Source organism: Cherax quadricarinatus, chromosome 56 (genome assembly GCF_038502225.1).
Source record: "Cherax quadricarinatus isolate ZL_2023a chromosome 56, ASM3850222v1, whole genome shotgun sequence".
NCBI lineage: Eukaryota > Metazoa > Arthropoda > Malacostraca > Decapoda > Parastacidae > Cherax > Cherax quadricarinatus.
Genome location: NC_091347.1, coordinates 11,538,391 through 11,610,479, shown reverse-complemented (window position 1 = coordinate 11,610,479; position 72,089 = coordinate 11,538,391). Strand labels below are relative to the sequence as shown.

Sequence of the window (72,089 nt, the reverse complement as noted above, 5' to 3'; positions counted from 1 at the left end):
ACACAGCAAGACGTCTTATCTCTCGCCTGGACCCATCCTAGATAGATCTGTCATTTCAGCAGAGTCTTCAACACAGGAGGGATGTGGGTGGCCTTACTGTTATGTACAAGGCCAATATTGTCAAAGTATCACACTTGGATCCACTTCGAGGACAGCGTGAAGCAAGCTTCTATACCACAAGACGGGCAGAAAGCAGCAACTTCATTCTGGCTGTACTCTTCTCCAGAACATCACTTCATCTGAGATCATATATACCCAGGATGACTCGAGTATGGAACACATTCGTACAGCATTATGGTGTCAGAGATAAAGTCAGTTGATCAAATGAAAATGCTGGCCCACAGATGGCTCCAACTTCATCCTGTTCCCTACTTGTATGCTTCATAACAATAAAATGATTTCAAATGAGACTAATAGGAAGAAGGGGGGAGGGGGGGTGGGAGGTGATGGTTTCATGGTCAGTATTCAAATGGTGTGAAATAGTCCCTGTGTGTACTCACCTAACTGTGGTTGAAGGGGTCGATCCATAGCTCCTGACCCCGCCTCTTCACTGATTGCTACTGGGTCATCTCTCTCCCCGCTCCAAGAGCTTTATCAAACCTCGTCTTAAAACTATGTATGGTTCCCGCCTCCACTACGTCACTTTCTAGGCTATTTCACTGCCTGACAACTCTATGACTGAAGAAATACTTCCTAACATCCCTTTGACTCATCTTAGTCTTCAGCTTCCAGTTGTGACCCCTTGTTTCTGTGTCCTACCTCTGGAACATCCTGTCTTTGTCCACCTTGTCTATTCTGCACAGTATTTTATATGTTGTTATCATGTCTCCCCGGTGTCATCAGGCCAATTTCCGTTAACGTTTCTTCGTAGGACAGTCCATTAGCTCTGGGACCAGTCTTGTTGCAAACCTATGCACTTTCTCTAATTTCTTGACGTGCTTGACCGGGTGTGGATTCCAAACTGGTGCTGCGTACTCCAGTATGGGCCTGACGTATATGGTGTACAGAGTCTTGAATGATTCCTAACTGAGGCATCGGAATGCTATCCTTAGGTTTCACAGACGCCTGTAGGCTGCAGCAGTTATCTGACTGATGTGCGCCTCAGTAGATGTACTCGGTATTATGCTCACCCCAAGACCTTTTTCCTTGAGTGAGGTTTGCAGTCTTTGGCCTCCTAGACTATACTCTGTCTGTGGTCTTCTTTGCCCTTCCCCGATCTTCATGACTTTGCATTTGGCGGGGTTAAATTCAAGGAGCCAGCTGCTGGTCCAGGTCTCTTTGTAGTTCTGCCTGATCCTCGACGATTTAATTCTCCTCATTAACTTCACATCATCTGCAAACAAGGACACTTCTGAGTCTATCCCTTCTGTTATGTCAATCACCTTTACCAAAAACAGCACAGGTCCTAGGATTGACCCCTGTGGAACCCTGCTTGTCACAGGCGCAAACTCTGACACCTCGTCACGCTCCATGACTCGTTGTTGCCTTCCTGTCAGATATTCTCTGATCCATTGCAGTGCCTTTCCTGTTATGTGTGCCTGATCCTCTAGCTTTTGCATTAACCTCTTGTGAGGAACTGTGTCAAGGGCGTTCTTGCAGTCCGAGAAAATGCAGTCTATCCACCCCCCCCTCTCTCTCTCTCTTGTCTTACTTCTGTCAACATGTCATAAAACTTCAGTAGGTCTGTTACACAGGATTTTCCTTCCCTGAAACCATGCTGGTTGTCCTTTATACGCTTGTTTCCCTCCAGGTGCTCCACAAGTCTCCTCCTGATGATCTTCTCTATGACTTTGCATACTATACACATTAATGACACAGGTCTGTAGTTTAATGCCTCATGTCTGTCTCCTTTTTTAAAAATTGGGACTACAGTTTCAATGGATGTGTTGAACATCTTTGTTAGTGGGACACAGCATTTCTGCTCCCTCTCTAAGTACCCACGGAGAGATGTCTGGTCCCACTGCCTTTGAGGTATCAAGTTCACATAGCAATTTCTTCACCTCCTCCTCGGTTACGTGTACCTCATTCAGCACTTGTTGGTGTACCTCCCTGTTTTGAATTCCTGGAGTCCTTCTTGTCTCCACTGTAAATACTTTTTTATGTCTCATGTTGAGCTCCTAACATGCCTCTTGGTCGTTTCTTGTTAACTCCCCACCATCCTTCCTCAGCCTGATTACCTGGTTCTTGACTGTTGTTTTCGTTCTGATGTGGCTGCACAACAGCTTCTGGTCAAACTTGACTTTCGATGTTATGCCATTTTCGTATAGTCCTTGAGCCTCCCTTCTTATCTGTGCATATTCATTTCTGGCTCTTCAGCTGATCTCTTTATTTTCCTTCTTCCTTTGTCTTCTGGACTTTTTCCATTCTCTAGTGCACCTAGGTTTTGCCTCCCTACACCTTTGGGCAAACCAAGGACTTATTCTGGTCCTCCCATTATTTTTGTTTCCCTTGGGAACAAATCTCTCCTCTGCCTCCTCGTATTTTGCCACATAGTCCATCATTTCTTTTACTGGTTTTCCTGCCAGTTCTCTGTCTTACTGAATGTCTTGCAGGAAGTTCCTCATGCCTCTGTAGTTCCCCTTTTGTAGTTTGTTTTTTCCCGTCCTATTCATGCTACTCTCTCCACTTGTAGCTCAACTATGTAATAAAAGCACAGAACCACATGATCATGTGCTCCAAGGGGCCTTTCATATGTGATATCTCGATGTCCGAACTACTCAATGTGAATACAAGGTCCAGTCTTGCTGGATCATCCTCACCTCTCTTTCTGATAGTGTTTCTAACATGTTGAAGCATGAGGTTTTCCAGTACCACTTCATGTTTCGGGACCCCCATGGGGCTCCAGGATTTCCCAGTCAATCTCCTTGATTGAAACTGCCCATAACTAGTAACCTTACTCCCCCCATGTGTGCTCTTCTGGCCACCTTGGCTAGTGTGTCAACCATTGCTCTGTTTCTCTGGTCATATTTCTCTCATGGCCTCCTTCAGTTCTGTGGCTTGTTGTACATTACTGCAATTACCACCTTATGGCCCTCAGACTGGATTGTTCCTACTAAGTAGTACCTTTTGCACATTCCACCCATTCCTTCCATTTCCTCAAATTCCCACCAGTTTTTAATGAGCAATGCAACTCCTCCTCCCCCTCTCCTCCCTCTATCTTTCCTGAGGATTTGATAACCGGGTGGAAAGATTGCATCTGTTATCATCCTGGTGAGTTTTGTTTCTGTGAGTACTATGACGTCTGGGGAACTCTCCTTGATTCTTTCATACCACTCCTCGCACTTATTTGTTATTCCATCTGCATTTGTATACCAAACCTTCAACTTTTTTTCTAAAACTGTGGTGGGGGGGGAGTACGTTGGGGTTGGTAAGTGGGAGACCTTATAAGGAACTATGTGTGGTTGCTGTGAGGGTGGAGTTTGTAATGAAGTGGGTGGGGGCATCTGATATTTCATGTGTGTTTTGGGTTAGAATGTTTGAATGCATTAGGGTTATCCTGGTTGGTGGGCTTCTGTAGGTGGTTGTGAGGGAGGTTGTATTTCATCGCCCTCCTGAGTCTAGGTTCTCCTGTCCATCTCCATCTTCACTTCTCTTTCCTCCTTTCGTCTTTGTACAATCGTTTTCAGTTTCTGCCTTCTCATGTTCTGTCATAGTCAAGATACACTTCTGGTAAGCTGGCAGGTCCCTTAGTCTTGCTTTCTCCTGCAGGATCCTGTTTTGAGTCGATTATACCTTGAAAGTCACTTTGTCTTGACGGGTTCTTCTTCTTGCAAACCCCTTTATTCTCCGAAAATTTGCCAGCTGGGTCATGTGTGTGTACTCACCTATTTGTGGTTGCAGGGGTCGAGTGTGTGTGTGTGTGTGTGTGTGTGTGTGTGTGTGTGTGTGTGTGACCTCGTATCTGCAGGATACATTGAACAGAATGGTAAACAAGGGGCAGTTCGATGCTCTACCGTTCTGGATACTCCGGCCCCTAACAGGAAGTAATCAAAAGCAGTATTCTGTCGCATTCTGACAGAGGGTTAGAGTTGGTGCATCTCACGGAAAGTAATACAGTAATTATTACTTCTTATTCCCTCCTATTAGTGCCCTGGGAAGCCAGAACAGTAGAACATCGGAACATTAAACAACTGTTCGAACCCTCTCATCCACCCTTCCATTCATTCACTCACAGATTTTTATTACAACTTAATTTAAATTCATAGATGAAGCGGCCTTGAGGGTGGTAAAAACAGATCCACTTGGAAAGGAAAGGAGCTGAGTTACAGTTGGTGCCTCTGACGAGCTATAATACATTGAGTATTAGCTCCAGCTCCTTCCTATTAGAAGCCTGGGATAGTCTAGATGGTAGAGCGTCAGACTTTCAATTTAAGCACAGTGGTTCGAGGCCCTTACCTGGAGTTTACCTGGAGAGAGTTTCGGGGGTCAACCCCCCCGTGATTCGGTCTGAGACCAGGCCTCGCTGTGGATCAAGGTCTGATCAACCAGGCTGTTACTACTAGCCGCACCTATATATATATATATGCCGTGCCGAATAGGCAGAACTTACGATCTTGGCTTAAATAGCAACGCTCATCTTGCCACATAGGACAAGCGAAAATTCGTGTATGCAATAATTTCGCAAAAATCATTCTGAAATTAACGAAAAAAATATCTTTTGCTGTGATTGTTTAGTATTAAATTATTGTAAACAAATCTATAATATATTTAGTTGGGTTAGGCTAAAATAAATTGTTCTTGTTATAATAAGGTTAGGTAAGTTTTCTAAGATTCTTTTGGAGCAAAATTAAAAATTTTTTACATTAACATTAAGGAAAAAAATACATCTTTAAACGTATAAGAGAAAATTTTAGAAAGGACTTAATTTTAAATGAGTTCTTGCTAATTGACCAGTTTTACATATTCGGCACGACATATGTACATATATATATATATATATATATATATATATATATATATATATATATATATATATATATATATATATATATATATACACATACATATATACATATATATATATATATATATATACATATACATATATATATATATATATATATATATATATATATATATATATATATATATATATATATATATATATATATATATATATATATATATATATATATATATATATTTTTGTATTATCACACTGGCCGATTCCCACCAAGGCAGGGTGGCCCGAAAAAGAAAAACTTTCACCATCATTCACTCCATCACTGTCTTGCCAGAAGGGTGCTTTACACTACAGTTTTTACACTGCAACATTAACACCCCTCCTTCAGAGTGCAGGCACTGTACTTCCCATCTCCAGGACTCAAGTCCGGCCAGCCGGTTTCCCTGAACCCCTTCATAAATGTTACTTTGCTCACACTCCAACAGCACGTCAAGTATTAAAAAACATTCACTCCTATCAAATACATTCACTCCTATCAAATACGCTCACGCATGCCTGCTGGAAGTCCAAGCCCCTCGCACACAAAACCTCCTTTACCCCCTCTCTCCAACCTTTCCTAGGCCGACCCCTACCCCGCCTTCCTTCCACTACAGACTGATACACTCTTGAAGTCATTCTGTTTCGCTCCATTCTCTCTACATGTCCGAACCACCTCAACAACCCTTCCTCAGCCCTCTGGATAACAGTTTTGGTAATCCCGCACCTCCTCCTAACTTCCAAACTACGAATTCTCTGCATTATATTCACACCACACATTGCCCTCAGACATGACATCTCCACTGCCTCCAGCCTTCTCCTCGCTGCAACATTCATCACCCATGCTTCACACCCATATAAGAGCGTTGGTAAAACTATACTCTCATACATTCCCCTCTTTGCCTCCAAGGACAAAGTTCTTTGTCTCCACAGACTCCTAAGTGCACCACTCACTCTTTTCCCCTCATCAATTCTATGATTCACCTCATCTTTCATAGACCCATCCGCTGACACGTCCACTCCCAAATATCTGAATACATTTACCTCCTCCATACTCTCTCCCTCCAATCTGATATTCAATCTTTCATCACCTAATCTTTTTGTTATCCTCATAACCTTACTCTTTCCTGTATTCACCTTTAATTTTCTTCTTTTGCACACCCTACCAAATTCATCCACCAATCTCTGCAACTTCTCTTCAGAATCTCCCAAGAGCACAGTGTCATCAGCAAAAGCAGCTGTGACAACTCCCACTTTGTGTGTGATTCTTTATCTTTTAACTCCACGCCTCTTGCCAAGACCCTCGCATTTACTTCTCTTACAACCCCATCTATAAATATATTAAACAACCACGGTGACATCACACATCCTTGCCTAACGCCTACTTTTACTGGGAAATAATTTCCCTCTTTCCTACATACTCTAACTTGAGCCTCACTATCCTCGTAAAAACTCTTCACTGCTTTCAGTAACCTACATCCTACACCATACACTTGCAACATCTGCCACATTGCCCCCCTATCCACCCTGTCATACGCCTTTTCCAAATCCATAAATGCCACAAAGACCTCTTTAGCCTTATCTAAATACTGTTCACTTATATGTTTCACTGTAAACACCTGGTCCACACACCCTCTACCTTTCATAAAGCCTCCTTGTTCATCTGTTATACTATTCTCCGTCTTACTCTTAATTCTTTCAATAATAACTCTACCATACACTTTACCAGGTATACTCAACAGACTTATCCCTCTATAATTTTTGCACTCTCTTTTATCCCTTTGCCTTTATACAAAGGAACTATGCATGCTCTCTGCCAATCCCTAGGTACCTTACCCTCTTCCATACATTTATTAAATAATTGCACCAACCACTCCAAAACTATATCCCCACCTGCTTACCTGTATATATATATATATATATATATAATATATATATATATATATATATATATATATATATATATATATATATATATATATATATGTCGTGCCGAATAGGCAGAACTTGCGATCTTGGCTTAAATAACAACGCTCATCTTGCCATATAGGACAAGCGAAAATTTGTGTATGCAATAATTTCGCCAAAATCATTTTGAACCTAACGAAAAAAACATATTTCACTGTGTTTGTTTAGTATTAAATTATTGTAAACAAATCTAAAATATATTTAGTTGGGTTAGGCTAAAATAAATTGTTCTTGTTATTATAAGGTTAGGTAAGTTTTCTAAGACTCTTTTGGTGCAAATTTAAAAAAATTATATATTAACATTTATTAAAAAATATATATCTTTAAACGTATAAGAGAAAATTTTAGAAATGACATAATTTTAAATGAGTTCTTGCTAATTGACCAGTTTTACATATTCGGCACGACATATATATATATATATAAATATATATATGTCGTGGCTCCCTCCTCTCAGTGGCTGCCTCCTCTCAGCGGTCTCCTCTGAGCAGACTCCTTCCGCGCCGCGCCCGCGCGCCCGCACGCCCCGCCGCGCCCTCGCCGACCCGCGCCCGCCCTCGCGCCCGCCCGCGCCTTCTGCAGCGTCGTCCGGATCGCCCCCCCCCCCCGAATTTTTTCCGATTTTTTTCGATTTTTTTTTTAACTTCTTGTGCTCTCCATCTCCTCGGATCAAGTTTTTTGGATTCCCCCTCCCACTTTCACCCCATCCCAAATTATTTTTTTCGATTTTTTTTTGAATTTCATTTTCTTATGATCTCCTCGGATCAACACCCTCCATTACACCACCCCCAGCCCAAATTTTTTTTTCGAATTTTTTTTTTATTTCTTGTGCTCTCCATCTCCTTGGATCAAGTTTTTCTCGATATCAATAATACAAAGACTCCAATTCCTCGGATCAACACCCTCCCACCATCCACTTCTACCGCAAGTATTTCTCCTCCATCTCCTTGGATCAAGTTTTTCTCGATATCAAATAATACAAAGACTCCATCTCCTTGGATCAAGTTTTTTGGATTGCCCCCTCTGGGGGAAAGCATTCAAAATGGACTCTCACTTGCATCCCAAATTCCCTGCTCCAATTCCTCGGATCAAGTTCTTCTCGATATCAATAATACAAAGATTTCCCCCACCATCCACTTTTACTCCAAGTATTCCTGCTCTATTTCCTTGGAACAAGTTTTTCTCGATATCAATAATACAAAGACTCCATCTCCTTGGATCAAGCTTTTTTGGATTCCCCCCTCTGGGGGTAAGCATTCAAATGAACTCCCCCTATTGGGCATGATACTTTCTCTTACTACAGGTCTAAACAAGTGTGACGTCACCCCACCTGTGTTTACTCGGCGGTCAGTGACGTCACGTGATGACCTCATACACACACAGGCTGAATCTTGTCGACTTCCCCTATGTTAGTGACGTCACGTGATGACCTCACACACACACATTCTGATTCTTGTCGACTTCCCCTATGTTAGTGACGTCACGTGATGACCTCACACACACAGGCTGAATCTTGTCGACTTCCCCCATGTCAGTGACGTCACGTGATGACCTCACACACACAGGCTGAATCTTGTCGACTTCCCCCATGTCAGTGACGTCACGTGATGACCTCACACACACAGGCTGAATCTTGTCGATCGAACATTAAAATGCAGGATAACACTAATACACAATATTTTCATTTATTTATTTATTATACAACCAATACATTTCATATACATTTCTGGTAATACAACAGCAAAAAAAAAAATACAAATTCATTGAAAAAAAAAGATACAAATCATTGACTAAAATCAACATAGAGTAATTCTTTTTCTCTTGAAGAAATTCTGTGCATTTTGTTCTGGATCATCTTCGTCGTCATCTGATATATAATAAACTTCTGGGGAGGATGATGATGGGGAAGTCGGTGGATAATTTATGGGGGAAGGCGGGGAATCCTCAACAACACATGAACTAGGTTGGGAATTTGTCATGAAATATTCCATCTCACTCCATACACATTTATCACAATAACAGCTACTGGCACATTCTCCTCTCAAATTAATCTCTTCATTCATATTATTATTACTGCTACACGTAGCGGTAGCGGCATCTACATGAGACTGGGGAGAAGGTGCGATCTCGACGTGGGTAGGAGTTACAATGTCCTGGATAAATGCGTTAACATCAACTCCATGAGTAGGAGGCACATTTTCAACATCCACATGAGGTCTGGGAGAAGGCGCAGTCTCAACGTTGGTAGGAGGGGCAGCAGCATCTCCATACGGGTGGTTAGGAGGCTGGGTGGGGGAGAGATGCACTACATCTGGTGGGGTGGATCTCGCTCCTAACAAACCCATCAACTCGCAAATCATTTGCTCCTGTCGGATTTGATTTGCGCAAATAAGTTCCAACATCCGCATTATATTCACATCTGGCAAAGAATTTTTTTTTTTTCCCGATTAGAAGTATAAGGTGCACCTTTAATTACATTAAAGTACAAAAGTTTTTTTTTTTTTTACTGGTTAATACATGCACTTCTAAAAATCATTCATGTGCAAAAGAAAAAGATTTTTCACTGTTACAACAAGATTCACTTGGTTAATGAACAAAATCACTTATCATTTACCACAGGAGGAGGATGTTGATTAATCCAACATACACAGGGATACTGTCTTCCCTCCTCCTCGTAGACACCTCCAACATACACAGGGATACTGTCTTCCCTCCTCCTCGTAGACACCTCCAACATACACAGGGATACTGTCTTCCCTCCTCCTCGTAGACACCTCCAACATACACAGGGATACTGTCTTCCCTACTCGTAGACACCTCCAACATACACAGGGATACTGTCTTCCCTCCTCGTAGACACCTCCAACATACACAGGGATACTGTCTTCCCTCCTCGTAGACACCTCCAACATACACAGGGATACTGTCTTCCCTCCTCGTAGACACCTCCAACATACACAGGGATACTGTCTTCCCTCCTCGTAGACACCTCCAACATACACAGGGATACTGTCTTCCCTCCTCGTAGACACCTCCAACATACACAGGGATACTGTCTTCCCTCCTCCTCGTAGACACCTCCAACATACACAGGGATACTGTCTTCCCTCCTCGTAGACACCTCCAACATACACAGGGATACTGTCTTCCCTCCTCGTAGACACCTCCAACATACACAGGGATACTGTCTTCCCTACTCGTAGACACCTCCAACATACACAGGGATACTGTCTTCCCTCCTCGTAGACACCTCCAACATACACAGGGATACTGTCTTCCCTCCTCGTAGACACCTCCAACGGGACACTGAATTGGATTCATCCTTGACCCGATTTGTTCTTGAATTACAGTAGATCCAAACAGTGGCCCAGCACGGTCATTTTATACCTGGGATGTGACCTTTGCTCCGCCTCTAAACGCCTCAGGCTCTACCCCCCGTACGATAATTCCAATATTTTACACAGATTTTCATAATTCCACGTTGAATTATTAGCAAATACACTTGAACATGAGAGTATATTGAAATGCCCATATGCTTATTTCAATATAAATTGATCATTCTTTAATTTATTTCTACTAAAATCTTTAAACAAATATGGTATAATTTTCTTTACGCTATAATTTGTTAACTTATACACAAAATATATAGCATATAAGCCGCACATCAATGATTTTTCATGTTGAATCCTCTGATTAATACCGTACATGAAATTTCTCTTGTATATAATTTTCTCATATATATTTGTATAATGTTTTAAATCTACCCCGAAACTATCTAAATATAATAATATGTGTTTGTTCACATATATAGTAATCCAATGACCCATATTTTCATCTTGATCGTTCAATATATTAATGATGAAAATTACCGGCTTATCTTTTATCCTCATAATAACTTCATTTATATTATTTGCGGCAAAACATCCCAAATACGAGGCGTATCTTCCCGTATGATGTTTCAAGGCAATATTTATTTCTTCACATTTCATGATCTATACTCGCGTATGCACTATCACTGTTTTATTTTCATTTATATTTAAAATAGCATTAGTTTCACCAAGCATTAGACAAATTCTATTCTCATCTTTCGGTTTACCAAATGTCATATCTATTCTCAAATTACCATTCTTCTCGACAGATATAGCATTCTTAACCTGTTCACTTCTCAGATCAACACCTAATATAGTTCTGCCTTGGAGATGATCAGATGATCAGATGATCAGTCTCCAAACCCAGAGATTTCAAGGTAATATAACCTACTCGCATGTGTAGGGAACTTACAGTCAATATTAAGAATAATTTCTGAATTAATTGTAACCCCGAAATGATTCAAATCTTCATGTTGAAAATATAATGGATTAAAATTATATCCTCCATCATATGTCTTCATATCAACTATTATAATAAATATCTTATCGGGTATGACTTGTCCCCAAGGATTATCTGCCATCAATTGTGTTTGATTAGAAGCCAGAATATATGATTTAAATAATGTCTTCTTGAACAGATATTCACACACCTGCGGGTTTACCCTCATGCTTGAATTCAATGCAATTAATGCATTGGTATACGGAATAACTTTATCGATCCATAATTTAATGGAATTAATATTATATTTATATGTTTTTTCCGCTTAATGGAGTCATAATTGCCCATGCGGGTGAATGCAATTCAAGTCTCAATCGACATTCGACACTATCCAGGATATATTCATGAAAACTACTCACATCCAGCATCAAAGGGAAACAAGTATTCACTTCATTCGATAATTTACCTTCGTCTTTCTTAATATCATCTAAATCAGCTGTTGTAATAGTACTACTTGTTGTCTCTTTATTACGAAAGAATGCTATTCTTCCCAATGTATCTAATTTTGATGGGGATAAATGCTTAAGCAGTTTAATATAACCCGCATATGAATAAAATGGATTCGATTCTGTAAGTTGTTCATTGAGATACAAACACACAGATTTGAATATTGTCTGACTTATACAATTCACAAATATCGCCTTATCTCCGTCTCCCAGTGCACTCCCATCCTCCTTTGTTATATTTATGTTCATTTCCAAGGCCAGACTCGTTAAATCTACAAAATGTCCTTCTGAACTTTGTATTCTAAATTCGAGAAATTTATCAGATCCCTGATTTACTGGTAATACTTCACAGGTGCGTCTAGCTGCTATTGAGGATTCAATAATGGAATGTCCTGGTAATTTTGGGAATCCATCAGTTATGGAATGAGAATAACTGGGAACGGGGCGTTGAGCCCCCCTGGTGTAACGTATAGAGCACCAGCCGACATACTAACAATATGAAAGTTAACAATAAACTAAAATTAATTAAATATTCCACTTTCTTTTATTATTAAATTTCAATCGTTTCAAACCAATCTTTCTACTTCCTCCGGATAATAACTTCTGTCCGACACCTTCAATGATTCTACACCTCTATTTCTCGCAGAATTTTTCAATGCAATACCATTATTAACATCGTTCAACACATTTTGCCCGTATTGTAATACTCCCGGAGCAAAGGTATTCAATAAGAATGGTATTGCTTTTCTGGCCATCCCACCGAGAAATGACAATAATCCTCCACCCCTCCCTCTAGCTTTATATAATATGATATCATCTAATCCTCCCCCTTTCACCCTCGAAGTATCAAAGAGTTTCAGGAATGATTCCACTGAAGGAAGGGAGAAACTCGTTCTCATCTTGACGGTTCGTTCAATATTAACTCAACTTGATCATTCACTCTGGTTTTATAGGTCTTAAATGTAGTACACATACAGTAGAACACTTGTCATTATATTGAATTAACCTTCCTTCCTGATCAGCGAGCTTAATACTCACTTGATCAATTATCTTTTTATTAAGTGGTTTGTACATTGTGGGATCATAATTAGATCTTAATGTATTAATATCAACTATTCCCAAAAGAGATACCAACTGATCTCCAAAATTAATGGGATCAATCAAATCACTATATATTAACATATAATTAATATCTGATTCAGGATCGGGCGGGTTTACCGCCTTCACACCAGACTCGTTAAAAATAATCTCTTTTTTATTGGTAAAGACATACAAAATTTCATTACCTGAGAACCCTAACATATCGCTTCCTTCTTTATCAAATTCCAACCCCACATAACCGCTAGTAATATCAGAAGGTAGTATATTTTTTTTTTCAAGTTAATAACCACTCTATTTATTCCTGGATGATATGTGAACACAATTGAGTTTTTGGGGATGATAATACCCGTTATCTTTTTAACTGATCTTATCAGATTTTCATTAATATCCTCATTTATTGCCTCTAAAATCCTTGTCATATCAACTCCAATAATTTTGCTCATATCAATTTTATGGATATATTTATTTAATGTAGATTTCTCATATTTAATACATATGTTCAAATTCTTTTGTGGTATATAATGCGTCTTGGGGTAAATTACATTTTTCAGAGCAACCTCATAATCAATTTTATTATCTAATATAATGGGATCATATAATTTATTAATGAAAGCCGAAGGTGTATTGGCGGGAAATAAATCAAGACTTGAATCACTACAGACGTACAGAGACGTTCAGCCATCTCCACACTCTTATAACATACACTGAGTAAAAACATATCATCACAGAGTTTATATACTCACCTAATATGTTATCCACGATGATTCCTTTCTCCATACACCGCCTCACTCTTATGTGCATGAATCTTGACTAATCTGGGGTTTTCTGAGGTTTCACCGAGGTGAGAGCAGGTGGGTTGACTTCCCTGACGGGACTGAGCTTAATCTTGCATTTAACACCACGCTTCAAGCATCCACCTCCTCCTTCTAAATTCTCATCACCTCCCAATTTTACTATCTCTAGAGGTTTGCGATTCATAACTGAAGTTGGTACAAGATAAAATTCTTTCATGATTTATTAAACAATCTTGAAATAATATCTACTGCTAGAGGTAATATAATACTAAGATTTCCACCTCTGATACTCAACAAATATTTCTTTTTACACTGAAAACCAATTTTCTTACAAGCTAATGATCTAATCTCGTTCTTGTACTTTTTAAATATTTTAGGGTCTCATGGTATTTTATTCTTGATCAAATTCTTGAAAATCTCACTGATACAACTTATGTGTGTTTTCTTAAACTGTTGTAATAAACTCTTCCGTTGATTGCCTGGGAGACTATTAAGTAATGTAATTAATTCTTTAAATTTTTCTAATAATGATTTTTCATTGTACCTTCAACAAATCTCCTTCTTTGACCCACGAATTAAAAGTGGAATCATAACCTTTATAAGATACCAAATAATGCGTAATTCCACTAATTTTTTTTCGTTTCAATACTCTGTGGATAATATATTCTGGAGGTGGTATGACTGGGGTCAATTCTTCGCGATAAAATGATCCTTTAATCTTTTCACCATTCAAATCTTCCAGATGATATGTTGTCATAGGTTGAGAATTATTAATTCTATATATTTTAATATGTCCTCTGTATTTTGTGTGTGAAACCCTCGGTTAAACGCGGATGATCTGCTCAGAGTCACTCTTGTTGTGTCTCCAACAGCCAATTTCTTACTGATTCGTTTCTTATTGGATATTCCATTTTTATAATTTATGCGAAACTGATTCCTTATATCATTCAATGTCGTAATACCATGGACTTGCAATGGGGTTTTACCGCCAATCCCCGAGTGTGGAGTTGAATTATACGCATCTACCAATCCATTTAACACTTTTGAATAATTAAATGTATTGGCACTTGTCATATACTTGTATAATTTACGTTTCAACGTTTGCAAGCCTCTCTCTGCAATGGAAGCTTTTGTTTCATTCGAAAATACATGATATAACTTTATATGCTTACTCTGGAGATAATTCTGTACCTGTTTATTTAGAAACTCCCTGCCTTTATCTGTAAATAATCTCGATATATTCTTCGCCTTTTCATTCTCCAATATGTTTTGTAATGCATGTAAAGTGCTCGGCCCGTCTTTCTTTTTCATGAGTACTGCTTGTAAATATCTTGAAAAAACATCGATACACACGAGAATGTATTTATAACCATCATTATATCTGGATAATTTAGACATATCACCCAAATCGCAGGTTAATATCACTTTGGGTTTGGGAGCAATTATTTTCCAACCAGGATACTTCTTAGGTTTAAGAACATGTAAAGCATATGATCTTTCTGAATTTAAGAAATTTCTGATCTCTTTCAAGGTTATGGACGGATCAATCTTTTTTACAGTTGTATATAAATTGTTTACACCAGAGAATGATCTCACAGAACCAGGATCTCTATAAACCTTTTCAATTAATTTTGTTCGCTCCATTGGTATACAATTTCGTAGGAATCCTGACGTAATACATTGGTTCGCAACTGTAATGCTTCTGGTGTATTTAATGCAAGGTCTATGAATAAATAACCAAAGGGTGATCGATTTATGGCAGATTTATATATATTTACAAATTCTTTATTTTTACCGAAAACTTGTCGCCCCAGAATCTCTACTTGTCCAAGATTTTAAATAAAGCAAAATGCGTCCTCCGTGAAATATATTTTGAGTAATCAGAATAATGCTTATATTATGATGTCTACCTTTAGTAAAACATTCGAGAATAATTTCACTGTTACCAACTTTTAAAAATAGATCATCAACAATAATTATTGTATTTTCATCGGATGATGCAATGACATTCTGTGGGTCGATAATATCTTTACTTAATGTTAATTTATGAGATATCTCTGAATCTTGTTCTAAGGGATGTGATGTCACCCCGCATATTATAATGTTATGAAATTTCTCATGGTATAACTTTAATAATTTTGATGTGAAATAAGATTTGCCACTGTTCGAATAACCGGCAATGATAATCCTTGATGGATAACAAAATATATCAACGTCAGCAGATGTGTATGTTGTCAAGTTCATTGTACTGTCGAGAGAGATTATGTTTACCATAGAGAGGTGACTTGTACACTGTAAGTGTTATTGGGTTTTCATGATATATAACAGCTAAGTTAATGAGGAGCAACCTCCTGTTGCGGAGCGGGACTGCCTCACCAAAATTAGTTACTTTATGGTACCGATTGACACGGATGTTCGGTAAGGAGATACGTAATGACCGTGTGATTTTCTACCTTGGATGTGAACAGCATGGCGTCCGTCTGTCTGACCTGTGTTGACGCGTAATGACTACGTGATATTCTACCTTGGATGTGAACAGCATTTCATGGCGTCTGACTGGCCTGTGTTGACGCAGGTGTTCAGTAAGGAGATTATCGTCGGAGGGAGGTGTACAAAAATCATGACGCAATACTTTGGGGTGACCCAAGGAGGCTCTCAGAGCGAGGATTGTGTTTCCATCCGTCAAGCCTGGCTGACCTCATCTTCCAACGGTAAATCCACACACATCATGGAGAAAGGTAAGTTGTACTTAGAAAATCTTGATATGTGAACAGATATTATTTAACAAGTTTGATGATATAACGGAAAAAATGTTTTGGGTTAATTTTGTTGTTGGAGCATACGAGTGAAATTTTTACTGGAAAAGTGCGTTAACAAGTGAAATTCTTAACAGAGGATAAGAAAAGAATATACGCAAATTACTTGGAAGCATTAGTGAAGAGGAGTGTGTCGATAAGAAGGCGACGATCGTTGGAAATCAAGAGAGGTGGTGTACATCGCGATGAGAGGTTGTTAGAATTACAGAATGAGTGGGATCGCATAAATGTATTATGGAAGAAGGCTGTAGAAACAGGTATGTATCCAAATTGTGATCACTGCCTTTTACTTTTGTTGTAAAATTGTTGTTGTGAAAAATATTTATCGTAAAATTGTGTTAGTCACTCGAGAAAGATTTTTTGTTCTATTCATTAAAATCTTAATACGTAATATGTAAAAATATTTGTTTGGTTTATGAATTGGATATACTTTTTCCTCTGCAGGAAATACACCTGGTACTGTTGTGAATGAAACTGAGAGTAATGACGCGCAGCTTGGAGGTGCGACGGGGAATGAAGATGAGAGCGCAGGTAGTTCTACTAGTGTTGTTACCTCCAGCGCGGAGGTGAGGCGGGAGGTGTGGATACTTCTGTCCCCATTAATGAAGATGATGAGAGAGCAACTACCTCACATGATGTGTCTGACAGTAATGTCGCACACAATAGTGGAGGTGAAGATGAGAGACCAGAAATTATCACATACATCCAGAATTTTAGAGGTAGGCACACAGTGAGGAAATATAGTGTTCCTTCAACTTATAACAGATTATTTTATTATTTTTTATTATTATTTTTTTTTTATTATCACACCGGCCGATTCCCACCAAGGCAGGGTGGCCCGAAAAAGAAAAACTTTCACCATCATTCACTCCATCACTGTCTTGCCAGAAGGGTGCTTTACACTACAGTTTTTAAACTGCAACATTAACACCCCTCCTTCAGAGTGCAGGCACTGTACTTCCCATCTCCAGGACTCAAGTCCGGCCTGCCGGTTTCCCTGAATCCCTTCATAAATGTTACTTTGCTCACACTCCAACAGCACGTCAAGTATTAAAAACCATTTGTCTCCATTCACTCCTATCAAACACGCTCACGCATGCCTGCTGGAAGTCCAAGCCCCTCGCACACAAAACCTCCTTTACCCCCTCCCTCCAACCCTTCCTAGGCCGACCCCTACCCCGCCTTCCTTCCACTACAGACTGATACACTCTTGAAGTCATTCTGTTTCGCTCCATTCTCTCTACATGTCCGAACCACCTCAACAACCCTTCCTCAGCCCTCTGGACAACAGTTTTGGTAATCCCGCACCTCCTCCTAACTTCCAAACTACGAATTCTCTGCATTATATTCACACCACACATTGCCCTCAGACATGACATCTCCACTGCCTCCAGCCTTCTCCTCGCTGCAACATTCATCACCCACGCTTCACACCCATATAAGAGCGTTGGTAAAACTATACTCTCATACATTCCCCTCTTTGCCTCCAAGGACAAAGTTCTTTGTCTCCACAGACTCCTAAGTGCACCACTCACTCTTTTTCCCTCATCAATTCTATGATTCACCTCATCTTTCATAGACCCATCCGCTGACACGTCCACTCCCAAATATCTGAATACGTTCACCTCCTCCATACTCTCTCCCTCCAATCTGATATTCAATCTTTCATCACCTAATCTTTTTGTTATCCTCATAACCTTACTCTTTCCTGTATTCACCTTTAATTTTCTTCTTTTGCACACCCTACCAAATTCATCCACCAATCTCTGCAACTTCTCTTCAGAATCTCCCAAGAGCACAGTGTCATCAGCAAAGAGCAGCTGTGACAACTCCCACTTTGTGTGTGATTCTTTATCTTTTAACTCCACGCCTCTTGCCAAGACCCTCGCATTTACTTCTCTTACAACCCCATCTATAAATATATTAAACAACCACGGTGACATCACACATCCTTGTCTAAGGCCTACTTTTACTGGGAAAAAATTTCCCTCTTTCCTACATACTCTAACTTGAGCCTCACTATCCTCGTAAAAACTCTTCACTGCTTTCAGTAACCTACCTCCTACACCATACACTTGCAACATCTGCCACATTGCCTCCCTATCCACCCTGTCATACGCCTTTTCCAAATCCATAAATGCCACAAAGACCTCTTTAGCCTTATCTAAATACTGTTCACTTATATGTTTCACTGTAAACACCTGGTCCACACACCCCCTACCTTTCCTAAAGCCTCCTTGTTCATCTGCTATCCTATTCTCCGTCTTACTCTTAATTCTTTCAATTATAACTCTACCATACACTTTACCAGGTACACTCAACAGACTTATCCCCCTATAATTTTTGCACTCTCTTTTATCCCCTTTGCCTTTATACAAAGGAACTATGCATGCTCTCTGCCAATCCCTAGGTACCTTACCCTCTTCCATACATTTATTAAATAATTGCACCAACCACTCCAAAACTATATCCCCACCTGCTTTTAACATTTCTATCTTTATCGCATCAATCCCGGCTGCCTTACCCCCTTTCATTTTACCTACTGCCTCACGAACTTCCCCCACACTCACAACTGGCTCTTCCTCACTCCTACAAGATGTTATTCCTCCTTGCCCTATACACGAAATCACAGCTTCCCTATCTTCATCAACATTTAACAATTCCTCAAAATATTCCTTCCATCTTCCCAATACCTCTAACTCTCCATTTAATAACTCTCCTCTCCTATTTCTAACTGACAAATCCATTTGTTCTCTAGGCTTTCTTAACTTGTTAATCTCACTCCAAAACTTTTTCTTATTTTCAACAAAATTTGTTGATAACATCTCACCCACTCTCTCATTTGCTCTCTTTTTACATTGCTTCACCACTCTCTTAACTTCTCTCTTTTTCTCCATATACTCTTCCCTCCTTGCATCACTTCTACTTTGTAAAAACTTCTCATATGCTAACTTTTTCTCCCTTACTACTCTCTTTACATCATCATTCCACCAATCGCTCCTTATTTTATTATAGAGATTATTTTATAGATCAGATGCGAGATATGTATGATAGATCACCTCTAGCAATGTCGCTCAGAATCCACCCGATTATAGTTATGAGGACATTACGTCAAAACATATCGGGTGATGATCAAAATGGACAATTTGTGATAAATTTAGCGTTTGAGTTAGTAAGTGAAGAGGAAATCTCTGAAGTATTTGATCGATGGGTGGGAACGATATTAGAAAGATACGAGACAGCGTTGCAAGATCAGGAAGGATCTGGTTGGATCATAGATCAAATCGAATCTTTCAGTATCGAATACGTTAAAGTAGAATTCAGAGTACAAGTAGGATCATATGTGGCATATCCCAAGAAACTGCGAGGGAGCCAATATGTATTTAATCCAGTGATTAATGATGGGTTATGTGTATTGCGCGCTTTTGCTGCCTATCAATGTCATAAAAAGAACATGTCATGGAAACATATTCGCAAAGCAGTTAATACATGCAAAATCTACTATAGATGATTTTCCCATAACACGTGATAAGTTAGGTATATTTGAGAAGGAAAATAAAGAATCATTATATGTTTATCAATTAAGAAAGGATCAAGGTGGGACATTTGTGGCTATGTGTCGTAAGGGGAATAAGAAATATAAGGACATCGTGTGTGCGTTATTGTTGAATGAAAGTCATTTGGTTTTAATCAAAGATTTTGACGGGTATGTTAGAACGATAATGAAGGATCATGGTGTAAAGAAGCACTGTCATAGTTGTTTGATGAAGCTGAATACACAGGAAGAGTTAGATATCCATGAAGATGGATGTAAAATCAATCAGATTCTCGTATTCCTCCCGGAAGGAACAACAGTACACTTTAAAAATTTTAGTCATACACATTCCAGCGAATATATCGGTGTATTTGATTTCGAATGTGCATTAAACATCACTCTCCCGGCAGGTAAAATTGAGTCTCGTCATAAAGCCATTGCCTATTGTTATATTATATTTGATCGCAATAGTGTGTATGAAGAGTTACAAGGGGGAGGATGCTGTTAATCATTTTATTTTAAATGTTAGTTGTGAATGGACTAAAATAAAGTTTAGAAGAGAGTATCATGTAATCCATATGACAGAGGAGGATAAGATGAGACATGATTCTCAGATCACTTGTGAATTATGTGGCAACACCTTCAAAAATGCCCAAGACAAACATAAACATCATGACCACACTTTAAATTTCAATAATTATATTGGTGCCTATTGTGGTCGTTGCAATTTGCAGTGTAAAGATAAGAGTGAGAAATTATTACTTTTTTGTCATAACATGCCGTATGATTTAGGAATAATTTTAAAGGAATTGCAGGTTGATAAATATGACATTGAACTTCATTCGAAACAAGGACTCAAATTCTTGAAAGTAGACATAGGTAAGGTTAGGTTTCAAGATTCTCTGTCTTTATTGAATGGATCTCTTTCCACTTTAGCAGATCAACATATCAAGGCAGGTAAATCACTGAAATATACAGAGGCTATTCTGAAAGATGTGTCTCAGGATGTCATACATATATTATGTAAAGGAAAACAAGTTTTGTGTTATGATTATATTGATAGTTTAAAGAAACTCGATGAAACAAAATTACCGAGTAAAGAACATTTTTTTAATTCTTTGAGAAATAGTGCTATTAGCCAGGAAGATTATGATCATGATGCTTTGAAAGTGTTTGACTTGGGTAAATGTAAGACTTTAGGAGATTACCTGAGGTTATACCTCAAGACTGATGTTGGATTGCTAGCCGATGTCTTCATGGAGTGGCGTAAAACACTCAAAGATATTTATAAGCTAGATGTTAGTAATTATATAAGTTTACCTTCATTCAGTTGGGATGCATTCCTCTTGAAAACTAATGTAAAATTAGATATGATATATTCCCATGAATTATATGACTTGATTAAAAGGAATCTCAGAGGAGGGTTTACATGTGCAATTAATCAGTATACTAAAGCAGATAATCCCTTAATTAATCCCAATTCTGATATTGAGAGTGGAATGGGCACTCATATTTTATATCTAGATTTTAATTCTTTGTATGCTAGTGCGATGGTTGAAGCTCTTCCACAGAATGGTATCAGAAAATTATCGAATGAGGAGAAGAATGCTTTCCTCGATGTTTATCTGGAGTTTATCTGGAGAGAGTTCCGGGGGTCAACGCCCCCGCGGCCCGGTCTGTGACCAGGCCTCCTTAGGTCAGTGTCCCAGGATGCGACCCACACCAGTCGACTAACACCCAGGTACCCATTTTACTGATGGGGAACATAGACAACAGGTGGAAAGAAACACGTCCAATGTTTCTACTCTGGCTGGGAATCGAACCCAGGCCCTCACCGTGTGAAGCAAGAGCGTTAACCACCAGGCCACCAGAGATTAAGTAATGTTTCGTGTGAGGGTCAAAAAGGTTATTGGATAGAATGTGATACCAAACCCATGTCCCCTGAGGTAGCTAGACGTACTGATGAACTTCCTTTGATATTATCCCACATGAATATATCAGAAGAGATGTTATCTCCTTATTGTGAATCTGTATTGAAAAATGAAGGTAGAAAGATCCCCAAATCTAATGCAAAATTAGTGGCCAGTCATTTACCTCAGAAAAATTATTTGATCAGTCTAGATTTGTTACAGTTATTACTGGAACTTGGGTTAGAGGTGGAAAAGGTTCATGCTGTATATGAATATACTCAGTCAAAATTTTTAGAACCTTTCATAACAACTAATATCGCACTGAGAACAGCCACACGATGTCCTATCAAGTCAAAAGCTTTCAAATTAACTAATAACACCATATATGGGAAATCATTATTGAATATTACAAAGTATGCTGAATATTATAGTTATATCAATAATGAGAAAGCATTTGTTAGAGCAGCTTAAGATCTTTTCTTAAAAAAATATCACACATTTGAATCAAGACAGAGTGATTTATACATTCAACAAAGAGAAATTAGAAGTTAAACAACCACTTTATCTCGGTTTTCAAATTCTTGAGATTGCTAAAAAGAAATTATATAATTTTTGGTATAAAGTTTTAAAACAACATTATGGTGATGATGTAAGACTTCTGTATACCGATACAACATTATGGTGATGATGTAAGACTTCTTTATACCGATACAACATTATGATGATGATGTAAGACTTCTGTATACCGATACCGACTCCTATAATTTTAGCTTGAAATTCAAAGATTTGTACACTGAGTTAAAAAGTGAACCTTTGTTAGGATATATGGATTTTTCAAATTTCAGTCCTGATCATCCCTTATATGATAATAGTAGAAAAGGTGAGCTGGGGTTATTGAAATCTGAAATGTGTGATAATCATATTAGTGAGTTGATAGCACTGAAAGCTAAAATGTATTGTGTAAAGATTGCTGGAAGATCAACTACTGTCAGCAGAGCCAAAGGTATCCCTTCACATTTTATGCCATTATTAACTCATGCAAGATATAAGAATGTTTTAACAAATGTAGATAGGGAATTATTCACGTGTAAGTCTATAAGTAACGTAAAAGGTGAAATATGTACAGTAAGAATTAACAAGGGAGGCTTGTCAGCCTTTGATAATAAAAGGTATCATTTGAATACTAATGAATCCTTGGCTTATGGACACCCTGATATTCCACCATCTAAACGTAAGAGAATAGAGTGATTCCCATGTTGTATTACCAGAAATGTATATGAAATGTATTGGTTGTATAATAAATAAATAAATGAAAATATTGTGTATTAGTGTTATCCTGCATTTTAATGTTCGATCGACAAGATTCAGCCTGTGTGTGTGAGGTCATCACGTGACGTCACTGACCGCCGAGTAAACACAGGTGGGGTGACGTCACACTTGTTTAGACCTGTAGTAAGAGAAAGTATCATGCCCCATAGGGGGAGTTCATTTGAATGCTTACCCCCAGAGGGGGGAATCCAAAAAAACTTGATCCAAGGAGATGGAGTCTTTGTATTATTTTATATCTAGAAAAACTTGTTCCAAGGAAATACAGCAGGAATACTTGGGGAAGAAGTGGATGGTGGGGGAAATCTTTGTATTATTAATATCTAGAAAAACTTGATCCGAGGAATTGGAGCAGGAAATTTGGGATGCAAGTGGGAGTCCATTTTGAATGCTTACCCCCAGAGGGGGGAATCCAAAAAACTTGATCCAAAGAGATGGAGTCTTTGTATTATTTGATATCGAGAAAAACTTGATCCAAGGAGATGGAGGAGAAATACTTGGGGTAGAAGTGGATGGTGGGAGGGTGTTGATCCGAGGAATTGGAGTCTTTGTATTATTGATATCGAGAAAAACTTGATCCAAGGAGATGGAGAGCACAAGAAATTAAAAAAAAATTTGGGATGGGGGTGGTGTAATGGGGTGTTGATCCGAGGAGATCATAAGAAAATAAAATTAAAAAAAAATCGAAAAAAAAAATTTGGGATGGGGTGAAAGTGGGAGGGGGAATCCAAAAAAACTTGATCCGAGGAGATGGAGAGCACAAGAAATTAAAAAAAAATTCAAAAAAATTCGGAAAAAATTCGGGGGGTGGGGGCGATCCGGACGACGCTGCAGAAGGCGCGGGCGGGCGCGAGGGCGCGGCGCGGAAGGAGTCCGCTCAGAGGAGACCGCTGAGAGGAGGCAGCCACTGAGAGGAGGGAGCCACTGAGAGGAGGAGCCACTCAGAAGAAACCAGAACTACTTATATATATATATACGTATATATATATATATATATATATATATATATATATATATATATATATATATATATATATATATATATATATATATATGTATATATATGTATATATATGTATATATATATATATATATATATATATATATATATATATATATATATATATATATATATATATATATATATATATATATATGTATATATATATATATACATATATATATATATATGTATATATATATATATATATATATATATATATATATATATATATATATATATATATGTATATATATATATATATATATATATATATATATATATATATATATATATATATATATATATATATATATATATATGTCGTGCCGAATATGTAAAACTGGTCAATTAGCAAGAACTCATTTAAAATTAAGTCCTTTCTGAAATTTTCTCTTATACGTTTAAAGATATATTTTTTTCATTAATGTTGATGTAAAAAAATTTAATTTTGCACCAAAAGGAACTTAGAAAACTTACCTAACCTTATTATAACAAGAACATTTTTTTTAGCATAACCCAACTAAATATATTTTAGATTTGTTTACAATAATTTAATACTAAACTAACACAGTGAAATGTATTTTTTTTCATTAGGTTCAGAATGATTTTGGCGAAATTATTGCATACACAAATTTTCACTTGTCCTATATGGCAAGATGAGCGTTGCTATTTAAACCAAGCTCGCAAGTTCTGCTTATATATATATATATATATATATATATATATATATATATATATATATATATATATATATATATATATATATATATATATATATATATATATATATATATATATGTCGTGCCGAATAGGCAGAACTTGCGATCTTGGTTTAAATAGCAACGTTCATCTTGCCATATAGGACAAGTGAAAATTTGTGTATGCAATAATTTTGCCAAAATCATTCTGAACCTAACGAAAAAAATATATTTCACTGTGTTTGTTTAGTATTAAATTATTGTAAACAAATCTAAAATATATTTAGTTGGGTTATGCTAAAATAAATTGTTCTTGTTATAATAAGGTTAGGTAAGTTTTCTAAGATTCGTTTAGAGCAAAATTAAATTTTTTTACAATAACATTAATGAAAAAAATATATCTTTAAACGTATAAGAGAAAATTTTAGGAAGGACTTAATTTTAAATGAGTTCTTGCTAATTGACCAGTTTTACATATTCGGCACGACATATATATATATATATATATATATATATATATATATATATATATATATATATATATATATATATATATATATATATATATATATATATATATATATATATATATATATATGCCTTAACCACTTAACCAGCTATGCTTCAAAAATCACGCACCCAGCAGAGCTAGGTGTTGTTCGTGATCCGAGGACACTCGTGGTAGTGGTAAGTTCAAGGCTAATTTCAACCACCTCCTGTTAAATACCAGCCTCCACAAGCAGTTTATATAGTAACGATGGCTGGTATTCAAACGGGAGGTGGTTCAAATTATCCTTGAACTTACCACTACCACAACTCAGGCATGCTAAAGTACCGAATACAATGGCTTAACCTCACCTTGCGCCATTTTCCTTTCTCCTCTAAATAGTCCATATGAGCCTCAAGTTTTTCTTTGTACTCCTCTACGGTCCACAGGAACTCCAGCCGCATCACAATTATCACCAGGCCACCTGTGACGGATGTAGTGTAAGTGCAAAAGGCTCTTCCAGTGTCCACAAAGTCATGGTAAAACCATCTAGGGAAAAAAAGAAACTTGATGCAGGACCAGGTGAGTAGTAAAAGACACATTTTGAAATGAACTATGGAGAATTAACTTATTAGGCCATCACATCCCTACTCCTCTTGAAACTCATACACTCGGTATCAACTTCTAACTTACCATCTACCACACCTTGTGACTGTTAAATGATTAATTCTCCATTTTGCTCTCTGTCCCATCTCATTTCCCTCATTATTCCCCATAATGCTCAAAACTACATTCAAATTATATGATTTCCCATATATTCTCAACTTTACTGAAGTGTCTTTCATCATACTGTTTCAGTGAAAATTGTCTATGTATGCTGTTACTGTGTATGCTGTTACTTTGTATGCTGTTACCGTGTATGCTTTTACTAGAAATCTAACTTTGACTCAAGAAGCTATTTCTCTTCATCCAGTGTGATATCGCCAACTACAATATTAAATTGTGTGACTTTAAGAGCCATGTTTGGGGTTGTTAGAGAGCTGGAGAGAAGTCCTTCTCGTAGGTATCAGCAGTCCTCAACATAGTATCATTTGCCATTTCTTGTTTGTTTGGTGTAAAGTCTATCATTTCGGCGGCATTTTGAGGTAGATCTGGGAGGAGGAGTGTTGGAGGGAGAAGGGGGGGATTCATCTGGCTGATAACACTGCTCATGTGGCGTAGTCTTGCCTATCCACTGTGTGGGGATCTTTTACCACCTCAGTGAAGGGGGTTCGACTAGCCTCTTGGAGGATTACTGCGCAACAGATAGCTAACTCATGTCACACCATAAAAAGATATTGGATAAAAAAAAAAAAGTCTTCAGAGATGCAATCACGCCGAACTGGAGGCGAGGAATATACATTGTGCCAATGTCACCTCTGCTCAAGGAGCAGAGGTGACGTGGTTTCAGCCAATGAACACAGTCAGGAGACACAATGCCTGCCTCCCAGCAGGCAGCGGCAGCCACTGTGGATTTGACGCCACTGACGTATGCAGCCCACAGCGCTCACTGTCTGCTGGGTGGTGACAGTACTCTACGTAGGCAAATCAACAGCTGTCAAAGATGTCGCCTTCACGTATTCAATCCAACAGCAAGAAGAGCAGTGATTCGGTGGTTAAATCAGTCAATCAGCAGCAGCCAGAGCAGCAGCTGAATCCACAGCAAGAACACAACTCAATTTAATGAAAAAGGCCTCTCCCAGCACGGGGATTGCAAGGCAACTAATTAGAAGCCTATCTCCTGCCGTGCAGGAGATAGGCAAGGAATGAGTCCCAGTTGTTTACCTGAACCAAAGTTTCTGTATTGTTTGTTGTTCTTGATTCGCCGGTAGTCTTTCGGCCCGTGTCTTTTCAAGATGGTGACCCGGCCTTGGCTTCCTGTCTTGGGAGTGTCGTGAGACCCATGTCTCCCATAGGAGGAGGTACAAGTGCCTCCTCAGCTTCGGGACCAACTGTCCCCAGGCCTAGCCCCATTCCCCGCCCTCACGGTGCTTGTAGGGAGAAGCTAGATCTCTGGTCTGCCATCTGCCCCGCCCCATGGGGGCTCGTGGGAATGGCAGTCTAGTGAGCTGCAGGTAGTAGCAAGCTCTGGCACCATCCTCGCCCTAGGAGGGCTCATGGGAGTGGTGTCTATATACTACTTCTTGATTCGCCGGTATTCCCCCGGCCCGGGCCTTTTCCAAGTGGTGGCCCGGCCTTGGCTCCCTGTCTAGGAAGTGTCTGAGACCTAAGTCTCCCATGGGAGGAGGCACAAGTACCTCCACATCTTTGGGATCAACTGTCCCCAGGCCTAGCCACAGTCCCCGCCCTCACGGGGTTCGTAGGGAGAAGCTAGGCCTCTCTGGTCTGCCATCCCCGCCCCAAGAGGGTTAATGGGAATGAGTATTGTGAGCTGAAAGCTCTGGCTCAGGCACCTACCCTACCCTAAAAGAGTTAGGCATGGTGTCGATCAAAAGTTTTTGTATTATTATTATTATTAAAGATTAGCCGGTATTCTCCCGGCCCGGGCCTTTTCCAAGTGGTGGCCCGGCCTTGGCTCCCTCTTTAGGGAGTGTCTGAGACCTAAGTCTGCCATGGGAGGAGGTACAAGTACCTCCTCATCTTTGGGACCAACTGTCCCCAGGCCTAGCCACAAGCTAGGCCTCAGGACCAACTGTCCCCAGGCCTAGCCACAAGCTAGGCCTCTCTGGTTTGCCATCCCCGCCCCAAGGGGGCAAATGGGAATGACAGTCTTATGAGCTAAAGGCTCGGGCTCAGGCACCTACCCTACCCTAGAAGGGTTAGGCATGGTGTCGATGAAGTTTCTGTATTCTATTCTATTCTATTTGATTCGCCGGTAATCCCGGCCCGGGTCTCTTCCATTTTGGTGACCCGGCATTGGCTCCCCGGGTAGGGAAGTGACATTTATCTTTACTTGCACCTGTGTGGCAGGTCTTCAGCAGGAAGGGGGGGGGGTACCTCACCGGCCCTATGGCCAGATGATGTACCAAACGTTAGTATGCACTAACAGTGGCTGGTGTGCAGTGCAATGGAGGCCCAAAGCAGGCCCTCGCAGCAACTTCAGCGGGGGGGCGGATGACATGCAAGGACTGGAAGTAAGGTTTCCAAGTCCCTGACAGCTAAGTACACAAGATGTGCTGCCTCATTCTCTCGGGTCTGCCCTACTGGGGTCATTGGGAAGTGTCTACGGCGAAGGGGCATCGTAGCCGGGCAGTCTAACAGGTAGTGCACCAAGGGCTGTGGAACCATTCGGTCACAATGGGCACAGAGCTCCTCTCGTGCCCGTTCAACAATCCGCGCAGTGGTGAGATACCCTAAGCGTAGGCGGTGGATATGCACCCTCAGTTCCCTGGACTGTGTCCGAAGACTTGGAGGGGGCACCTTGTGGGTCGCCCTGACATACCAACAGAGGCTCCGTGACTCCCCAGGGTCAGGGAATGGGCGCCTCGCCGCACCAGCAGCCAACAGCGCAATCTGGCTGAGGCTGATGGAGATTGCAGCATGTGGCTGTGCCTCGAGGGTTGCAGTCCTAGCAGCCTCATCTGCAGCATCATTGCCAGGGATACCCACATGGCTCGGGATCCAGTTGATGGTAGCCCTGCGACCCTGGGCCATGAGAGTCTGCAGGTCACCCCGGATGGATGCGATTAAGTGTATGTTGTCCTTTGGCTCTCTGTGCATAAGCGCTTGGATTGCTGCCTTGGAATCAACGTGGATGATGGGGGGATGCTGATGGCTTGCAAGAGCATGCCGCAGAGCTTGTTGGATGGCAAAGAGTTCGGCCTGGAGGATGGTGCAATGGTCTGGGAGGCGCCAACCTGCTGTCAGATTGCTGTGGAACATCCCAGCAGCTGCGCGGCCTGCCACTGGGTCTCTGGAGCCATCAGTGTAATATGGCACACACCCTGGGCCTTCCGCACCCACAATGCTAGCCGAGGCAAGGTGGTGCAGAATGTCCCGGGTGCAATGCCTCTTGCTGTCTGGTAGGGTTGTCCAGCTCACCGCAAACAGCTCTGGTGCCCAAGGGGGTGGCACCGTGTAGTTCGCTGCCAGTCTGTCGCAGCCCCCCGCCTGGAGCAATGTCATGGGCAAGAGCTTCTGTGTGGCATCTGCTACCGACCACATCCATCGGCGGCCGGGATGCAGTGGAATGACCTGTCCCTGGCGGACCCGTAAATCTCTCATCAGTTTGTCAGCCCCTGGGAGTCGGAGATACTTTGCAATCCTCCTGGTAGCTACCAGTTGGATCCTGTCTTCAAGAGGCTGTAGCTGCACCTCAAGGTTCAGAGCCACTGCATTGGCCCACCTAGGAGCCCCCAGCATGGCCCGTACAGCTGTGTTCTGGATGACACAGAGGGATTTGATGTTTGTGGGTCTGGCGTGAACCAGAGCAAGTGCCCCATAGTCAATGAGGGAACGTATTGCCTGGATGTAGAACAACCTCATGACCTCGAGGCTGGCCCCAACCCTAGGGTTGGCCATGGCACTCAATGCCCTGACCCTCTGCAGAGCCCTTTCTTTAATGTGGCGCACATGTTTCTGGAAGGTGAGGTGCCTGTCAATGTAGATGCCAAGGTACCTATAAAGTTTCTGTATTATTATTATTATTATTATTATTAAAGATTCGCCGGTATTCTCCCGGCCCGGGCCTTTTCCAAATGGTGGCCCGGCCTTGGCTCCCTCTTTAGGGAGTGTCTGAGACCTAAGTCTCCCATGGGAGGAGGCACAAGTACCTCCTCATCTTTGGGACCAACTGTCCCCAGGCCTAGCCACAAGCTAGGCCTCTCTGTTCTGCCATCCCCGCCCCAAGGGGGCTAATGGGAATGACAGTCTTGTGAGCTAAAGGCTCGGGCTCAGGCACCTACCCTACCCTAGAAGGGTTAGGCATGGTGTCGATCAAAGTTTCTGTATTATTATTATTATTAAAGATTAGCCGGTATTCTCCCGGCCCGGGCCTTTTCCAAGTGGTGGCCCGGCCTTGGCTCCCTCTTTAGGGAGTGTCTGAGACCTAAGTCTCCCATGGGAGGAGGCACAAGTACCTCCTCATCTTTGGGACCAACTGTCCCCAGGCCTAGCCACAAGCTAGGCCTCTCTGGTCTGTCATCCCCGCCACAAGGGGGCTAATGGGAATGACAGTCTTATGAGCTAAAGGCTCGGGCTCAGGCACCTACCCTACCCTAGAAGGGTTAGGCATGGTGTCGATCAAAGTTTCTGTAACTCCTAAGTCAATCTCTAGAGAGGGAGACAGAATAAATGTAAGTGAAAGAGAAACTTATGGAACATTTTTTTTAAATATTCACATCTTTCTTACTTTATTATTATGGGTGTAAATAAAGTATATTGCACTATTTCTCGTCATCTATAAATCGATTTAGCATTTTTTTATCATTTGCCAGTTACCAAAATACCCTGATCATTGTCAATATTTATCAGTGTCAAAAACAGTGCTGCAAGTTTATTTTTTTTTGTTTACTTTTCATTTCTTTGTTGAACGATCTTAATGAAACTTTTCTCTAACACTTTTTCATGTATTCAGAATCCTTAAAACCCTTTATGACAAATAAACTGTAGCTGCTAACATACCAAACCAGGTGTTAATTAAACAGTTATAGGCGAGATCTGCGACACTCCCTTACATGTACGGTTTGATTAAAACCCACAAGACCGGTTTTCCAGCCAGACCTATAATCAGTTCTGTAGGATCGGCATCATATGCCTTGTCAAAATTGTTGGTAAATATATTAACTCCATTGCTTGGTAACATTTCTGAAGCCCACATGAAAGACTATGTTGATCACATTAACACATTGCAAAATGTCAACATGTTTAATGATTTTACACTTGTAAGTTTTGATGTCACTGCATTGTTCACGAGAGTCCTTGTTCCCGACTTGATACCATATTTGGAAGAAGGATTAGATGAGGTTTTACTTGTCTTTTGATAAAAATACCATTATTGTGTGTAGTTGACTACAAGTTTGAGTTTGAGGGGAATTACTCTGCTCAAAGGCAGGGAATGGTGATGAGGACTCTGTTGTCTCCTCTGCTGAGCAATATGTATATGGAATTTTTCTAGGTTAGACTGTTGAAAGATATTTTGCCTTGTTGAGCTAAATTGTTCAGATATGTGGATGACTTCTTGTGTCTTTAGGAAAATAATATGACCTTAGATGCATTTTTATCAAGATTTAGCTTGGTCCCGTCTATTAAATTCATCGTGGAGAAAGAGGTCTCTAAGCTTCCATTCTCAGATGTGTTGATACACCGGGTTGACAGAAAGTTTAAGTTTGCAGTATATAGGAAGGCCACCAGTGTGTGCTCAGACATTCACTATTATTCCAACCATGACACAAGAGTTAAAAGGATTGTATTACTTACTATATCTCTGAGAGACTACAGAGTGTGCCCCGGAATTCCTAGATGAAGAAAACAGGAAAATATTTGACATTACCATGAAACCATGAAAAGCTACATACAGTGATACAAGGGCCCAAAACCTCAGGCTGTTAAAAAGAGTTCTAGAGGTACCGGCCGTTCGTCATAGTAGGAGCTGCCAGAAGTCGGGTTTCTTCAGCACGTAAGTTATATTTTTTGTATCAAACTGAACACATATTACTCTGTCAAATAATACTGCAGTAGTCCTCTCACGAACTACTCCAAATAACCGACAGGATCCGTCCGGATTCGTGAGCCCATGACCTGAGTCAAAGCTGGCGCCCTTAACACCCAACCACATTGTAAAAAACAAGGTATCCTCTGACCGGATTCACAAGCTGACAGGGATTTTAGGGCCCCTTAAAAAACAAACACCCAAAAAGTTACTGCTAGCAACAGTACGATTGTCTCATATCAAACTACACTATATATATAGTGGAAAATATTGCCTCAACAATGCTTCAGAGTGTGTCAGGGAAGGATAGAGCCCGCCTCCTGGCAGTGAGAGCCCCTCATGCTGGGAACTTTCTGTTGGCTGTTCCCAACTCCAGCCTTGGCACACGCCTCGACCCACAGACCATCCGCATCGGTGTTGCCCTTCGACTTGCCGCCCCTATTCTCGCCGAACACAGGTGTATTTGTGGCAGTGAAGCAGCAGACTGATTCGGGTACCATGGTCTTGTGTGCCGTAAATCCGAGGGAAAGATTGCAAGACATGAGGAGGTTAATAACATTATCAAGAGGAGCCTCACAACAGCTGGATGCCCAGCAGTAAGGGAGCCACCCCAACTATGCAGATCTGATGGCAGCCAGAAGCGTCCAGATGGTATCACCCTTCAAGCCTGGACAGATGGGAAGCAGGTGGTGTGGGACTATACATGTGCATCTACCTTGGCTGATACCTATCTCCAATACACCAGGGAGGAAGGAGGGGCAGCTGCCAGCTTCAGGGAGTCCCAAAAGTCTAGAAAATATGGAGAACTTGCCCATCATTATATGTTTGTTCCCATAGGCTCAGAGACCCTTAGCTCATGGGGAAAGAGTGCATCTAATTTCCTTAGGGAGCTGGGAAAAAGACTCATCAGGGTAACTAGGGATCCCAGGGCAGCTAGTTTTCTGTTCCAGCGGCTCAGTGCGGTTGTTCATAGGGGTAATGCCTGCTGCATTTTGGGCACGTGCCGCAGCTCTAAGGAGCTGGATGAGATTTTCGCCTTATAATCGGTGATACACACGTAACAACACGTACCATATATGCCACCTTTATATCAACAATGTATCTCTTAAATCTTCTGTACCAAATTATGTAATAAAATATTCCTATTGGTAAAAAAAAAAATAGTTTAAAAGATGGGGTGGTAGGGGAAGTGGAATATTCAAACGGCTTCATGAAGAATTCCAAATTTTCTTCCTTGAAGCCTTTTTATCCACTTCTCCGAGGCTATGGTTCCCACAATTTACACCAGAGGCATATATATATATATATATATATATATATATATATATATATATATATATATATATATATATATATATATATATATATATATATATATATATGTATGTATGTATATATATATATATATATATATATATATATATATATATATATATATATATATATATATATATATATATATATATATATATATATATATATATGCAATAAGATCACAGTAAACAGGTGATTTCAGAATATGCAAAACAACCACTGAGAAAGAATAGAGAAATTCCAAACACTCTAATGACTACCCACATTATCAAGGAACAATGAAAGTAATGCATCAAAGGAAGGCATATAAAGGGTATAGCCCACACCTCACTATCACATCCCACAACAAAGCAATACCTGACGCGTGACTCATAAGAAAGGGAACACTGCAGCAGGCCCGCTGGCCCAACTAGACAGGTCCTTCACACAACCCACCAACAAACTATTCTACCCAAAAATTAAGAATTTTAAAATTTATTATTTGTCCAATGTATTATTAAATTTTTCCTAAATTCTATTAATTATAAATGGATCTCATTTATATAAACCAAAGGAAATATTCATATTATTGTCAAAACTGTTTTTTATGAAACAAGATTCAATTATATTTCTGTCAACCATGGACTTGCTTGATACAACTTTCTCAACTTTTTGAAAATCAATTGGATGGTTAAAATCTCTCACATGAATAAATAGAGCATTGGAATCTTGTCCAGTTCTAATGCTATATTTATGTTGTTTTAATCTTAGTTCGAGATTTTTACCAGTTTGACCGTAATAAACTTTATCGCAAATTTTACAAGGAATCTTATAGACACATTCGTCAGCATTTTGCGGGGAAATTCTTTATCAAAAGTTTTTTTCTGTAGCAAGATTTTTAAATACAACTTTGATATTAAAAGTCTTAATTAGAGAAGGCATATCACCCAAGTTTTCATGGTAAAGGAGAACCAACACATTTTTAGGTGAATTAGATTGGCTGTCCTTTTTCGGATTGTAAAAAGTATTTCTACCAATTTTAAAAGATTTATCAATTACGTTTCTTGGGTATTTCAAATCATTAACTATTTTATAAATTTTGGATATTTCCTAATCTATGAACTCTGCACTACAAGTACGTAAAGCTCTCAAAAACATTGATGAGAAAACAGACAATTTATCTCTATCTTGTTGCAAAGAATAATAGTGGACATAAGAACAGTTATTTGTAGGTTTTCTGTAAATTTTAAATTTGAATTCATTATTACCCATAATAATTAAAACATCTAGAAAAAGCAATGAGTTATTTTCTTCAAACTCAACAGTAAAGTTTATAGAATGGGCTAAGCTATTTAATTTGCCAAGGAAATGGTGTATATCTACATTTTTGGGCATAAGACATAAAATATCATCAAAATATCTGAACCATTTAGCTCTATTAGGGAGGATTGTGTTAAGCAACCTTGTTTCAAAAAATTCCATGTATAGGTTACTAATATATATATATATATATATATATATATATATATATATATATATATATATATATATATATATATATATGTATATATAAACACTGATCTCTGGCTGAAGGAGACTCGAACCTACGAACCTTAGGACAAGGTACGCAGTGCTTTACCAATCTACCCACACTGGACCAATACCTTGGCGTGTAGCATGAGCTACACGTTTGATCCAAGGCAGCCAGCTTTCAGGAAGAAGGCTTACAGCTTTTCATCTCATCCCCTGCATGCATCAGCCTTACTAGAGATTTGAACAATGCACGGAATTCGCGAGAGCATGCGAAATATACACAAACACTGATCTCTGATTGTTCAAATCTCTAGTAAGGCTGATGCATGCAGGGGATGAGATGAAAAGCTGTAAGCCTTCTCCCTGAAAGCTGGCTGCCTTGGATCAAACGTGTAGCTCATGCTACACGCCAAGGTATTGGTCCAGTGTGGGTAGATTGGTAAAGCACTGCGTACCTTGTCCTAAGGTTCGTAGGTTCGAGTCTCCTTCAGCCAGAGATCAGTGTTTGTGTATATTTCGCATGCTCTCGCGAATTCCTTGCATATATATATATATATATATATATATATATATATATATATATATATATATATATATATATATATATATATATATTATCAAGGAACTATACATAATCTTTTATATATTAAGCCTATTCTAGCCAGCCAAACCAGAAGAACTGTTTAAGACAACTAAATACTTCTAGTAGTTATAGACGAGCTAGTTAGGGAGTTGTCAAGTGGTGTAAATTATACACAAATAACCCGCACGACGTTTCAGTCCGACTTGGAATGACTTGTGACAGTGACTTTGTAAATGGTTCAAGTCGGACCGAAACGTCGTCTTGAGCTCCTCTCTTCTATGCGCTGGTTATCTGTGTATCGTTCCAGTCACGGTATTGTGCCGTTTTTTGTTATTGTTGTAAATGACCACCACCATGAAAATCTGTGTAGTCTGCAGAAAGGGTAAGAGACGAAAATAGGCCTGGATTGTTTCCAATCTCTGTAGTAAATGGTCCCATGGGTTGTGCAGGAATTTTAAATCAGTGACCATGTTTGATATAAAATCCGAGAAATGTTTTTGGATCTGCCCTAACGAGATACACCTATATATTAAAACACAAGAATACCAATAAAGATCCTTTTTGAAAGACATATCATCATGGTATGACAGCCGGAAAAATAAAATGGGTGGGTTGGATGGGGCTGTCTTGGAAGAAATTGCTTCTGAGGGTGCTAGTGTTGTCCTGGAGGTCAGAGAATCAAAAGGAGACAGTGCTATTCAGCTTACAGAATTACAAAATAGCAATACTGGTATGATGCCTCAGAGAATAGTGTTGACACATTACCAGCAAAACCTGTTGGAAACACTGTACAGAGGAGGTAGGTAGAGGGGAAACAGAAAAAAATGCACCAGCAGCGAACACAGCAAAAAAAAAAATTATAGCAAACAAAATTCCAGTTGATGGAAATTCTATACCTTGGGTATCTGCAGGCATGGTATATCTAGTAGAACAGGTGGGACATGCGCTTTTGACCATCCCAAAAATGCCGCACCCACATGACAACAGGAAGGTGTAATTACCATTCCTGTAACTTATTTCACCCAGAAATGTGTCACTGGTCACTCCATGAAAGAATATGCTACAACGCATTCTGCCAGGCACATCATCTAAAGGGGACAAGAAGACACAGACCAGCCAGACAATGGGAAAGAAAAGAGGGGAGCCATAACCTCTCAAGATAAAGAGGTTTTTTTTAGTGCAAGGAAGGAAAAAAGACTTGCAAGACATGACAGTAATCTTACACTAAATGAAAACAGTTCTGGAGCAGAGGCACAGTCATTGACCTCCACTTCAGACAGACAGATATTAGAGCCAGCCAATAAAACTCCCCTAAATTTCATCAATATAATGACATTTGTCTTTGCAAACATACAGGATCTAAAGATGTCAACAAACAACAAAATTTCTTACATCAAGGGACTGCTTATGGAGTCAAATGCAATGTTTGCAATAAAGATCATTTTGACAACGAAATATAGATCCCAGGTTATAACCTATTCAGATGCGACAGACTAAACAGGCAACAAGGGAAAATTGACCTGTACATCACAGAGTCGCTCATTTGCTCAGAACTACTAAACACCTCAAATGATGTGGTTGAAGTTTTAGCGGTAAATATTGAAAACCAAAACTTTGTCATTGTGGTTGAATACGAGCCTCCAGGTGTAACTTCCCAGCAATTCCTGGAGAATTCTTTTGAAAATTGACCACTGTCTGGAAAATCTCCCAACTCCTGCCCCAAACATTTTGCTGCTGGGAGAATTCAACTTGAGACACATAAAATGGAGGAGTGCAGCAAATATTTTAGCACAAATCACCCCAGGAGCCAGAGAAGATGAAAATTCACACATACATGAGCTGTTAATCTCTGAACCAAATTCTCCTTTAAACCAGCAAATATTAGAGCCTGCAAGACTAGAAAATATGCTGGACCTCATCTTCACTAATAACGACGGTCTGATCAAAGACAATACACTCAGATCACAACATAATAGAGGAACAAACATGTATGCACCGGGCTCCTCACCAGAAAAATGTGATCAGTCATAATGGTATCTTCACAAAATTCAATTTCAATAACAAAAACATACAATAGGACCAAGTCAACCATGTCCTAAATAAAACAAGCTGGGAAGATATCCTAAACAACACGGATGCGCACATTTGCCTAGAAAAAATAAACTGTGGTTCTTGAGATCTGCTCAAGGCACATTCCATTATGACAAAGAGAAGATGTAAACTAGAAAGAGAGAGACGCTCCCTATACAGACGAAGGCAACGAGTCACAGCTGCTGAGAGGGGCTAATATATCTGAAATACGAAGGGAGACAGGTCAATGAAATTGCAAATATCGAACTTAAGCTGAAGGAATCTTACAAGAGACAAGAATCACAGGAAATTGATTGGAAATTGAAAAAAATAATATACTTCTTCTCTTATGCCAAATCTAAAGGAAAAACAACATCCAGAACTGGGCCCCTGCTTAAGCGAGATGGGACTTACACAGATGACAGCCAAGAAATGAGTGAGATACTCAAGTCCCAATATGACTCAGTGTTCAGCGGACCACTGCCAAGACTAAGGGTCGACAATCCAAATGAATTCTTCATGAACATGACCCAAACTCTGGTCATCTCAAAAATCTCAGATATTATCCTAACACCACATGACTTTTATAAAGCAATAAATGACGTGCCAATTGTTACGTATGGCCAGAAGTGATAATTCTCACACCACACTTTATTTCTATAAAAGCATGAACGAATACAAGTCTTGTTTCTCATCTTAGTCTTCAATGTCTGCAACAAGTCGACAATACGACCAATAGCACTACAAAGATTTCTATATACAGAAATTGCACAAAGACGCACCAGCAGCATCAGCTAGAACAGTAGCTGAATCAACAATACCAACAAGGCTGCAGAACAGATTAATGAAGCTCACATTAACCCGAAGCGAACATCAGGGAACCAGAGGTTCTGTTCCTAAATGTCATCACTTAACTTTTATTCTTTCAATGTACCAAGTACGACAATATACTTCGTCCCAGGACAGCAGTGACTCACAGAAAATGACTGAAATTCTCGGTCTTACTAGAGGCGCAAACAGCAGCACCAACCATGCTACCTCCTGTCGTGTGGATGTTCTTGGCAGCTCCGACAGCAGCCACTCAGAGTAGCTTCACAACACACACTCAGAGTAGCTTCACAACACTCACTCTGAGTAGCTTAACAACACACACTCAGAGTAGGTTCACAACACACACTCAGAGTAGGTTCACAACACTCTGAGTAGCTTCACAACACTCACTCAGAGTAGGTTCACAACACTCTGAGTAGCTTCACAACACACACTCTGAGTAGCTTAACAACACACACTCAGAGTAGGTTCACAACACACACTCAGAGTAGGTTCACAACACTCTGAGTAGCTTCACAACACTCACTCTGAGTAGCTTAACAACACACACTCAGAGTAGGTTCACAACACACACTCAGAGTAGGTTCACAACACTCTGAGTAGCTTCACAACACACACTCAGAGTAGGTTCACAACACGCTCTCTGAGTAGCTTCACAACACACACTCAGAGTAGGTTCACAACACTCTCTCTGAGTAGCTTCACAACACACACTCAGAGTAGGTTCACAACACTCTCTGAGTAGCTTCACAACACTCACTCTGAGCAGCACTCGCACACCTAGACTGATCTCTGATTTCTGAGAGTTCTCTGTTCATATACATATCCCTTGTACGGGATTATTGATATATCTTCCTGTCTGGATAATTTAAATTTAATGTCATGTCTCGATTGATTACCAATAGACCCCTGGCTGCCTTCAAGAAGCCACTGGACAGGCACCTAAAGTGACCAACCGGGCTGTGGTTCGTACGTCAGCTTGCGTGCGGCCAGCAGTAACAGCCTGGTTGATCAGACCGTGATCCACCATGAGGCCTGGTCTCAGACCCGGCCGCGGGGGCGTTGACCCCCGAAACCCTCTCCAGGTAAACTCCAGGTAAACCTACTACCAAAGGACGGTAGTACCTCCCTGGGTGGGTGCTGTCTACCATCCTATTACCTATAATACTACTACTACTAATAATAATAATAATAATAATAATAATAATAATAATAATAATAATAATAAGTACATGTACACGTACAAGCACATGTACCAGCTGACATCAATGACATACTACTATACAGAAAGCCGCCTGCTATGCTGAGCATTGCTGGCAAATCAAGTCAATTTTGTCCCAGGATGCGACCCACACCAGTCGACTAACACCCAGGTACCCATTTAATACTTACGGGTGAATATGGACAGCAGGTGTCTTATGGAAACCAGTCACTAACATTTTCCAGCAGTACCGGAGATTCGATCTCCGGACCACAGTGTGTGAGCTGAATGCACCAGCGACAGACAATGCAGATAGCATTCAAATTCAAATTTCAAATTCAAATTCATTTATTTATTCGCAAGTAGTACATTGAGATTATATTTTTACAGTGATGGGTTGCAGTGTAAAGAGAGCCTCTATTATGCCTTGGCATTATGGCCTCACTTAATGACTTACTCACTACTTATCACTAAAAAATTATGATAGTTGTTCAGTAGTTCTATTAGTAATAAGTGAATCTAATTTATACAGACAAAGAATATATTCATGTAATCAAAAATGCTTTTTATGAAACATGATTCAGTAGTTTACAGTAGTTTACAATATCAGACTGCTACAATTTGGTGAAGGGTAATATAGGTTTTGGTAGGTATGTATACTTCTATGTGGTAATTTGTCAATATATGAGCTTGGTTGTCTAGTTATGAAGTTTTAAGATTTAGGTAATTGGTTGATTTATTGGTAGTGTTAAATATTGAGTATTGTGTATTTAGTCTAGGGTGATTAAGTGGCTTTTGAGAAGAGTCTTAAACTGATTTTCAGACCTGGTTACTTTGGTATTTTCTGGTAATGAATTCCAAATTTTGGGGCCCTTTATGTGCATAGAGTTTTTACACAGTGTGATGTGGACACGAGGTATATCAAAAAGAGATCTGTGTCTTGTGTTATGGTCATGTGTCCTGTTAAGATTGGTGAGGAAAAGATTGAGTGGAGGGTTTATGTTTGCGTGTATTGTTCTGTGTATGTAGTAGGTACATGAATAAGTGTGGATGTTCTTTATGGTGAGCATATTTAGACTTTTGAAAATTGGTGGAGTATGCTGGCGGGAGTGAGAATTTGTTATCATTCTGACTGCTGCCTTTTGCTGAGTTATTAGTGGTCTTAGGTGATTTAATGTTGTTGACCCTCATGCACCAATTCTATGTGTGAGATAAGGGTAGATGAGTGACTGGTACAGTGCCAGGAGAGCTGATTGTGGAACATAGTATCGTATCTTTGATAGTATACCTATAATCTTAGAGATTTTCTTGGTTGTTTGTTGTATATGTGTCTGGAACTTGAGGCGACTGTCAAGGTGGATTCCTAGGAATTTTCCCTCCGTGAGTCTTGTGACGGGTGATCTGTTTAGCGTTATGTTAAGTGGAACATTTGCAGCTTTGTTTCCAAACTGAATGAAGTAGGTTTTGTCAGTATTCAGTGTTACTTTATTAGTCATCAACCAGGCAGATATTTTCTGCAATTCGGCATTGACTGTTGACAAGTATGACTGGGTTTGGGTGAGAGAAGATGTATGTCGTGTCATCTGCAAATAATATGGGTTTGAGAAGCTGTGATGCATTCGGTAGGTCGTTCATATAGATGAGAGAGGAGTGGTCCAAGGACGCTTCCCTGTGGGACTCCGACTGTGATTGGTTGTGTGGAAGAGTTTGCACCATTTGTGTGCACATATTGGCTTCTGTTGTTAAGGTATGACTTTAGGTGATTGAGGGAGTGGCCTCTTATACCATAGTGTGTTAATTTAGTGTACAGCAGTTCATGGTCGACTGTATCAAAAACTATGTATTGTGCCAAAACAAAAGCATTCACATTGCTAAACTCACAAACTAGTATTTAGTAACTTAGTATTTAGTCATTTAGCATTTAGTCAACTTACTCCACAATTTGTAATAATTTAGGGTTAAGAATTAATCTAAGTTTGCCCGAAATGCCTAACCTTGCTAGGTGTTCTAGTGGCCCCCTCTGTAATTAGTATTGTACTACATGTAAACCACACAATAACCAAAATCTGTAAACCCTTATAGAGAATAAACTTTGATTTAATTTGATTTGATTTGATTTACATAAATCAATGAAAATTCCCAGCGGGACTTCTTTCTTTTCAAGTGCGGAATATATTAGTTCTAGCATGTGTATGATAGCATCATTTGTGCTTTTATTATTCCTGAATCCAAACTGAGAGGGGGTTAGTATGTTATTTATTATTATTTTTCAAGATTCGCCGGTATTCTCCCGGCCCGGGCCTTTTCCAAGTGGTGGCCCGGGCCATGTCCAAGTGGTGGCCCGGGCCTTTTCCAAGTGGTGGCCCGGCCTTGGCTCCCTGTCTAGGGAGTGTCTGAGACCTAAGTCTGCCATGGGAGGAGGCACAAGTACCCCCTCATCTTTGGGACCAACTGTTCCCAGGCCTAGCCACAGTCCCCGCCCTCACGGGGCTCGTAGGGAGAAGCTAGACTTCCCTGGTCTGCCATCCCCGCCCCAAGGGGACTAATGGCAATGGCAGGCTTGTGAGCTGCAAGCTCGGGCTCAGGCACCTACCCTGCCCTAGAAGGGCTGGGCATGGTGTCGATCAGTATGTTATGTGAGACGAGGTAGGAATAGATCCGTCTATGAATTAATTTTTCAAAGATTTTAGAGAGGAGTGGTAAGTTAGATATTACAGATAGGCATAAAGCATATATATGCCCGTGAGCATTGACTATTTAGTAATGACCAATCGACTAAAACATTAGTAACATTCAGTTATCACAAACATGCCATCAGACTCAGTTATATAAGAGTAAATTTTTATTTCAAAAGTATCTGGCACTTGTTTTAAGGAAATTTTCTATCGTCGTATTAAAGAAAATGTTTGTTGGGCAACTCTTAGACTAGGGGGGAGACGATCTTATTTTAAAGAGGCTAACCCACCCAGCTTAAACCTCTCCACTAAGTGGCACCAGTCACTGGATGAATCCAAAGTCAGCTGTGTGGTAGCACTGGACATTGCTGGCGCTTTCGACCGGGTGTGGCACCAGGGCCTCTTAGCAAAACTTTAAGCACTGGGAATTGCAGGCTCTACGCTATGTCTCCTCAGTGATTACCTTCATGGTAGATCTCTAAGTGTAGTTCTCAATGGAACGGAATCAGCAAGACGTCCTATTGGGGCAAGTGTTCCACAAGGAAGCGTGCTGGGTCCATTGTTATGGAATGTCTACTTCAACGACCTTCTTCATCTCATCCCAGAATCACATGCATATGCAGACGACTGTACACTGACATTCACTTATCCAAGAGAAGAAATGCCAGCTGCTCTAAGCTACATCAATCACCAGCTGAGAGCTATATCAGCTTGGGGAAATAGATGGCAAGTAACATTTGCACCTGAGAAAACGCAAATGATGATCGTCTCTAGGCACCATGATGGTAATGCTGGTGCAGTAGTAAGGATGAATGGGAGGGTGTTGGCACCGGGAGAAGAAGTTGATATCCTTGGGGTGAAATTTGACTCCAAACTAACCAAGAAGAACCATGTTGTAAATCTTGCAAACAAGGCAACCACGAAGCTTACAGCACTTCGCCGTATCTCGCATCTGCTTGACAGTAGGGGTTGCAAGATCCTGTACGAGGCACAAGTACGCTCACACCTTGAGTATGCTCCACTTTCTTGGTTTGTCTGCCCCCCCTCTCATCTGCGACTGCTTGACAGAGTAGAGAACAGAGCAAGACGTCTCATCTCTCGCCTGGACCCATCCTGGATAGATCTGTCATTTCAGCAGAGCCTTCAACATAGGAGGGATGTGGGTGGCCTTACTGTTATGTACAAGGCCAATATTGTCAAAATACCACACTTGGATCCACTTCGAGGACAGCGTGAAACAAGCTTTTATGCCACAAGACGGGCAGAAAGCAGCAACTTCACTCTGGCTGAACCCTTCTCCAGAACATCACTCCATCTGAGATCATACATACCCAGGATGACTCGAGTATGGAACACATTCGTACAGCATAATGATGTCAACGAGATAAAGTCAGTTGATCAAATGAAAATGCTGGCCCACAGATGGCTCCAACTTCATCCTGTTCCCTACTTGTATGTCTCATAACAATAAAAATGCTTTCAATTGAGCTGATGTAGGTAACAGCTCTTAGCTTGTCAATAAAGTTAGGAATCCTTAACCTGTAAATAGCTTGTCAATAAAGCTAGGGATCCTTAACCTTGTCAAACCCTGTGTAAAAAAAAAAAAAAAAAAAGATAGAAAGAGGGAGTAGAGAGAAGGCTAAAGAGGAGGGTGGGAGAGAGAGGGGGAGAGGTAGGGGAATGCGAGGGAGGGAGAGAGAGAAAGATAGAAAGAGGGAGGGGAGAGAAGGCTAAAGAGGAGGGTGGGAGAGAGAGAGGGAGAGGTGGGGGAATGCGAGGGAGGGGGAGAGAGAAAGATAGAAAGAGGGAGGGGAGAGAAGGCTAAAGAGGGAGGTGGGAGAGAAAGGAGGAGAGGTGGGGGAACGCGAGGGAGGGGGAGACAGAAAGATAGAGGGAGGGGAGAGAAGGATAAAGAGGAGGGTGGGAGAGAGAGGGGGAGAGGTGGGGGAACGCGAGGGAGTGGGAGAGAGAAAGATAGAAAGAGGGAGGGGAGAGAAGGCTAAAGAGGAGGGTGGGGGTGAGAGGGGGAGAGGTGGGGGAACGCGGTCAAATTCCAAGGATCAGCTGTGTAAATGAGAGGGTGTGTGTGTGTGTTCTCACCTAGTTGTGGTATCAGGGGTCGAGACTCAGCTCCTGGCCCCGAGTGTGTGTGTGTGTGTGTGTATTGCAAAAGCAGATAAATTCTACTTTTCTAACAGAGAGCTCATGGTTATGAAGAATAATGTAAGTTTCCTATGTTAACAATATAATTTTTATTTCCCTTTTTAAGGGACCTTTTCTGGTATATCTACTGCGTTTGTTAATAAATACAATGTAAGCGTAGACTCACCTGGCTTGGAAAAGCGAATCATGTCATCGATGCCTTGTACAGGGACGTGACCTTCACCCATCCCGCCAGCAATTACTACCACGTCATAGGTATCTGGTTAAAACACAAGATAAACACCTTATCACATGATCTTCCAGTGATATATGTATATTCTACTTGTCATACCAGCAACAGAAATTCGCTCAAAATAAATCGTCATAATGTAGCTACAAATTACAAGCAGCAAAGTCAGATTTTTTATTATTACGACATTTTACTAACTGAAAGCTTTATATAGCTGGTAAAATACTTACAATTTATATTGATAATGCTGAAAGGTAAGCACCTGAGGTACGTGGAGAGGATGAGGACATATAGGTGAGGTGTCCATAGATCTAAGACAACAATGAGTGAGGTCTGAGCCATGGGGTGAGGCCTTGGTAATTTGTGCTTCCTGTTTCAAAAGAGTTTTTGTGGTGTTTTGCTAAAATGTACATTACTCACTTCTCTGTTACGTTATTGTTGACATGAATAGCTGAAGAGTTCGTAGGTTCGTAGGTTCGAGTCTCCTTCAGCCAGAGATCAGTGTTTGTGTATATTTCGCCTGCTCTTGCGAATTCCTTGAATTGTTAATATCTCTGGTAAGGCATGCAGGGGATGAGATGAAAAGCTGTAAGCCTTCTCCCTGAAAGCTGGCTGCCTTGTATCAACGTGTAGCGCAAGCTGGACTCCAAGGTATTGGTCCAGTGTGGGTAGATTGGTAAAGCACTGCGTACCTTGTTCCAAGGTTCGTAGGTTCGAGTCTCCTTTAGCCAGAGATCAGTGTTTGTATACACACACACATATATATATATATATATATATATATATATATATATATATATATATATATATATATATATATATATTAAAGTACCACCTCTATAGCTGGACTGAGGACCCTCATCTTCAGAGAAGACAATAAACGTACCTCAGGGAAAACTCAAGGTTCTCCCCGGAGCTGTTTGAATATTTTCTTCTCCTACCACCCTCATATATATATATATATATATATATATATATATATATATATATATATATATATATATATATATATATATATATATGCAATAAGATCACAGTAAACAGGTGATTTCAGAATATGCAAAACAACCACTCTGAAAGAATAGAGAAATTCCAAGCGCTTTCGTGACTACCCACATTATCAAGGAACTATGAAAGTAAAGCATCCAAGGAAGCTATATAAGGATCTGGCCAGCACCTCACTATCAGATCCCACAACGGTTAAACACCTGACGCGCGCCGACCCAACTTGGATAGGTCCTTTGCACAACTCACCCCACAAACTATTCTACCCAAGAAAATTTAAAAATTATTTGTCCAGTGTATTATTAAATTCTTCCCAAATTCTATTAATTATAAACGGATCTAATTTATATAAACCAAAGGAAATATTCATATTATTGTCAAAACTGCTTTTTATGAATATTTCCTTTGGTTTATATAAATTAGATCCGTTTATAATTAATAGAATTTGGGAAGAATTTAATAATACACTGGACAAATAATTTTTAAATTTTCTTGGGTAGAATAGTTTGTGGGGTGAGTTGTGCAAAGGACCTATCCAAGTTGGGTCGGCGCGCGTCAGGTGTTTAACCGTTGTGGGATCTGATAGTGAGGTGCTGGCCAAATCCTTATATAGCTTCCTTGGATGCTTTACTTTCATAGTTCCTTGATAATGTGGGTAGTCACGAAAGCGCTTGGAATTTCTCTATTCTTTCAGAGTGGTTGTTTTGCATATTCTGAAATCACCTGTTTACTGTGATCTTATTGCATATATATATATATATATATATATATATATATATATATATATATATATATATATATATATATATATATATATATATATATATATATATATATATATATGCAGGACAAGCCACGGGGGGGAATCTTTAGCTCAAGTACAATCACACTTCTCAGCGCGTAATCGAGAGTTTACCTGGAGTTTACCTGGAGAGGGTTTTTCGGGGGTCAACTCCCCCGCAGCCCGGTCTGAGACCAGGCCTCATGGTGGATCAGGGTCTGATCAACCAGGCTGTTACTGTTGGCCGCACGCAAGCTGACGTACGAACCACAGTCCGGTTGGTCAGGTACTGGCTTTAGGTGTCTGTCCAGTGCCTTCTTGAAGACTGTCAGGGGTCTATTGGTAATCCCCCTTATGTATGCTGGGGGCAATTGAACAGTCTTGGGCCCCGGACACTTATTGTCTTGTCTCTCAGTGTACTCGTGGCACCTCTGCTTTTCATCTGGGGAATGTTGCATCTCCTGCCGAGTGTTTTGCTTTCATAGGGAGTGATTTTCGTGTGCAGGTTTGGTACCAATCCCTCCAGGACCTTCCAAGTGTATATTATCATGTATCTCTATCGCCTATGTTCCAGGGAATACAGATCAAGGACCTTTAACCGTTCCCAGTAGTTTAGGTGCTTTATCGTGCTTATGTGTGCCGTGAAAGTTCTTTGTACACTCTCCAGGTCTGCAATGCCTTGAAGGGGCAGTTAATGCACAGCAGAATCCCAGCCAAGAGAGCACAAGCGATTTGAAGAGAATCATAATGGGCTTGGCGTCCCAAGTTTTGAAGGTTCTCTTTATCCATCCTATCATTTTCCTAGTGGATAACGTAGGTACATTGATGTGGTCTTTGAAGGCGAGGTCCTCTGACATTATCACTCCCAGGAGCTGTGCAAAGTTGCAAGGGAGCAACCAAAGCAGGGAGAGATTCTCTCCCTGCTTTCTGGTCGGTGCTAACCCCACTCTTCCGTCATCCACCTAGTGCCCATATAGGGTAGGAAGGTTTCTGAGATGTCAAGTATGAAATTATAAGATATAAAAAGCCAGCCCAAAGCTTTATCTAATCGTTTATAACAGGTCATGTGGTTTATAACAGGTCATGTGGTTTATAACAGGTCATGTGGTTTATAACAGGTCATGTGGTTTATAACAGGTCATGTGGTTTATAACAGGTCATGTGGTTTATAACAGGTCATGTGGTTTATAACAGGTCATGTGGTTTATAACAGGTCATGTGGTTTATAACAGGTCATGTGGTTTATAACAGGTCATGTGGTATATAACAGGTCATGTGGTTTACAACAGGTCATGTGGTTTATAACAGGTCATGTGGTTTATAACAGGTCATGTGGTTTATAACAGGTCATGTGGTTTGAGAAAATAAGTTTCACGATAGACACTGTAGACATGGATAGTTATTATTCAGTGTGACCTTTTTAAATAATGAAAGAAAGGAATACAATGTTCTCTTTGTCCGTTTAAATGTCCTGCAATGAGGTACTCCAATGTTCTACCCATGTACTCTGAGGTGCTCCAATGTCCTACCCATGTACTCTGAGGTGCTCCAATGTTCTACCAATGTACTCTGAGGTGCTCCAATGTTCTACCAATGTACTCTGAGGTGCTCCAATGTCCTACCCATGTACTCTGAGGTGCTCCAATGTTCTACCAATGTACTCTGAGGTGCTCCAATGTTCTACCCATGTACTCTGAGGTGCTCCAATGTTCTACTCATGTACTCTGAGGTGCTCCAATGTTCTACCCATGTACTCTGGGGTACTCCAATGTCCTACCCATGTACTCAGGGGAACTACAATGTTCTACCCATGTACTCTGGGGTACTCGAATCTTCTACCCATGTACTCTGGGGTACTTGAATGTTCTACTCATGTACTCTGAGGCACTTGAATGATCTACCCATGTACTCTGAGGTACTCGAATGTTCTACCCATGTACTCTGAGGTACTTGAATGTTCTACCCATGTACTCTGTGGTACTCGAATGTTCTACCCATGTACCCTGGGGTACTTGAATGTTCTACCTATGTACTCTGGGGTACTTGAATGTTCTACCCATGTACTCTGTGGTACTCGAATGTTCTACCCATGTGCTCTGGGGTACTTGAATGCTCTTCCCATGTACTCTGGGGTACTCGAATGTTCTACCCATGTACTCTGGGGTACTTGAATGTTCTACCAATGTACTCTGGGGTACTCGAATGTTCTACCCATGTACTCTGGGGTACTCGAATGTTCTACCCATGTACTCTGGGGTACCTGAATGTTCTACCCATGTATTCTGGGGTACTAGTATGTTCTACGCATGTACTCTGGGGTACTCGAATGTTCTACCCATGTACTCTGGGGTACTCGAATGCTCTACCATGTACTTTGTGGTACTCGAATGTTCTACCCACGTACTCTGGGGTACTCGAATGTTCTACCCATGTACTCTGGGGTACTTGAATGTTCTACCCATGTACTCTGAGGTACTCGAATGTTCTACCCATGTACTCTGGGTTACTCGAATGTTCTACCCATGTATTCTGGAGTACTCGAATGTTCTACCCATGTACTCTGAGGTACTCGAATGTTCTACCCATGTACTCTGGGGTACTTGAATGTTCTACCCATGTACTCTGGGGTACTCGAATGTTCTACCCATGTACTCTGGGGTACTCGAATGTTCTACCTATGTACAGTGGGGCACTTGAATGTTCTACCCATGTACTCTGAGGTACTCGAATGTTCTACCCATGTACTCTGGGGTACTCGAATGTTCTACCCTTGAACTCTGTGGTACTCGAATGTTCTTCCAATAAGATAAGATTTCGTTCGAATTTTTAACCCAGGAGGGTTATCCACCCAGGATAACCCAAGAAAGTCAGTGCGTCATCGAGGACTGTCTAACTTATTTCCATTGGGGTCCTTAATCTTGTCCCCCAGGATGCGACCCACACCAGTCGACTAACACCCAGGTACCTAATTGCTGCTAGGTGAACAGGACAATAGGTGTAAGGAAACGTGTCGAAATGTTTCCACCCGCCGGGAATCGAACCCGGGCTCTCCGTGTGGGAAGCGGAAGCTTTAACCACCAGGCCACCGGGCCACACTAATGTACTCTGGGGTACTCGAATGTTCTACCCATGTACTCTGGGGTACTTGAATGTTTTACCCATGTACTCTGGGGTACTTGAATGTTCTACCCATGTACTCTGGGGTACTCGAATGTTCTACCTATGTACAGTGGGGCACTTGAATGTTCTACCCATGTACTCTGGGGTACTCGAATGTTCTACCCATGTACTCTGGGGTACTCGAATGTTCTCCCAATGTACTCTGGGGTACATGAATGTTCTACCCATGTATTCTGGGGTAATCGAATGTTCTACCCATGTACTCAGGGGTAATCGAATCTTCTACCCATGAACTCTGGGGTACTCGAATGTTCTACCCATGTACTCTGGGGTAATCGAATGTTCTACCCATGTACTCAGGGGTACTCGAATGTTCTACCCATGTACTCTGAGGTACTTGAATGTTCTACTTATGTACTCTGGTGTACTCAAATGTTCTACCCATGTACTCTGAGGCACTCCAGTGTTCCACCCATGTACTCTGGGGTACTTAAATGTTATACCCATGTACTCTGGGGCACGCGAATGTTCTTCCCATGTACTCTGGGGTACTCGAATGTTCCACCCATGTACTCTGGGGTACTTGAATGTTCTACCCATGTACTCTGGGGTACTCAAATGTTCTACCCATGTACCCTGGGGTACTCGAAAGTTCTAACCGTGTACTCTGAGGTACTCGAATGTTCTACCCTTGTACTATGGGGTACTCGAGTGTTCTACCCATGTTCTCTTGGGCACTTGAATTTTCTACCTATGTTCTCTTGGGTATTCGAATGTTCTACCCATGTACTCTGGGGTATTCGAATGTTCTACCCATGTACTCTGGATTACTCGAATGTTCTACCACATATACTCTGAGGTACTCGAATGTTCTACCCATGTACTCTGGGGCACTCGAATGTTCTACCCATGTACTCTGGGTACTCGAATGTTCTACTCATATACTCTGAGGTACTCGAATGTTCTGCCCATGTACTCTGGGGTACTCGAATGTTCTTCCCATGTACTCTGGGGTACTCGAATGTTTTACCCATGCACTCTGAGGTACTCGAATGTTCTACCCATGTACTCTATGGTACTTGAATGTTCTACCCATGTACTCTGGGGTACTCGTATGTTCTACCCATGTACTCTGGGGTACTCGTATGTTCTACCCATGTACTCTTAGGTACTCGTATGTTCTACCCTTGTACTCAGAAGTATCTTTTCCTAAATATTGTCTGCTATTTTTCTCAGTGTCGGTTAATATGCCATACATACATACATATAATATATATATATATATATATATATATATATATATATATATATATATATATATATATATATATATATATATATATATATATATATACATATATATATATATATATATATATATGGTGAGGGAAAACGCATGACGCTTTAAACCACTAGACCAGACAATCCTTATCAATTTTGCATCCAGCCAAGCTAGATGTTCTATACACCATCGAAGGACATACGGTGGTGTGGACGCTAGTACACAAACAGGGAGTAGAATGAAATTAGCTCAGAGTCGTCCACACCACCGTCTGTCCATCGATGGTGGATACAACATCTAGCTTGGCTGGATGCACCATTGTTAAGGATTGTGTGGTCTAGTGATCTAATGCATCATGCGTTCTCTCTCACCATGATGTGGGCCAAAACAGCATGGGTTCGACTCCTTGGCCAGTGCAGTGTTGTTATTGATCAATACCACTTGTTCCGTGGGTACAATAATATATATATATATATATATTCAGACAGCTTCGGGGAGAGCCTTGAGTTTTCCCTGAAATACGTTCATTCTCTTCTCTGTGGTTGAAGGTCCCCAGTCCAGTTCTGGAGATTGTACCTCTAGAATTAATTTCAACTACCTCCCGTTTGAATACCAGCCTCCAAAGCAGTTTACATAGTAATGAAACCACGAAACAAGTGGTATTGAAACATTTACCAAACTGCAGCCAGCCGAGATCAGATCCTGCAACATATTCTCCCGCCACAAGAGACAGAGCAATGTTCACATCGCATTAACAACATAACTAGCAATCCATCAGAGATCACTCACCCAGCAGAGCTAGGTGTTGTTCGTGATCCGAGTGTCCTCGGATTACGAACAGAATATGGGGGCTCGGCTTATTTTGCCTTTTATAAAGAAGTTAGATGAGGGTGCTCGTATACCCTCATACTATAACATATTCTACCCCTAAAAGCCGGTGGGCATTCTGCTCCAGCAGAGTAATATACGCAAACACCAGCACATGTTTTCACTTTGAGGGATGGTGTTTTTTCCTATCATTATGATATAATAAACATGAACACCAGCACATGCCTCACCTTGAGGGACTGTGTTCTGCCCCATTCCGATAAACTCCTGATACTTGAAGGTGTAGATATCAGTGTCTTTAAGGATCCTCATCATTCCTTCCGAAGGCTCCAATGCATCTATGTTCCTAGATAATTCATAAGCTACATTGACACACCGACCTCATTAATATTCACTAATATTTAAAGCACTTATAAGACAAATATAATAATTAATATATTTACATATAATTGCAATTATATAATTATTACATCTAGATATAATTATCAAAAGATCAGTGCAGACAACAGCAACTGTACAGTGTGACGTGAACTTCTAACGTAACTGTATATATTTTAAGAACTCATGTGAATCACTAAAGACATTCACAAATTATTTCATTGAAACTACTATTCCAAATTCGTCAACAACATGGCAAATTAGGACATACATAGTCAAAAATTCCTTTAAATCTCCCAGTAAGAAACACCAGCCTAGAGTCAAACTGATGAGGCAGATTCTCGTTGTCTCAGAGAGATCAGTACCTTTATATATACCGGTATGCAAAGTTTGAAGTCGCACACAAATTACATTATCTAGTTATCAGCGATGAAATATTAAGACAATCAGTTGACGTACTCAGAAATTATTGCATTCAAAACTATATTTAAATTTTCTCACTTTTATTTAAAAAGGGCAAATTGGGATCTACAAAAGCGGAAATCATTCCAAACTGTTCTGTAAGATAGGAATAAGTAAGTGGGTAAAAAGGTATGTAATTAAGAATATATAAATGTATATAAATAAGTAATTTTTATTAAGGCTTTGGGTACATAACATTAAATTTCCTTTACAAAGTTATTATGGGCACAAATATGTTATGGGAGTATAAAAACATTCATTGTGTAGATTTAGCGTCGTATAATTCAATAAAATGTGGCATTTCTGATCAAAACAGACACAGTAATCTTTACACAACCCAAGAAGCTTCGTTTGAAGATAGCACATTAGAAATAAAATTTTAATGGCGACCTGACAACGAATTCTATAGTCAATGCACAAAATTTACAATATGCACCTAGACACCAATTCCTCTGGACAGCCATTCATTTCCAACACCTTCTTATGGCTAATACCAAATATTACATTACCTTTTCTTTCTGGTCTCTGTTTTTCCTCGCCCAGCTGTGATTTGACAACAAGATGGACTGAAATGTCGTCTTAAGAATAGGTTTTTGGCAATTTTTAAAGTTTTCACTTGATTCTTATTCTTCATTATGTTTGGTATTAAAATGTAAACATTCTCAGAATCATCTCCTTGACTGTAATATTTCTCATGGTAACTGTTATGGATCTATAAGCCTCAGTATCTGCACTGTGAGTTAGAACAACTGAGAAACATCTTCAGTGTGTCTTCATCAACAAAATCATTATCTTGAGAAAAATATTGAAAAAATTTTCTTGATACTGATTATATGTTTTTGAGCATCATAAGCCAGCTATTTAGCAGCTGTATATTACACTGAAATGCTTGCTGAAGATGTATGAAATTAGATATTAGATTTAGGAGTGGTACGAGAATTGAAACTGTCTCGCATGGGCCAGTAGGCCTGCTGCAGTGTTCCTTCTTTCTTATGTTCTGCAAGGAGCTGCTGCTGCCTCAAGAATAGACGTAGTGGCTTCTCTTAGGGAAAATCTTTATTGGAATTTGATTCAGGCCCTGATCCACCATGAAGCCTGGTCACAGACCGGACCGCGGGGGCGTTGACCCACGGAAAACTCCAGGTAAACAGAAGAGCTTCCACAGGAGACTGGGACTTAATGTATGTTTATAAGCAGAAAGTGAGGTGTGAGTGTAAGAATGATCTGAAAATGGAAGTGAGGCTTATGATGGTGTCAGTTAGACAATGAAGTCACGATTGAGTATTCTGGTCGAGTAAGCCCAACCTTCCTCAAAATATATGAATCACTTGACTTCATTATCTGCCTGACCTCATTTTCATTTTTCTCTTTCATGTTACACTGACATCCTGCTTTATTAATACTGGTAGAATTACCGACAATATGTTAAGTAAAAGGACACACATGCAACTGATGTGACATTTTAGGTTGGAAACCTATAAAAAAAAATTATCTCACACACTTCTACTCCAGTCAAGATACTAAGGCCAAAAGAGGCATCATCATCGGATTTTTTCTAAGAGCATAATACCGAATTTGTAGTCCTGAGTTTCTTGACGAGGAATGTACTTACATTCACCAAACCTTCACTAATCTACATTTTCCTTTCTTTTTCATGAAATACTGCAAGAAAAGAGCTCTTCAGATCATTAATTCTCCACGCACCAACACCACTTCTAACAAAGGTGGCTTTGAACGTTTCTAAAGTACTAGCACAAGCTAACACTAGAGTCGCCATTGCTTCCAGCACTTCAATAAAGGAGCTAACCAGGACAAAATCCAAGCACCACGAACCAGTCAATGCAGGGGTTTACACTATACCCTGTGGAGGCTGCAACAAGATTCATGTAGGTGAAACAGCAAGAAACTTCGAAACACGCCTATGCATGTAGGAACGATAATATGAACAACGCCTGTGTACAACACCGAAATTCCACCAATCATCTCCTGAAATTCTGGAACGCCCGATTAGTGATCAAAGAAACTAATTTCCGCAGACGCAAGTGCCTTGAATCAGTATTAATCGCTGTTTCTAACGTAGTTAAACAAAACAAAGGCAGCTTCACCAGGCTTGTTCCTCTGGCAGACTTGTCCCTCTGGTAGGATCGTCCCTCTGTCAGACTTGTCCCTCTGGCAGGCTTGTCCCTCTGGCAGGATCGTCCCTCTGGCAGACTTGTCTGAGGTGTGCTTCAAGCCTAACTTACAGTGAGTGAGTGCTCATGGTATTGGGTTGTTTTGTAACTACCATCTCTTATTTATTTAATATTAATTTCAACTCCTCTCTAAAAGTATGTAACAAAGGCGTATTTTGAGTTTGTGTAAGTAGACATTTATTAAAAACGCATTTTTGAGAATTATTGGTATTAATATAAGGCCGCTTTTACGCACCTGATCCACTTGCACGTCAGCTAGTATTAATAACAGATAGTGTGCTTAATGATATAATTATATCTTATTGGGAATATATTTGCTTTACATTTAACAGTTCAAATTAGTGAATATTTGAACACCTGCAACCTGAGTTAATTATCCGTTATTTAAGTCAGTATGCTAAGTTAGGAAAGCGTAAATAATTACATATTTTGCAATTATTTGATTAGTTATTGTTTCTTGCCGTACTTATTATGATTTAATAAACTATATGAAATTTAAATTTTAAATGATGTTTTTATTTTTTGTAAATATAAAATAAATAATTAAATGTTCCTATTTATAAATACCGTTTCGGGCTCCTTTATATGATAAACAATCTTCACACTTAGGTACAGGGATATAAGGTTATTTTATACAAGAACTACAAGGAACACCTATCACATGGGTCGAGGTAAAAGGACTGAGGTTACAGTAAACAAGGAACACCTGTCTTGTGAGTTCAGGTTGAAGGTCAGAAGTAATGGTATATGGGAGCTGGAGTTAAGTAATGTAAGGAACACTTATTTCATGTGTTGATATACTGGGACATGAGTTGTTAAAAAGGGAACACCAGTCTCGAGGATTAACTACAGAGGCTGAGATTATGTGGTACAGAGTCTGGGGTTACGCTGTACACTAATACTTAATGTGACTCGTGAAATCGTAATGACATGATTGCAAACAAACCATACCACGGGTGGGGTTAGAACCCGCGATTAGAGAGTCGTAAAACTCCAGATCGACGCGTTAGCCACTGGACCAGCTGGCTTCAATAAGATTCATCCAACTAGGTATATTTCTACACGATAGAAAGGTTACCATGGGCACCACTGTGACTACAAAGCTTGCATTTGTGGTCACAGTGGTGCCTATGCTAACCTTCCTATAAATATACCTAGTTGGATGAATCTTATTGAAGCCAGCTGGTCCAGTGGCTAACGCGTCGATCTGGAGTTTTACGACTCTCTAATCGCGGGTTCTAACCCCACCCGTGGTATGGCTAACGCGTCGGTCTGGAGTTTTATGACTCTCTGATCGCAAGTTCTAACCCCGCTCGTGGTATGGTCAGTAACACCTAACTCGGTTAGTACAGTAACACCACCATATTTAGTTCATATAATTCCTTCCTAAGTATTGACAGCTTCACATGAAGCTATCAGTACAATACAAAACACAAAGCAAATATATCTCTTTGTTCTCACCTGAAGCCTCTCTCGTACAGTTGATGGCCCACCAAGCCAGTGCCAGCGGCCACATCCAGAACCCTCACTTTCTGACGGTACTCCTCAGGAATCACACGTGACACTTCCTCAGCAGCAATGATGTGACCTCTGTAGATTTCATCGCCCATCATCTGGCCATAGGTACAGTAATATTAATATATTTTTAGAAAAACCTAATATACCCCTCTTCCCCTTCCTCATTCACACACACACACTCCACAATTAGGTGAGTACAATTAGGTGAGTACACACACACACACACTCCACAATCAGGTGAGTACAATTAGGTGAGTACACACACACACACACACAAGGTATGATAAAGCTGATGGTGCAGGGAGAGTGACCCAGTAGCGGCCAGAGAAGAGGCGGGGCCAGAATGGACCCCTGCAACCACAACTAGGTGAGTACACACCGTGCGGGAGCAACAGCTCGTTTTCGCTCGTGAATCTTTAGTAGTTAGTGGCCAATCAAAGCCACTGTCAGGGTCGTCGGAAGTTGACAGTGTCAGTGAACAACCCGAGAAATGATACATGATCTGTCCCAATCAGAAAAGTGAGGTTAAGGAGACAGACACATGACAACAATCTGAATTAGTGCCAAGAGAGAGTGGAATGGTCATAGGGCTAGTGTGGGCGTAGGTGGTATTGCCACATCCCAATACCAAAATTCAAGAGAATAAGTGTGACCCAAGCCAGGGAGATAAGAGACAAGGGTGGTTGAGTTAGTGACTCCAGTGTTTAGTGAATACAGCGAAGAAAAAATAGAAGAGGAGCCAGAATGGGAAGCATCTTCCAGCGCATGAGTGGAGCAGTGTAGGTCTGCCAGACGTAACACATAGCCTTTTTGTGGTTGCAACGCGGTATTGGCCCTGTATTACTGATAGCTGAGGGTCATAAACCCTGCTCGGGAGAGCTGAATATCATATTTAGGGAACTAATCACTAAACAGAGGAGTAGAATTGGGGGAAGGGGGAATACAGGTGGGGACCAAAGGCACTATAGTGTGCGTGCTAACACTAACATTGTTTATTCAGTAAGTATAACTCCAGGTATACACGAGTAGGTACACAGGCATTTGTACAGTAAGTATAGCTCCAGGTATACACGAGTAGGTGAGCAGGTGTTTACTCAGTAAGTGTAGCACCAGGTATATACGATTAGGTGCACAGGTGTTTACTCAGTAAGTATAGATCTAGGTGTACACAAATAGGTGCACAGGTGTTTACTCAGTAAGTAAAAATAGATCCATGTGTACACAAATAGATGCACAGGTGTTTACTCAGTAAGTATAGCTCCAGGTATACATGAGTAGTTGCACAGGTGTTTACTCAGCAAGTATAGATCCAGGTGTTACGCATAAATGTGGGATACCTGGGGTCTAGAGCCTTGTCTAAGGGCAAAGGTAAAAGTTACACCCATCTTAGGCATAAACACGCCACCCAGGGTGTGAAGGCTTACTCAGCCCTGTAACAACTTCAGTCAGTATTACCGAGGCTGGCTCCTCCTCAGGAAAATTAATGAATAGAAAAAATAAAAACTTACAAACATAAACACTTTATTATTTAGAAAATATAAAATATAAAATACTTAAATATGAAATATTTATCCTACTTTAAAGAAAAATGAAAAATGAAAAATATAAATGATATCTGAATTCAACGCTAATATATACAATTAAACTTGGGTGTCTGGTTGATGTTGACACAGTCTTGTAGAGATTACAGCCGTTGTTGATGATGTGTGGGGGGAGTCACAGGTATTGGTGACAACCCAACGGCCAGTTCTTCACAGAGTCTACAGCCTTGAATAGTCAGTCCAGATGACAGGAACGCAGGTTCTTTACCACTGCAAAGATGAGGGGTTATGTCCTGCGGTGGCGTACAGTTAATCAGGAAGGTAAAGAGTGACGTCTCAGGACGTTAGTCCATCTCTTTTCAACACTTCTCGTTGGTTGGCAGGTGACCCAATCTGTCATTTCAAGCTGGAAAGAGAGACAGGGTATCCACTGCTTAAGAAATCACTCTCTATGATAAGTACAATACCTAAAAGACTTGGTGATTGTCAAAACATCTAACATGGAGATCAAGGCTGAAAGGACTAAGTTTATTGTTGGTCAAAAGTGAAGCTTTCAACCAATAAGTCCACTAGAATAGGAGCAGGCTTGTACTTACAGTAGTGCTGGGAGCTGTGAGTCGAGTGATTACTGTTTGGCCGGAGCCCCACACGCTGCCTGACCACGGTCGAGTGAGGTTGTGCGCTGCACCCCTCTGCTGTTCAGGCGAGCTACCTCAGTTCGTCACAACCATTGAGAAGTGAGGACGTGCGCTGCTCATTTACCAACATGGCGCTGCAGAGCTACAGACGCATCAACACTGTTTGCGTTGAGTTGACCCGTGGGGCTGTCACTGGAGCCACGATGGACTTGTTACTACCGGCGATTATCCGTGATACCTACGGTATCGCAAATGAAGAGATATGTGGTGTAGCACTTAATGGGACGACACGGATCTTCGTTAAAATGACGTCAGCAAATGTTTATGAAGCGGTGGTGGATAAGTATCAAGAGACCATTATAGCCGTCAATTCAGCTGTATCAGTACGTCTACATGATGTATCACGACACTACACATGGGTTAAAATAAGGAATGTGCCTTTTGAGGCGAATGAATTTGTTATAAAAGATGAACTACGTAATTATGGTACGGTTCATATGGCCTCTGCAGGTCGGTGGGCCGCTGGACCTTATGCTGGAAGTTTGGAGGGAACATATTCAGTCAAAATGACCTTACGCCATCCCATACCGTCCTATATTATGTTGCAAGCATTTCGAACTCAAGTATATGTAACATATGCGGGGCAACGTCGTACGTGTCGGCTGTGTGGATCGTATGACCACATAGCGGCACAGTGTGATAAGCGTCGTGGGAATCTCCAAATATCGCAACAGCAACAACCGGAAGAAGTCGAGGAAGTGGAGGGACGAGAACAGTCTTATGCTCACCCGTCTCGACAACGGACATCTTGGAGTGAAGAGGTAGAAAAAGCGCAGGAGAAGGCTTTGGAGGATGCAAAACAGCGAGAAGAATCACCATCACTGGATATAAATAAAGTATTTGAAGAGACTCTGCCCACTATGGGGGACGAGGATGTAGCGGCGTCTTTAGTGAAGGCACTGGATGTATTGTTAGACGAGTCGATCGTCAACCGTGTGGAGGAACCAGGTGCAAATTTGGGATCGGTTGAGCATCATGGTGAGGCGACGGATGAAAGCATTGAGTCTGGGGTGTCGCATGGCATGATGGTAAATATAGCAGAAGTGGAGGTGCATCATGATAGTACTAAAGAAATCCCAATGCAGGTGGAGGGTAGGACGCGAAAGCGAACTGCGACCCCACCAGACTCAGACGACGTGCTTACTCCTGCCCAAAGGCCAGGGAAAAAGTCTTGGGCGGATGTACAGAGGAAAGGGAACAGTGAATCCACGAAACAAGAGTTTATCAAGGTGATTCCCAAAAAAGGGGAGAGGGATAGAGGTGTAAAATGTATAAGTGAAAAGTCTATACCTAGAACCAAAGGAAAATCCCATTAATTGACTTTAAGGTTTTGACAATAAATATTAACGGTTTGAGATCTGAGCGGAAGCGAAAGTGGTTTAATGAATTTTTGGTGCGTCTAGATGTGGATGTGGTATTTATCCAAGAACACAATTACAGAATTGGATATGAGTTGGAATTAGATGGTTACGATGTGTATATGGAATATGCGACGAGGTTAAAAGGAGGCGTCGCCATTCTGGTAAAGGAAAATAGCCCGTTTGTAGTACGCCATAGTGAAAGGGGGGAGGGGAGAGTGATTAGGGTGGATGGTTTATGGGGTAGAGTACATATAAGTTTTGTAGGTGTATATGGGCCGGCCGAGGGAGATGCACGACTTAAAACTCATTTTGTACAAGATGTATTAGTATATCATCTACGTAGTTTACCAAATGTAGCGATAATAGGGGGAGACTGGAATTGTGTAATACGACGAAAAGATGTGGAGCCTCGAGGAGCGGGTTGTTGCTTGGGGTTCCTGGGAGATTTATTGACGAGTGTGGGTTTAATGGATGTGTGTGGGGGGGGTGGCAATGTGGAGCATACTTTCATTAGAAGAGATTATGCGGCGAGATTAGATAGAATGTACGTGTCTAGTGCGGTTACAGTGCGGAGAGTGAGTGTGATAAATGTGGTTTTTTCGGATCATAGAGGAGTTGTAATGGATGTAGATATTGAGGGTGTGCCTAGAAGGGGTCCGTCATTTTGGAAATTAAATGTAAAGTTATTGAAGAGAGAGGAAAGTCGTTTGTCTTTTGGGCATATGTGGGAACGCCTTGTGGTTGAAGCACCTGGAGATGTGGCTTTGGTTAATTGGTGGGAAATGATAGCCAAAAAGCGAATTAAGGAATTTTATATTAGTCAGGGAGTGAGATATAATCAGTTACAGTATGGTTTCCAACGATATTTAGAGGGGCAGTTGCGCGACTGCTATGTACAAGCGAATGCTAATTATCCTGTTACAGAAATTGAACGAATTAAGGAGCAACTACGTAATTTACAAAACGAAAGGTTTGATGGGGAAAGGCTTAAGGGTGGAATCGAAGAGGTTTTGTGGGGAGATCGGCCGTCGGCGTGTGTGTTGAGGAATCAACACAGACGTCGCAAAGCAATGGAGTTAATGGGGTTGAATGTCCAGGTAGGTATGCAGGGGTATAGAGTGAATCAGGTGTTGACGACGACGGAGGGTATGAGTGGGTATATTGATGCTTGGGTTAAATTGAAAACGCAAAGTGTTGGAATAAGTGAAATTGCATTGCAGTCAATCGGTAGGTTTGTGCGTTGTGAGCTGGAGGAGCATGATCGTTTGATGTTGGGAGGGCCGATAACGGAGTGTGAGACTTGGGAGGCTTTATCTGGGGCGCAATTGGGTAAGGCGCCAGGAATAGATGGGTTGCCCAGCGACTTTTATATTCAAAATTGGAACGTTTTAAAGGGGTTTTTGGTACGTTTATTCAATATCATGAAGCGGGATGGGGTTTTAGGGGAACAACAAAGGTTGGCTGTGGTCGTCCTAGTTCCTAAAGGCGAGCCATTAACGGTTAAAGATTATCGTGCAATCTCGTTATTATGTGGGGACTATAAAATTTTTGGAAGGATCTTGGCCAACAGAATAAAAAAAGTCCTGGGCAAAGTGATTGACAAGGGACAATATGGGGTGCCGGGCAGGTCTATGTATGAAGGTCACGGTATGATTAGAAGTTTTATTGAAGAAAGAGTAAGATTGGGAGATGGGGGGGTATTGGCTATAGATTGGGAGGCGGCATATGATAGTGTGGAACGGGAGACGTTATGGAAGATAATGAGATGGCAGGGGTTTGGGGCGGAAATTATATCATGGGCCAAATTAATGTATCAAGAGGCATCTTTGCGTGTGCAGGTGAATGGGAGGTTGGGAGATCGGATTCAGATGGGAAGGGGTTTGCGTCAAGGTTGTCCCCTTTCACAAATTTTTTTTGCTTGTTTTCAAGATCCCTTTTATAGAGGGATAAGGGTTTTATTGGAAGCAAATGGGATGAGTAATGTAAGGGGTGGGGGAGCGGGCATTGTTGGATATGTCGACGACACGACGATTTTGGTGAGAGAAAACATGGATTTGATTCGGGTAGAAAAGTTAGTGAAAGTTTTTGAAAAGGCTACTGGCATGACGATCAACATGAGGAAAACAAAGTATATGAATCTTGGAAAAGGGTCGCGTGAGGAAGGAATGGTAGCTGAAAGGTGGGAAAGGGTGGACCAAATAAAGATATGTGGGATCGTTTATGTAAATGATATCAAGTCAGCACAACAAATAAATTCCGTGCGTATCGTTGATAGTGTTCTGAAGCGTCTTAGTGGGTTGAGAGCTGCTAATTTAAGTTTGCAACAAAGGGTGATAACAACGAATGTGCTATTATATAGTAAACTATGGCATGTTACGGTAATATTTCCGATACTTCGTTGTGAATTAAAAAGGTTACAAAAAAGTGTTTTTAGATTCATTTGGGGAACAGGGAGCGAATGGTTAAGTAGAGCGGTTGTCACACTCCCGGTTGGCCGTGGAGGGCTGGGTCTTATAGATGTCGAAAAGAGGATAATAAGTATGTATTTAAAACATAGTTATAAGCGGGAGGGAGGGGCGAAAGAAGACGGTCTTCATAGGATACATCAGGATATGCGACGGTGGTGGGGGGGTCGGGAGTTCATGATAGGTGAGGCAATGTTACGGGTCTTCATAAACGTGAGGGATCACTCACAAATTAAATTGAGAAATCTTGATAGGGCAGATGGTAAGGCTCTGGTAGCGGCGGTAGAAGGAGTTTATCCGATGTATGATTGGCATAATATTTGGGGGCGTTTAAATAAATTGCGTTTAAAACCTAAAGTCAGAGAAGTTATGTATAGATTTTTACATGGAATCTTGCCGTCAGGAATGGTTTTATTCTATAAGAGAATACGAGAGGATGGGGAATGCAGGGATTGTGGAGGATTGGCGACTATTTATCATACGGTGTATTTTTGCGATTGTATTGAACTTATAAGGGTTTGGATGGGTAAGGTTTTAAGGTTAGTGGGGGGAGGGGGTTTGCAGGTTTTGAGGGTTTTAAGTTTAGATATAACTGGGGTGAATAAAAGGGTTGAGAATGCGATTGGGTATATGATTACGGATTATATATACATGATGTGGGCTATGAGGGAGGCGGACGTGCGTGCAAGAATTAATGCATTGGCAGCAACTTTTTATAGGACACAGTGTAGAAATAAAGGGGTGTATGGAGGGAGATGGGAGAGAGATTTTAGTGAGGGTTATCGAAATTTCACATTAAGGGATTTATGGGATTTGCAAAATGGGTAAAGGGATACGACGGGCTATTTTCCTAGACTTGGGTGTGAGCATGGAGAGCTGTTTATATGGATGTATAAATGAGTTTTGATATCTAGAGGCAGTAGGGTTATTACCCCGAGGTTTTCAAGAACTACACAATTATCATTGAGGAAGGTGTAGCACTACGATTGCATATTTTTATCATGTATAAATCATTTCAAGGACTTTATGATGAAAATTTTCTATGAGACTCAAATATGTGCATAGGAGTCTTTACTGTTTTTGATTCAATTGTAAGTGGTAAAAAGTGTTTCCTAGCGTATAGCAATTGGTTTTTATTTTGTTATATTTTATGCTGTGTTACAGTGTGCTTTTCAGTAATATTATATTACATGTAACTAGTTTGCATTATTTTTCTTTGTTTTGCTGAGATGTAAAATATCACATCGTAGTTTTGTTTTGTTATATTGGATGTTTTTATTGTGACTTTTAGTATTATCCCGTTTCCTTCTTTGAATAGTAAATACCTATGTATGTTAAGATCTCGTGATAATCGCCAATATTAATGTTTTGAGTATCGTGGTGCTCTGTTAAGCACCTGAGATCTTAGAATTAGTCTTGCATACGTGTGTTGACAGGCAGAAACCTCACCTAGTATGTGCCTGATGTAGTCTCATGTAGTGTAATGTGTGTGCTTGTGTGTGTCATTGTGCGTGTTTGTTTGTTTTTATCTCTGTTTTATTGTACAATCTTCATAATTTCCAGTGTTTGATGTTTGGTAATATGTAACCTTGTTAGAGATGTTCTTTAACAAATAAAGCAATACCACTGTAATGTATAGTGTTGTGTGAGTGTATTATCACTGTAATATACGGTGTGTTGTGTGTGAGTGTAATAATACCAATGTAACATAACGGTGTGTTGTGTGTGAGTGTGTATTACCACTGTACTGTATGGTGTCGTTATTAGGTCTCGGGTTAAGTGCGATTCTAGTGCAGTAATCTTTTGTCGTGTATCTTTTTAATATATTTCTGTCATTTGTATCGCACTGTTTTAAATAAAATATAAAAAAAAAAAAGATAGAATGCTTAATTTGATGAAGAATTAGGTTGCATTTTTACTATTGTTAATTTATACACATGTATCTAGTTTAGGACAGTCTAAGCTTCGGCATCAGATATAGTATTGGTTATAGTTGTTATAATGTTAACAATGTAATGGTAATAGGTATTGTTTCAATATCCGATGTAGGGATTTTCATTCAGTGCAATATATTTGTTTGAATTTGCTTGTGACTCATGTTTGTGTATGGTTTTAAATAAAATATAAAAAAAAAAAAAAATTTCGGTACACACACACACACACACACACACACACACACACACACACACACGCACACGCACACACACACACACACACACACACACACACACACACACACACCAGGCCCGGTGGCCTGGTGGCTAGAGCTCCCGCTTCACACACGGACGCCCCGGGTTCGATTCCCGGCGGGTGGAAGCATTGCGACACGTTTCCTTACACCTGTTGTCCTGTTCACCTAGCAGCAAATAGGTACCTGGGTGTTAGTCGACTTGTGTGGGTCGCATCCTGGGGGACAAGATTAAGGACCCCAATGGAAATAAGTTAGACAGTCCTCGATGACGCACTGACTTTCTTACCCAGTAGCGATCAGTGAAGAGGCGGGGCCAGGAGCTGAGTCTCGACCCCTGCAACCACAATTAGGTGAGTACAATTAGGTGAGTACACACACACACACACCTTACCCTAACAAATACATCTCACATACCCACTCCAACACCTACAGTTCACACTCTCCTTTTACCTCCCCTACCTCTCTCTTTCTCTCTCTCTCCTGTCCACTTTCACCCTCTCCCTCTCTCCTATTCCACTATCCCTTCCTCCTCCTCCTCCTCCTCCTCCTATACCTCCTCCATCTCCCTCTGTCAGTATAGCTACTGAATTCCCCTATACTTATACTTGTGTAGTATATTGTAGATTGTATCATCCATGTGTATATTTAGGCTCAGTGATTACCATGTGTGACGTCATGTGATGCCATTGTGAGCACTGTGCGCTCGTCCTCTCTCTCAGTTCCCCATGCTTAGGTTTACGGCCAACACAGGCAGTCTGGGCTCCCCTCTATCACACTCTGCTAATATAAGTTACCATCCAACAAGTGTGTTTAACTCCAATCATCACATCTCCACGAACCCTCTCAACAAATGGTGCTAGCGGTGTGGGTGTAAAATTGTTATTTACGCGGATGTACGGAGATTTCTTTCGGCCAGCACGATGGACATTTTGTGTCACCAGCAGGCCGACCTCATAGCCAGCTACTCGAGCTAGCGTCCACCAGCCTCTATGCACTACTTCCTGGTCAGTCTCTGTGTATTAGTATTTTATTTGCTTATTTGCATTACTTCCGAGGGGTTGACCCAGGTTTGCAAATTAAGCCAAGCCACCAAGCCAGTCTGTGGGGGGAGTCCAGCCCTACACCATCCAGCCTGTCTTAAGTACCTGCTTTGCCTGCTAAGCCAGCTTTTCACCCCTGATGTGCTCATTGTTACAAGTTCTCAAGCCAGTCTGTGTGACGAATTAAGCCAGCCAGCCAACTAACCCAGGTGACTTAACCCAGTAGTCAAGCAAGCCATGTGGGTACAGCCTTCACCATCGCTTTGTGCTTCCAGTTCTAGCTATTCTGTGTGCTTTACCATCCCTGCAGTGTTGTGGTATTTTGTGGGTTTTTAAACCAGCCCGGCTTAGAATATTCTTGTGCCAAGTGTGGGTGTCACGTGGGTTTAGCCGCTTATCCCATCCCGGAGGCCCAGTCACCCATGCGGTGTCTCAGCGCACTGCCTCACTCACCCACATCCCACTACCACTGCTGTTTTTTTTCACTCTTATATACGGGTCCTAGCACCTTATTTTATGGACCAACGAAAATGCCTCCTGTGTGGGTCTATCCTCGATTTAACCCTTAAACGGTCCAAACGTATATATATGTTCATGTGCGTAGCGCCCCAAACGTATATATACGTTTTATTTTTCATTCATTCAAAATTAGCGCGATAGGCCTGAGTCGCTTAGACATGAGAGAATGGGTGTGCGCACTCAGTGTGTGCAGTATACAAAAAATCTGGGATGCCTGGGTACCACATGGTAGGACCAGTTACATTCAGCTCCATCCTGGGTCAACATCATGGCACATCCTCGTGATTCACTCACGCCCCGTCGTATTAACACTCTACTATTCGAGGAAAGTGATAGAGATCGTGAGTTTAGTGGATCTGACACCAATGGGGCTAGTAATATTCAAGGAATTAGTGAAAATATCGACGATAACCCAGATGACCCCCAGCCCATCACCTCTGGGGTAGCGACACCTGTCCTAGGGCCAAGCACCTCTGGGGTAGCCAGTGTGGCCACATCAGACCCTAGGCCAAGCACTTCTGGGGTGGCCAGTGTGGCCACAGAAGACCCTGGGCCAAGCACCTCTGGAGTGGCAAGTGTTACCCATAGGCAACTTCGCAAGAGGAAACTATCATTTTCCCGGTGTTTTAGTAGTGATAGTGAAAGTGATGTAAGTGATGATGAGATTGATTTTATGCCAATTGAGGATTCGTCTAGTGATAGTGACGTTCATTATTCACCAGTGAAACGTACTTTTAGGCGTCGTTATCTAAGTTCAGGCAGTGTGCCATATGCAATCCCCAAGGGTCGTGGCAGGTCACGATCCAAAACCCCGGCCACTGATAGTGAAAGTGATCACGAAGGGGAGTATGCGGGGATGGAGTAAGTAGTGGTGGGTGGCATGGTGCCTGGACCACATGGCGCAGTGGGTGGACAGACAAAGGACCGCCCGGCACCCCCTCAACCATGTACTGCCTCCACTCCTCTCCCTCCTCCTCCTGCCCCCCCTCGCCCCATGCCACAGGTCCACCCTGCACCATGTGATCGTGAGTGGAACTGGACACAAAGTATATTCCTGCCACAGCCTTGTGATTTTGATGCTAGTGGAAGTGGTATCCAGCCAGAATGTCCCATAACGAATGAGTCTACAGAGTTAGACTATTTCCAGTTGTACTTTGACGAGCCTATAATGAACTTGATAGTGACTCAGACAAACATTTATTACCAATATGTCATGAACAACAAAACAGAGGTTGGAGAATCATCACGGCTGCACAAGTGGAAAGACATAACAGTGGCTGAAATGTATTTATTTCTTGCCACTGTCATGCTTATGCCACATATCTATAAGAACAATATACATAATTACTGGTCTACAGACCACTTCATCAGTACTCCAGTTTTCCGTGACCTCCTTCCCTGCAACAGATTCGCTCTGTTGCTACGAATGTTGCACTTCGCAGACAGAAATACGCCAGACAGAAATGACCTTCTATACAAAATCCGGGAAGTGTTTATGTATTTGAAGCAGAAATTCAGTGTATACTTTTATCCCTTCAAGAACATTGTTGTTGATGAGTCCTTGATTCTGTTCAAGGGATGCCTGTCATTCAAGCAATATATACCAAGCAAACGTAATCGCTATTGGGCCGTGCAGACGTGCTGCGCAGTAGCTCCTGATTGAGTTGGCTTTTGTGCAGTGTTGACGTGTACTTAGCTCTGTGAAGACCTGTTTGTGAGCTCTCTACGAATTGAAGCAAGATGCCCTCCATCGAGCAACTTTACCAACAGCTTAAGGAAGAATTGAGGTTGGCGAACGTGGAGATTCGGCGACTGACCGAGGAAAACAAAAAGATTCGTAGTAGTCCTCCTGTTTTGAGTCCTCAGGTCAAGAAGGGAAACTGGTCAATGGCTGGACAGCAGGAAACGAAGTTGATGATCAAGAAGACGAATGGAAAGGTAGAAACGATGAAGAAGAAAGAGACTGCCGTGGAAACTGTTGTGGAAACATCTAATACATTCTCAGTGCTACCCGACGAATGTGAGTCGACTACTGGGAATGTCACGACGAACGACATCAAGGAAGGTAAGAATATTGTTGTTGTTGGGGATAGCCAAGTTAGGTATATGGATAGGGCGTTCTGCTTGAAGGACAGGAGTAGGAGACAGAGAGTTTGCTTTCCTGGGGCTGGGATGGAGGATATTGTTAGCCATCTGGATGACATCATGAGAGGTAATGGGAGCAATCCTATTATCTGTCTCAGTGCTGGAGGCAACGATGTTGGCAGACGTAGGAGTGAAGACCTGATTAGCAGGTATAGGTCAGCAATAGAAATAATTAGGAGGAAGGGTGGGAACCCTGTCATATGTGGTATTTTGCCAAGGAGGGGAGTTGGAAATGAATGGTTGTCCAGGGCAATTGGTGTCAATTGCTGGCTGGACAAATACTGTAAGGAAAATGCGGTAACATTCATTGACAACTGGGACCTCTTCTATGGCGGAAATGACATGTATGCCAGGGATGGGGTTCACTTATCTAGGTCTGGGGTGGTAGCACTGGCAACTGCAGTGGAGGGAGCAGTTAGGACTTTAAACTAGGAATAGTTAGTGGTATGGGTTTTGGCAGGAAAGCAGTGAAGTCCCAGTGTAGTAATATTACGAGTTCTAGGGGAACTAGTAATAAGCAGAACGAGGTAGATATTGAAAAGCCAGGGACTTTGGGTGATAAGGACAGTAATAGGTTTAGTAGAAAAACAGAAATGAGCAGGAAGGGTAAAGAGAAAGGAGAGTCTTTTAATGTTTATTATGCTAATTGCCGTAGTGCTAGGAATAAGATGGACGAGTTGAGATTAGTTGCTAGTGCAGGTAACATTGATGTATTTGCCTTAACTGAGACGTGGTTTAATTTAAAAAGTCGGGACATGCCTGCGGAATGTCATATTCAGGGTTTTAAATTGTTCCAAGTAGATAGAAGTATCGGGAAGGGGGCTGGGGTGGCATTGTATGTCCGAGATCGCTTGAACTGTTGCATAAAAACGGGTATTAAGTCTGAAGTAACACATACAGAGTCTGGATAGAATTTTCAGAGGGGCATGAAAAACTGATTTTAGGAGTGATATACCGTCCCCCAAACTTAGATAGGGACCAAGGGAGATTACTATGGGAGGAAATTGTTAAGGCCACAAGGCACGATAATGTAGTAATTCTAGGAGACTTTAACTTTAGTCATATTGATTGGAATTTCTTGACTGGGAATTTAGAATCATACGACTTCTTAGAAGTAGTTCAGGATTGTTTTTTGAAGCAGTTTGTGACAGAACCTACAAGGGGAAATAACCTGCTTGACTTAGTTATGGCAAACAATGAATCCCTTGTTAATAATTTAGAAATTTCAGAGGAACTGGGTGCTAGCGACCACAAATCAATTACATTTAGCATTGAATGGAAGTACGATAGTAGCGATAACTCAGTAACAGTCCCAGATTTTCGCTTAGCAGATTACGATGGGCTTAGAGAACACTTATCATCTGTTGACTGGGGTAACGAAGTGAGCTATCAATATGACAGTTTTTCTGAACACTATACATGCTGCTCAAAGAACGTTTATCCCATATAAAGAAATTAGATCAAATAGAAATGACCCAAAATGGATGAATAATAGGCTCAAATATCTACTAGGGCATAAGAAAGGAATTTATAGGCGTATCAAAAGAGGTGAGGGCCATCTTATGAATCAGTATATTGACATTAAGAGGGACATTAAAAAGGGGATAAGAAAAGCTAAAAGGGACTATGAAATTAAAGTTGCTAGGGATTCTAAAACTAACCCAAAAAGATTTTTTCCAGGTCTATAGAACAAAAGTTAGAGATAAGATAGGTCCCCTTAAAAATAACTATGGGCACCGTACTGACAAAGAGAATGAAATGTGCTCGATTTTTAATAATTATTTTCTCTCAGTTTTTACACAGGAAGACACTAACAATATTCCAGTAATTAATTTTTATAGTGGGCTAGAAGAAGATAAATTATGTAACATCACAGTCACTAGTGAAATGGTTGTGAAGCAGATAGACAGACTGAAGCAAAATAAGTCGCCGGGTCCTGATGAGGTTTTTTCAAGGGTTTTTAAGGAATGCAAAATGGAACTCTATGAACCATTAACTAATATGTTTAATTTATCTCTTCAAACAGGTGTAGTGTCTGATATGTGGAAGATGGCTAATGTAATTCCTATTTTTAAAACAGGGGACAAGTTGTTACCGTCAAATTACCGCCCAATAAGCCTGACCTCAATTGTAGGCAAATTACTAGAGTCAATTATAGCTGAGATTATAAGAAGCCATCTCGATAAGCATAGCTTGATTAATGATACTCAGCATGGATTCACAAGAGGCCGGTCTTGTTTAACTAATTTATTAACTTTCTTCAGTAAAGCTTTTGAGGCTCTTGACCACGATAAAGAATTTGATATTATTTACTTAGATTTTAGTAAGGCTTTTGATAGAGTTCCATACCATAGACTGTTAAAGAAAGTGGCAGCTCATGGCATTGGGGAAAAAGTGCTCTCGTGGATCGAGTCATGGCTCACTGACAGGAAGCAGAGAGTGTCCATAAATGGGGTTAAATCCGAGTGGAGATCTGTAACAAGTGGCGTTCCACAGGGATCAGACTTGGGCCCGTTGTTGTTTATAATATATATCAATGATCTTGATGAGGGAATTACTAGTGATATGAGCAAATTCGCCGATGACACAAAGATAGGTAGGATAATTGATTCAAACGTAGATGTTATGGAACTTCAGGAGGATTTAAACAAACTCTATTCTTGGTCAGAAAAGTGGCAGATGCAGTTCAATGTAGATAAATGCAAGGTTCTGAAGCTCGGGAGTGCCCATAACCCTAGTACTTATAAGTTAAATGATGTAGAACTTAGCCATACAGATTGCGAAAAGGACTTGGGGGTTATGGTGAGCAGCAACCTTAAACCAAGACAGCAATGCCTAAGCGTACGTAATAAGGCAAATAGATTACTGGGATTTATATCAAGAAGTGTAAGCAACAGAAGTCCAGAGGTCATACTGCAGCTTTATACATCATTAGTAAGGCCTCACCTAGATTATGCAGCTCAGTTTTGGTCTCCATATTACAGAATGGACATAAATTCGTTAGAAAACATTCAGCGTAGGATGACTAAATTAATACATAGCATTAGAAATCTTCCTTATGAAGAAAGATCGAAGACTCTTAAGTTACATTCACTTGTTAGACGAAGAATGAGGGGAGACCTGATCGAAGTGTATAAGTGGAAGATAGGTATTAATAAAGGGGATATTAATAAGGTCTTGAGGATGTCTCTCCAAGAGAGAACCCGCAGTAATGGATTTAAATTAGATAAGTTTAGATTTAGAAAGGACATAGGAAAGTATTGGTTTGGAAATAGGGTAGTAGATGAGTGGAACAGTCTACCTAGTTGGGTTATTGAGGCTGGGACTTTGGGTAGTTTCAAATTTAGGTTGGTTAAGTACATGAGTGAGAGGGGTTGGATTTGAGTGGGACTTTCACATCAGAGCTTATTTCTTGGGTGGCATTGAAAATTGGGTTGAGCAAATGTTTTGTTAGTGGGATGAATTGTAAAAGACCTGCCTAGTATGGGCCAACAGCCCTCCTGCAGTGTTTCTCCTTTCTTATGTTCTTATGTGTGACTGTGAGAGTGGTCTTTTGTTGGATGTAATTGTATACACAGGGAAAAACACACTCGATGATGACAGAAGGATGTTGGGCATTTCCAGTGATGTTGTTCGCAGGATGATGGAACCATACCTTGGCAAGGGCCATACATTGTACACAGACAACTGGTATACAAGCCCTATGCTTGCTGATTTCCTACGTGTGAACAATGGTACAGTGAGAAGGAATAGGAAACATATGCCAAGGTTCACTGGAGGCAGTGTTGAAGGTGAAGTGCAAGCATTTCATGCTAATGACATCATGGCACTGACGTAACATGACAAACGAGACGTGACATTGCTATGAGCCATCCACAGAAACGAGATGGTACAAACAGACAAACTGAGCAAGTTCAACAACGAACCTATTGTGAAGCCACTTGC

The 72,089-nt window shown here is 40.7% G+C and overlaps 1 protein-coding gene across 1 annotated transcript; it reads right to left on the bottom strand.

The window, feature by feature from the left end:
• Window positions 1-22,718: 22,718 nt before the first annotated feature.
• Window positions 22,719-65,719, bottom strand: LOC128700666 (methyltransferase-like protein 27). Its single transcript, XM_070096982.1, has 7 exons — window positions 65,686-65,719; window positions 65,235-65,452; window positions 56,128-56,279; window positions 51,865-51,980; window positions 44,556-44,648; window positions 25,763-25,875; window positions 22,719-22,778 (listed from the first exon to the last, which is right to left on the bottom strand). The coding sequence occupies exons 1-7, from the start codon at window positions 65,717-65,719 to the stop codon at window positions 22,719-22,721; spliced, it is 786 nt and encodes a 261-aa protein (XP_069953083.1).
• Window positions 65,720-72,089: the final 6,370 nt, after the last annotated feature.

Excerpts from the sequence above, each read along its gene's own strand:
- LOC128700666 (XM_070096982.1), bottom strand. The coding sequence starts at position 65,719 with ATGGCTTGCTTGACTACTGGGTTAAGTCACCTGG. Across the intron at positions 65,453-65,685 it reads TACTGGGTTAAGTCACCTGG|AGACTGACCAGGAAGTAGTG; the intron begins GTTAGTTGGCTG and ends ACTAATACACAG. Across the intron at positions 22,779-25,762 it reads AGAAAGGAAAATGGCGCAAG|ATTTCAATAACCCCAGCTCA; the intron begins GTGAGGTTAAGC and ends CACACATTTCAG.